This window comes from Ixodes scapularis, unplaced genomic scaffold, assembly GCF_016920785.2.
Source record: "Ixodes scapularis isolate PalLabHiFi unplaced genomic scaffold, ASM1692078v2 PGA_scaffold18__7_contigs__length_3171195, whole genome shotgun sequence".
In the NCBI taxonomy this organism is placed as follows: domain Eukaryota; kingdom Metazoa; phylum Arthropoda; class Arachnida; order Ixodida; family Ixodidae; genus Ixodes; species Ixodes scapularis.
In genome coordinates, this window is record NW_024609844.1 from 1488757 (window position 1) to 1559952 (window position 71196).

The 71196-nt window shown below is 45.5% G+C and overlaps 3 protein-coding genes across 3 annotated transcripts; 1 reads left to right on the plus strand and 2 right to left on the minus strand.

Annotated features, from left to right (window-relative positions):
* Nucleotides 1-14692: 14692 nt before the first annotated feature.
* Nucleotides 14693-25007, minus strand: LOC121835653 (protein ALP1-like). The gene is made up of 6 exons (XM_042290082.1): nucleotides 24597-25007; nucleotides 23080-23195; nucleotides 21502-21941; nucleotides 18800-19011; nucleotides 17312-17483; nucleotides 14693-14780 (listed from the first exon to the last, which is right to left on the minus strand). The coding sequence occupies exons 1-5, from the start codon at nucleotides 24931-24933 to the stop codon at nucleotides 17314-17316; spliced, it is 1275 nt and encodes a 424-aa protein (XP_042146016.1). The 5' UTR covers nucleotides 24934-25007; the 3' UTR covers nucleotides 14693-14780; nucleotides 17312-17313.
* Nucleotides 25008-28345: 3338 nt separating this feature from the next.
* Nucleotides 28346-45061, minus strand: LOC121835654 (zinc finger protein 2-like). Its single transcript, XM_042290083.1, has 3 exons — nucleotides 44816-45061; nucleotides 28793-29336; nucleotides 28346-28708 (listed from the first exon to the last, which is right to left on the minus strand). The coding sequence occupies exons 1-3, from the start codon at nucleotides 44892-44894 to the stop codon at nucleotides 28552-28554; spliced, it is 780 nt and encodes a 259-aa protein (XP_042146017.1). The 5' UTR covers nucleotides 44895-45061; the 3' UTR covers nucleotides 28346-28551.
* LOC121835655 lies at nucleotides 33980-44121 on the plus strand. Its single transcript, XM_042290084.1, has 6 exons — nucleotides 33980-34152; nucleotides 36498-36656; nucleotides 36801-36916; nucleotides 39867-39954; nucleotides 42725-42814; nucleotides 43977-44121. The coding sequence occupies exons 1-6, from the start codon at nucleotides 34031-34033 to the stop codon at nucleotides 44080-44082; spliced, it is 681 nt and encodes a 226-aa protein (XP_042146018.1). The 5' UTR covers nucleotides 33980-34030; the 3' UTR covers nucleotides 44083-44121.
* Nucleotides 45062-71196: the final 26135 nt, after the last annotated feature.

The window sequence follows — 71196 nt, forward strand, 5'->3', positions numbered from 1 at the left end:
GCTACAAGCGCGAGCTCTTTGCTTTAGGGCACATCTCAGCAGCACAAGCTCTCGTGCATTAAGGGCAGCAGCCAAGGCCACCAAGGCTACGAGCTTACGCTTGTAGCCTTCGCTGCGGTACAACATAAGGTGAAAGGGAATATAGCTTCCAGCGTACATCGGCGTTGCGCTTGCGCCGTGGCTAGATTTTCTCTGTCAGCTCCAACGTCAGCTCTCAAGATGACCTACAGATGCAACAACACTGGTATAAAGTTTTAATACGGCGGCCACCACGGAGCGCCGTAAATTCTGAGGGAGGGCAAGGAGGTTAGAAGTACTAAAAGGGGGCACGTTGCAATATTGGTGAAGCCTAGTCATAAAAAGTTTAAACGATGTTGTGGCCGACGTGACCGTAGATCCCTCTGGCCATTGGTGCGCGTGACATGTCACGTGTAAGATGGATGGTTGATTGTAGAAGGATTCCTTGCAGGCTTGCGCGCACTCCGTCCGGTAGGTTTTATCACATCGAAGGCTAGACTGTGGTGTATTCTGATATCCCATAGCTAGACGAAGGCTAGCTACGGTCACGTGATGTGATCACGTTGGCTTGATAAGTGAGGAGAGTAAGGATGAAAATGAGGAAGAGGCGAAACGTCAAGGGAGCATGGCTGGAGGCTACGCGGCTGGCGTCATGCCTTCTCCTACCAACACCCCCTAGAAATAAAGCCGTAGCGCTCCGAGTGAGTACGTCACAATGTCAAAGGAAGGAAGGCCATGGCGCAACTGCGTGAGAAAATTTCTGCTGTAGACGCGTATCTACGTGAAAAAAAAAAATTTCTTCTCGAGCGGCGCGGTAATGTTTGTGCGCGTTTATTCGACATTAATACGCGTTTTAAAAGTGCACTCTCATACAATTAATAATAATAATAATAATAATACTGTTTATTGCATGTAAAGTACACAAACAAAAACAAATTAATTATATATATATTATAAACGTAATATACAACGCGCTACGAAGATTGAAAGTACCAAATTTATATTTCTGATTATCCCCGTAACCGCGGGACTACGCGCAGTCCCGCAGCTCCCCACACTTTTCGAATGAACCGGCTCTGAATTTCCGATGCGGCATCTTCCATCGTACGGGCTCTGATTCTGGTAAATTTACGTTGCGTGTGAGCTGCTGACTGTCTGCAAAGGTACGCTGAGACATTTCAGAAGGGAAAGGAACCGAAAAAAAAATTCATTCATCCCCGCAGGGAGGGGAGCGCACACGAGCAAGAGATGGGTAAACAATGTTAAGCCTCTCGTCTCACACTGCTGGTGCTGCTCTCGTGTGTGTGTGTGTGTGTGTGTGTGTGTGTGTGTGTGTGTGTGTGTGTGTGTGTGTGTGTGTGTGTGTGTGTGTGTGTGTGTGTGCGTGTGCGTGTGCGTGTGCGTGTGCGTGTGCGTGTGCGTGTGCGCGTGTGCGTGTGCGTGTGCGTGTGCGTGTGCGTGTGCGTGTGCGTGTGCGTGTGCGTGTGTGCGCGTGTGCGCGTGTGCGCGTGTGCGCGTGTGCGCGTGTGCGCGTGTGCGCGTGTGCGCGTGTGCGCGTGTGCGCGTGTGCGCGTGTGCGCGTGTGTGCGTGTGTGCGTGCGTGCGTGCGTGCGTGCGTGTGTGTGTGTGTGTGTGTGTGTGTGTGTGTGTGTGTGTGTGAGTGAATCTTTTGATCCTCCTACCCTTCGTTTGTTTTTTGGTTTTTTTTGTCGTCACCGCAGTCCCAAGAAGGTTTTTTTTTTCGCTTGATACTACGGCATTTACGTGAATTCGCGAAGCAAGTCCTTCTACGGTTTGAGCAGGGCCGGCCTTAGAGCAGCAAGCGCCCTGGGCAAACTGCGGCAGTGGCCGCCCCCCCCCCCCCCCCCCCCCTCCTTTCACCTATTTACGCACCCAACAGCACGTTGTTAGTAAATATGCCAGAGTTAGGTAACCAGCGCGTATGGTCGCGATTTCGTCGTTGTCAGTCGAGAACCACATCCTAAAAAGTCGGTGTTGGTCACTGGTAACAATGATCAACATCTGCTTGTATCCACTGTTTACATTGAGCCTGCTTACTAATCTTCCAATTTAGGTCTTTTGAGGCGTGCACTTACTTCTTATCGCAAGTACCGGGCCGACGTTTGGTCTACAGGCCGGCGTCGTCTAAGAAAGCAGACGACAAGCTTAAACGCTTGAAAGAGCAGACGACAGTTCGGACGATCAGGCGGCCGTTTGAACTTGAAGACGCACTGAACGTAGTCCGCAGGTGGTCCGCACAACTTGACGGTTTTCTGGCGTTCATGTAGGAACAAAACAAATAAATCTGATCACCACAAGTATCCGTGAATTCAAGCTATAGTGCTTCCCGCCCAAGCAATCGTCGTCCGACGGCGTCTGCTTTTCCCTTTTTGCGGCACATATCCAGATTCTCTGACGAACCGAGCACGTGAAAACTGACCTTCAAACCTTTCTTGACACTTTTGGTACGGGCCCAGTCGCGGCGTTTTGACGAGAAAGCAGGTTTTTGTCTGGTTCCTATCAAAACAATGCAGGAATACACATCTGGCATAGGGACTTCTGCCCACAGCCCCAGACCGGAAGTGCGACCGACACGCCACCACAACGCCGTGACGTCACAGAGATGAGTTGGTGTGTAGAGTCCCATACCATTTAGGTCAGCGAAGTTTCGTCGTAAACATTCGTGCTTTTCAGTGTTAATCGCAAAAAAGAAATGTTGTAAATATCCCTAAATGCCTCGACAAAACAAATTGTTCGAGAGAAAAAATGAAAGCCGTTTACAGTCCCTGTGACACCGAATTGGAGCGCAGCTCTTGAGGAGGAGGAGGGAAGGGTACTGAGGGTTACCTGTTCTCGGGGCGGGGGGGGGGGGGGGGGGGGGCAGGTCATGTGACCTTGGGGGGTCACGTGACCCCCCAGAAAAAAGTTTCCGCTAGATTTAGCGGGGAAATTTTTCCGCTAGGTTTCACGGGAAAATTTTTTGCTAGCCAGCGGGGAATTTTTTTCCGCTAAATCTAGCGGGGAAATTTTTCCGCTAGATTTAGCGCGCAATTTTTTCCGCTAGATTTAGCGGGGAAATTTTTCTGCTAGATTTAGCGGGTTAATTTTTCCGCTAGACAGCGGGACACTTGTCCCGCTAGATTTGGCGGAGAAATTTTTCCGCTAAATTTACCGAAATTTTTCCGCTAGATCTAGCGGAGAAATTGTTCCGCTAGATTTAGCGGGAAAATTTTTCCGCTAGATTTAGCGGGGAATTTTTTCCGCTAAATCTAGCGGGGAAAAATTTTCCGCTAGATGTAGCGGGGAAATTCCGCTAAATCTAGCGGGAAAATTTTTCCGCTAGATTTAGCGGGGAAAATTTTCCGCTTAGCGGGGAAATTTTTCCGCTAGATTTAGCGGGGAATATTTTCCGCTAGATTTAGCGGAGAAATTTTTCCGCTAAATCTAGCGGGGAAATTTTTCCGCTAGATTTAGCGGGGAAATTTTCCGCTAGATTTAGCGGGGAAATTTTTCCGCTAGATATAGTGGGGAAATGTTTCCGCTAGATTTAGCGGGGAAATTTTTCCGCTAGATTTTGCGGGGAATATTTTCCCGCTAGATTTTTCTGCTAGATTTAGCGGAGAAATTTTTCCGCTAGGTTTAGCGGGGAAATTTTTCCGCTACATAAAGCGGGGAATTTTTCCAGCTAGATTTAGCGCAGAAATCTTTCCGCTACATTTAGCGGGAAATTTTTTCCGCTAAATCTAGCGGGGAAAATTTTTCCGCTAGATTTAGCGGGAAAATTTTTCCGCTAAATCTAGCGGGGAAATTTTTCCGCTAGATTTATCGGGGAAATTTTTTCGCTAGATATAGGGGGAAAATTTTCCGCTAGATTTAGCGGGGAATATTTTCCCCCTAGATTTTTCTGCTAGATTTAGCGGAGAAATTTTTTCGCTAGATTTAGCGGGGAAATTTTTCCGCTACATTTAGCGGGGTTTTTCCCGCTAGATTTGGCGGGGAATTTTTTCCGCTAGGTTTAACGGGAAAATTTTTCCGTTAGACAGCGGGGAATTTTTTTCCGCTAAATCTAGCGGGGAAATTTTTCCGCTAGATTTAGCCCGGAATTTTTTCCGCTAGATTTAGCGGGGAAATTTTTCCGCTAGATTTAGCGGGTTAATTTTTCCGCTAGACAGCGGGGCACTTTTCCCGCTAGATTTAGCGGAAAAATTTTTCCGTTAAATTTACCGGAATTTTCCGCTAGATCTTGCGGAGAAACTTTTCCGCTAGATTTAGCGGAAAAATTTTTCCGCTTGATTTTGCGGATAATTTCTTCCGCTAAATCTAGCGGGGAAAAGTTTTCCGCTAGTAGCGGGGAAATTTTTCCGCTAAATCTAGCAGGGAAATTTTTCCGCTAGATTTAGCGGGGAAAATTTGCCGCTAGATTTAGCGGGGAAATTTTTCCGGTAGATTTAGCGGGGAATATTTTCCGCTAGATTTAGCGGGGATATTTTTCCGCTAGATTTAGCGGAAAAATTTTTCCGCTAGATTTAGCGGGGAAATTTTTCCGCTACATTTAGCGGGGAATTTTTTCCGCTAGATTTAGCGAGGAAATTTTTCCGCTAAATCTAGCGGGGAAATTTTTCCGCTAGATTTAGCGGGGAAATTTTTCCGCTAGATTTAGCGGGGAAATTTTTCCGCTAGTTAGCGGGGAATATTTTTCCGCTAGATTTTTCTGGTAGATTTAGCGGAAAAATGTTTCCGCTAGGTTTAGCGGGGAAATTTTTCCGCTACATTTAGCGGGGAATTTTTCCCGCTAGATATAGCGGGGAAATTTTTCCGCTACATTTAGCGGGGATTTTTTTCCGCTAAATCTAGCGGGGAAAATTTTTCCGCTAAATTTAGCGGGGAAATTTTTCCGCTAAATCTAGCGGGGAAATTTTTCCGCTAGATTTAGCGGGGAAATTGTTTCGCTAGATCTAGGGGTGAAAATTTTCCGCTAGAATTAGCGGCGAATATTTTCCCGCTAAATTTTTCTGCTAGATTTAGCGGAGAAAATTTTCCGCTAGATTTAGCGGGGAAATTTTTCCGCTACATTTAGCGGGGAGTTTTTCCCACGATTTGGCGGGAAATTTTTTCCGCTAGCGGGGAAAAATTTTCCGCTAGATATAGCGGGGAAATTTTTTCGCTAAATCTAGCGGGAAAATTTTTCCGCTAGATTTTGCGGGGAAAATTTTCCGCTGGATTGAGCGGGGAAATTTTTCCGCTAGAATTAGCGGTGAATATTTTCCGCTATTTAGGGGGGAAATTTTTCCGCTAGATTTAGCGGGGAATTTTCCCGCTAGATTTAGCGGAGAAATTTTTCCGCTAGATTTAGCGGGGAAATTTTTCCGCTACATTTACCGGGGAATTTTTCCGCTAGATTTAGCGGGGAAATTTTTCCGGTAGATTTAGCGGGGAATTTTTTCCGCTAAATCTAGCGGGGAAATTTTTCCGCTAGATTTAGTGGGGAAATTTATCCATAATGCACCGCGCGGTTAAGCCGACGGCGACGCCGACGCCGCTCAAGCCGGAAACGGGCCCCTAAGAGCTGCGTTCTAAAAATATAAGAAGTAAGCCCACACCGTGAATCGAACCGGGGTCCGTTATGTATGAAGCACACATCGTACCACTAAGGTATACGCTACCGCTTTGGAAACGAGCGTTGCAACCGCTGCCTATATTGGCGGCGGCAGGGCATACCTCCACGAACCATCCAATCAGTTGTGAACGTCGTTGCTGAGGTGTGTATCGCCTGCGCGTTAACAATACGGCACCGCGGGTCGGGGGGCGGTGCCCTTGGTATTCCTTGGGCGCGGCCGGCCAGTGTTTGCCCCGCCCAGTGGCGGCTGTTTCAGGGAGGGGGGGGGGGACAAAACACATGCTTGGCCCTCCCCACTCTGAGAAGTGGGGGGGGGGGGGGGGCGGTTGGTACGTCCATGGCTGCTGATTGCAAGCGAACTGGTTAATTTCGTTTCTTTTTGCACAAGGAGATCAGACAGTGTTTCGAGAGAGTCGCGGGGGTGAAATCTAGGCTCTTTGGACGCCATGCCATTCCGACTTCTGGTAAATTATTTCGCAACATTATGACACAACTCCATGAAAGAAATGTATGGCATATGTCGTTTTTGTATTGACGATATAAACAATCTACATGCTATTTGGAAATCACATCGTACGAAAAATCTCGGAACACGGAAATAGCCGAAAAACAAAGCGGTTAAAACGCAAGAGACGACGAAGACTCACAACACCCCATGGCCCATCACCTCAAGGTTTGCGCTCCCTGTGCCCATGAGTTCCCGTCCGCGCGTGTTCTGGAGGCCAACAAAAACCGCTACGGGCGGGAGATCGTGGAGGCGTACGCCATAAAAGAGGCTCCGAAGCAGTGTTGGAGGTAACGCGTTTCTAGTAACGACGTTACCGGTAACGCGTTACATTTTTCGCTAAAGCAGTAACGTACTCTTTTGTATTCTGAATGACTAACGAGTAAAGTATTTCCGTTACTTTTTTACGGTATCGGCTGTCAATTTCGTTACTCGTTACTTTTGACCAAAACTGGTGAAATCCTGCACGAGCTTATCTCAAAATCCTGCACCAGCTTATCGCTGCACGGAACCAGCATCCGTCACAGTAAAGTTAAAAAACAAACAAAAAAAAAACTCACTTCTCGAAGGGGAAAAAAACCTTCGGCTACCAGCTAATTCCGTTCATCCTCCTTTTTCTTTTTCTTTTTTTTACAAGGCATGAACGAACGACTGCGCTACAGCCTCCTCCCCTCCCTCCTCTCCCCCCCCCCCCTGCTTTGTGCAGCAGAAGTAGACAGGGGGGGGGGGGGGAGCCGTGGAGAGACATCCGTTTACAACAGTGGACAACTGGACAACAAACAGTGGCGAAGCGATTTGCTCATTTCTCTAGTTTCAAAAAAAAAAGAAACATCCTTTGTGGAATATTTTTACCCTCGCTCTCCCCCTCGCTGCCTGAAAGTTCCTGTGGCCACTTTTGTACACAGAAGAATCGTTCGCTTGATTAGTCTTTAATTCCCTAAGGTCATGATAAAAAAATTAAAAAAAAAAGTTTTAAACCTGGACGAGGAGGCTATGCCTGGACAGAAATCTTACGAACACGAAACCTTTTTTTTTTTCACAGAAAAAACTAAGAGGTACTGCTGGTAAGAGGCAGCAAGTGATTATAGCCAGTGTGCTGGTAACCGGTGTCCTGTTCCAGATAGTGAAGTAAATCAGTCTCTGGTAATAGTATGAACCGGACTGTTACTAAAACCGGCGTACAGATGAGGGGTGTTGGTTGGCTGGTTGTGTTCCAGCAGTCCTCGTTCGCATGCTGTAGTTTATAAAAGCCGATTGACTAACATCTCCGACTCATTCTGCGCGTGAGATGGGCACGAATAACGAAAGTCCGTCGCCATGACCAGCAGGTTTGAATGAAATGTATCAACTAAAGGAGACAGAATCAGGTAATTTACAGTTTCAATGCCTAATCTGCATGCCGAAAATTAAGCTGCTTCGCGCATCAAAACACTATGAAACCACTCTGTAAATTTTTATCTTCATCCAAGCTTGTTAAGGAGGCTTATCATACATCTCTGTCAAACATATGTACTCGAACAGAAAAGTAACGTAAAAGTAACGTAATAGTAACGTAAAAGTAACGTTCGTTATTTTTGAAAAGTAACGGTAACGGTATATCGTTAAGTTTGTAAAAGAGTAACGTAGCTCGAAAACGCGTTACTTTTTACCAAACTAACGAGTAACGCTATTTCGTTACTTCTTTTCGGTAACGGGCACAACACTGCTCCGAAGAACATTTCGTCGGCCTCGCTGTCGCTGTCGGAGAGAGAGGTGACATTTCTGAGACCGGATTTGACGAGCTTGGCAGGCCGGGCAAGTGGTTCTTGCTCCTGAGAGGGAATCGGGACGCCCTCCTCCCTTCCCTTCCTTCCCGCTGTCTCTGCGGTTTACTTTCCCCCTGTTTTCTCCCGGGGCCTTGTCTTGCCCCCCTCCTTCTCCCCCCCTTTAAATTTCCCTCTCCCATAGTAGAGTTCCGAAGGCGAAGCGTCGGGCAATAAATCATTTGTCTGTTGAAAGTTGAAAGATGTGTTGTCCCGTCCCCTGCCCGAAGGAAAAATCCATCAATGTAACCCTGTTTGGCAGTCAATGTTTTCTAGTGGACCGCTGACTGTGCCTGACTGTACGTCAAGCATGTCTGACTGTCCAACAAGTTACTCTGACCGACAGTCAAACTCCAGTCAGACTCCACTTGTCGGCTTTCGGATGGTTTCCTGGTGGCAGTCGGCCGCCGCGAAATGTCATCAAGATGTCTTGATGGCGATTCTGATTGTACATCGATTGGCTCTGACTGTACATCAAAAAGCTTTGACGTGCAGACAGACGTACGGTCAAAGGACGTAAAGTTCGTTCGGATACCACTATTTCGTCAAATCTATGAATACGAAAAATAATCTATGCACAAGAAAACAATTTCGGGACGTGAGCCCATAAAACCGCTGATGTTAGAGATATGACACGCAGCCGACCGACAACCTTGATCAGAAGCCCGCCGAACAGCCACTTCGCTGACTTCGCTTCCTTCGCCCATAGAGGCTTCGCCGAGCTTTCATGAACGATCGCTCTCGACTCGTTTTGTTTGCCCGCTTGCTCCAACCTGTCGATCCTGCCCAGGCTCTACAATGTCTTACGTTTTAGTGGAATTTCTACTCGACAAGACCCAGCCTGTTGTGAGTTCCGACGATGTAAGGGACTTTAGCGGTGTAGTTGAAGACGACTAGGTGTACCAGGTCTACTGGGCCGGAGACGCGCGAACAAAAGGATTGTTCTACGGCCCGAAAGTACTCTACATGGCAGGTGAGTAAAACTGAAGTACGGCGCGTGATTTATTTATTTATTTATCTAAGTACCCTCAAGGCCCTGAGGCATTACAGAGGGGAGTGGTACAAGACAAATTTGGAACACAAAACAATATACAAACACTAAAAGCCAAGCACAAAAAATGTAAAAAAAAAATGTGTAAACAACTTAAGAAATGTATAGAACAAGGCAAACAAACAAAGAAAAATATTAACATAGGTAAGTAGTCAACGCACTTTTATACAAGTCAAAGGACGGTATGTTTACTAATTGCGCGGGAAGGCGATTCCACTCTGAAGATGTCCTTGGAATAAAAGAGTTATAATAGGCTGAGGTAATGCAATGAGGAATTCCGACTTTAAATTGATCATCTATGCGCGGCGAGATGAAAACCGGATTTAACATTAGTTTGTTTTTTAGCGAAATATTGGAATGATAAATTTTATAAAAGACACAAACGAGATATTTTTCGGCGTAATGAAAGAGCAGGAAGTGATAAATTAGTTTTCATAGTTGAGACACTAGATGTGCGATGATAGTTAGTAAATATAAAACGGGCACCGCGATTCTGTAGGGCTGTGGGCTGGGCACTGCGATTCTGTAGGAAGTTACGAGTGCTTTTCATAACATGCTGAAGGCTTAACTGCATTTGCAGCCGAAGCATCTCGTATAAAACGAATGGTCAAATCGAGTTTTCAAAGCGGTGGCATAGCATAGGGGTTAAGGTGTCCGATTTGTACGCAAGTGGTCGCAGGTTGGATCCGCGGTGGTCTTGCTTTTTTTTTCTTTTTTTTTTCTCGAACATTTTGTTTTATGGAGGCATTTGGCGATATTTATGAGTGCGTATAGCTTTACTCTTATATAAATGCTGCCCTTGTTGATGAAATTCCCTTGGCAGTGGCAGTCAGACGTCATCTTATGGACCATCAGATGACGTCTGATGGTCCATCACGTTCCACTAAGGCTGCTGACTGGCAGTCAATGTCCCAAATTGCGTATCTTGATGGAATTTTCAATAGGGTGTCTTTATGTATATAACTCTTTCTAAACTTATATTAAAACGTTCGTTTGTTTGTTTGTTTGTTTTCTTTTTTTTATCTGGTACGAATGGGACAAAGGGCCCACTTTGCGATGGCTTTGGAAGCCCACACCCCTCTCCAATATCCTCTTTTTAACTACCGAACAATAAACAGCCATTCTCGCAGCTCTCAGGAGCCGCGTTTACATGAATGCGACGTAGTCGCATTAAATCCAGTTGTCGCATTCAATGCTGTCATGTAAACGGCAAAATGTGCAAAGAAAGCGCGTCGCATTCAAGACGCTAGACAGAGGTGGATCGAGATGGCGAGTGTGCATTTATTCAGCCCATGTAAACGGAGGTCGCATCGCATTTTGCAGCGGGGAGGATTATGGGAAGGCGCTCGCTGAGGGTGTGAGTGAACAGCTGAGAACATAGCGGCGGCCAACCTCGTCGACGGCGCGGAGAGCGGTCCCGTATGGTCGCCCGCAATTTTTTCCCGAGAAAAAACGCGAGCCTTTATTGCCATCATAAGTAAGCGGAATATAGCGGAGCTGCTCGGTGAGGGTGGCCCCAGTCCAAGCCTTGCGAAGTACGACTTGCGCGTCCGAAGGGGTCCCAAAGGCTTCGGCACAAGCACGAACGACACCGAGAGCTCCGAGCACTGTAGAGCACTGGATGGTAGCGCAGAACGAGCAGCTCCTACCTCGGTGCCGTTCCTAGCTATGCAGGAGCCTGTCGGACTCGGGGTCCGGTTGGTCCGGTCGCGATCGGCGAGGTCTGGCGCGGCGAAGCGCGGAGGCTTCCTCAAAGCGTGCACAGAGACGTCGCCTCTGGTCCAGAGTGACCCGGCGGCCCGGCCTGGAGCCCTAAACGCTTCGGTTTGGATGTCTCTTCCCTCTCGTAACTTCTTCCACAGCACCGAAGATAGCGGGCACGATCTTTGCGTTCACTGAATGCGTCGAAAGACCTCCACGTGCGATGCACCGGAAAACGTGGTGCGGCTAAAGCGCGAAACACATGTATGACGAAACCTTCCGATCCGACGTGCGGACTGCCGAAGGACCTTGGGGTACGAGGGTTTTCGTAGCATCGGAGAGCGTTGAAAACCCTCGCCTTCGACCGTCGTATTGCCTGCTCGGACGTCCGATCGGACGGTTTCGTCGTGCATCTGTTTCGCGCTTAATTCCGGAAGTGCATAACTTCGTGCTTTGACACGGCGTGGCGCCACCTTCATGTAGGGCTTGGTGCGCATTCATGTAAACGTTGCCGCGTCGGCTTCGTTCAAAGAACGAGTCGAGTCGATGCGCTGAAGTCGCTTTCATGCAAACGAGGGCGAGGGTAAGACGGGCCGGGGAGGAGGGAGCAGACGGAACGCTGGAGAAGAGAGGGGAAAACCTCCTCCTCTCTTTAGCGTTCCATCTGCTTCCTCCTCCCCGGCCCCTCTTACCCTCGCCCTTCGTTCTTAGGTTGCAACGTGGGAGGACTTAGTGGGTGAGTCAGAGGGGGGGTTCTTTGTTCTTTTAGGGTCAGCCGTCCGCTGATAAACAGAAAAAATAAACGAGCTTTTTTTAGTTATTTATTTTTTTTATTTGGAAGTAGCACTGTATCGCGTAAGCAGATGGGTGGTTCCCGTTTCGATTCCCATTCCCAATTCAACCTTCCCGTTTCGACTCGGCTCAAAACGACTTTCTCGTTTCATCCTTTCCCATTTCGACGATTTCGTCATATCCCGAAACTAGGGAGCCTTCATGCGCACATGGAGGCGCCCTACCCGAAACAACCTTCCCGCTTCGGCCATCATTCGTTATCAATTGGGTCGGTTCGCTTGTATTGTTCGTTAACAGTTGGTTAGGTTCAAGTGTCCAATGTCTGTCTTCCTTGCTCGCACTTCACATCTCCCTCTCCCGAAACAACCTTGGAGACATGGCACCGTAAGATAAAAGCTGTGTCAGGGAGAGCTCACCCGAACATTAATAGCTTCATCGATCTGATCAAACGGGATGAGGCCTTTACAAGATATAATTAAAAATAAAACAACGCAAATACGAGAACAAAGAATTCAAAGATCAGGATACAGCACTGCGTCCTGTCGGTTATCTTTTACTTTGGCCATCGTATTTGCGCTATTTTGTTTTTAATTATGTCTGCACATCAATTGTAGCCCAAACTTGTACGTTAATCAACCTTGACAAGGGTACCTTTGCAGCAGCTTGCAAATAGTGGTGCCGTGCGGGTCAGGGGACAGCAGCGAACTATCAAAATCGGAGTGTCGCCTTTCTGATGGTGCGATTATCCTGCTCGACGTCCTCAACAAAGGCGATAGCATTTTGTAGTTTATGAATTTTTCCTGCGAGCGCGAGGGTTTTGTGTTTGAACTCGTAAGAAAATGAAGTCGCATTCAAATGCCCTGTCAACTTGTCTGATTTCTCACTCTTCAAAATATCCCGTTCACTATAAGGAAGTTTTAGAATAACGTGCGTAAGCGCTTTGGGTAACCTAAAAATAGCGTCGCGATTATAAAACCTAAGGCAACGCTAATTTTTGTTTACTCAAAGTGCTTGAGCGCGACACTGTTAGAGCCGCGTCCCACTAGAGCGACAGACAGCAACAAACGACAGCGACACACGACAACGAGCGACAGACGACACCGACGGACAGCCTGTTTGTCGGAGTCCGCCGTCCCACCTGGCGGACACGACGCAGAACACGGGAACAAGGAAACTTGTTTCCTGGTGGGACTGAAGTCGGCAACAAAACACTGCAAAATACACAGACAAACCGAGTCGGGCGACGCAGTCTTCCCGTTTTGCTAGATGGAGAATTACGCGCCGACAAACACGGCCAAAGAAGAGGTAATTATTTATGTGTTGATGTTTAATATACAGTTCCGGCTAATATTTTTTGTCGTTGTTTACTTCCGCGCTTCCCTCATGACCATCGACACCAAAATAAATCCGAAGCGTTCTTTGTGCGCGATCGATATGACTGATATAACCACGAGGATTGGAGATGGGAGCCCCAGCGTCAGCCACGCCAGAGTTCGACTCGGCGCTCGAAGCGACGTTGATTCAAATGGTAGAAGACCGGCCACTGATATGGGATGTGACCCACCCATCCTATCACAAAAAGACAACGAAAGAAAAGGCGTTCAGAGATATTGCCATCGCCCTGGGCTTCGACGGCAACGGTATGTACTCATTGGTTGTGTTTTCTGCGATTAAAACGTCCGGAGTTGAAACATCTACGCACCATTCAGCCTTCTTTCACGCTCGAACTAAAGTACTGTATTCGAGATTGTTTGAAGTTGTTTACTGCGCTGGCGAGCGCTAGCAAGAAGGTAGCCGCATGCGCGATCTCATCGCGATCGCAGTGCGATTAAATCGCTAGTTTGACAGCACTCGCGATTTGATCGCGATGCGGTAGCGGCTGCAGCTGCTCAGAATCGCTGTAACTTCACGCGCATTTAATTACGCAATTTTATGACCGAAAAGCTATCGCGCCACCGCTGCGACTCGCCTGTACGCGCGCCTCCGGAGTGCACATAACTGAATATGACCACGAGTCCAATTTACACCAAACCACATTTATTCGTCCAGTTTGGTCGACAATTTACAATGTCAGCGAATGAAATATGGTGACACAATTGTAGCATTTGTATACATTTTCATACTTTGATAGTTCTAACAAGTAGTTTAAACATGGCTTGAAACACTCAACAGCATAAAACGAGGTGGCAAGATATATGGAGTGTGAATATTTTGTTTTATTGCATTGCAGTGGAAAAAGTGAAGAACAAATGGGCAAATATGCCGTCCCAGTACCAGAGGGAAAACCGCAAGGTCAAGGATTCGAGCCGCTCTGGTGCTGGGGCCGATGACATCTTTGTTCCCAAGTGGGCGCACTACAAGAAAATGAGGTTCTTGTCGGCTGGGGCTCCTGAAGCCCAAAGCGAGTCGACACTCGAGACCTCCCAGGAGGAAGTGGTAAGTGCCCATTTTGGAGGGACCTTCTTTTAATCGGGAAGGAGCAACACAATTCAGAACACATATCTGTGCCACTTCATTCAAGGCATCGCCCAATAATTGACTCTAACAGGATGAGCACCTTTACCCTTAATAATTCCTTAGCACATAGTTGCATGGGCAACACAAGTGTTGGCTTCAGCAGATGTGCCAAATCTACAGGTCACGGCTCACACTCAAACAATGACAAAAAAGTTCTTTAAAAAAAAGGCAGTTTATAGAGATTATCACTGTTCCAGCCAACAAACTGGAATATGGAATGATTGCATCTGTGCTCCATACAAATTTCAGGGGATCCTTTCTCGCCAAATGAATTACCTCTGTATACCTTAGCTTTCGTAATTGATAATTTGCGATACATTCGTTACACACACTCAATTGTTCTCATGAAAAGCTTTCTTTGTCAGGCTTCTGGTTTCAAATATGCATGTGTACTTTAGAGCTTGTGAATACGAGAATAAAAGAGAAAACACCAAATAATACAAGAAGGTGGATAAAAAAATTATGTGCAGGATGATAGCCTCGAGCCGATTTATGAGCCGAGTGAAGAAGCTGTGCAGTCAGCGCCTCCACCCTCCAAGAGGAACTGCCGCCGCATGGAGGAGGCGGCACCGAACAGGGCGGTGCTGCTGCAGGCAGCTGTCGACAGCTTGAACGCTGCCAAGGAGCCGCCGCAGCCGGACGAATGCAGGAGCTTCGGCGTTACGATGGAGTGCTGCGCCCGCAGCATACCAAGGGGTGCGGACAGGCAGATGGCCATGCTGGCCGCCCACAGAATCATGGTGGAGAATTCAATCGCAGCCAGTTTGGTCGTGGTGCCTGAAGGAGAAAATTAAAAGTTTCAGTTTGAGCTTTATATGGTTTTTTTGTTCCACAATGCCCCACACTTTCTCACTGGTTGTGTGCGGTGCTGAAAAAAGGTACTCAGCAGAACATGCACATTTGTGATGAGCTCTGAGGTGGACCCACCCGTGCCCACACTAGGTACTTTTCTGTTTTAGTGCTTGTGCCTTCTGCACTGCTGCACAAACGTGCTCGGGCTAAACAGTCAAATGGGCTGAGGGAGAGGACACGGGCAGTCTACAGCAAAGCTGTAAACTGCCGGTGCAGAAAAAGCACACAGCAAGACAATATATCAAATTCTACTGCAAGATAATGAGCTTTGCGCATGCTCAGCAAAGAACTTTTCTCCGTGCACAGGGACAACTCCCCTTCCAGATAGAGATAGTCCATTCACAGGCAAAAGCAAGGCAAATTGGACGTGTCAAGTGTTTACACAACATAAGGCGAGTCCACCTTTAAAATATGATGACACTGGTTCTGTGCTACAACTGCTAACCTGGGGGGTCTTTATCATGTATCGTGGAGTGACAACAGAACCGCATGCTCGTGCCATGCTCGTCCTTATTGTAACAAGCAGGAGTGGGAATTGAACCAAGCATCATTCTGTTCTTCAGTGCAAGCCTTCAGTCCCTGCAATCGCTGGGCACAGTGTAGCAGATTTAGCTCGAATAAGTCTGGAGACTAAAACCGGACAACAAACTGCCACATTGTCAGGCTCCTCGCCCTTGTCAAATAGTTTTCTTTTTTTTTTTTTCTGTTATTTTGTGTTGAGGTGCACAGGCCAACTGTGTGCATGTTGCATGTTGCATTTTCACAGCTACAGTGTTAAAGGGATGCTGAACCGAAATTTTTGGGTGGAAATTCTTGGTCGCAATGGCATACATAGCCTGTCCTTTACTTCTAAATGACGTTGTTTTGAGCAAGAAGGCGTATAAAATTGAATAAACACGAAAAATACAATTTTACGCGACCCCTGGTGAGCGTCGTGGAAAGCTCGCTTCGTGACGTGCGCATTCTCATTCGCCTCAAAAGACAGACGGAGCCAAGCCAGGTGCTAAGCCGGGTGGCATTTGTTATTGTTAGTACCGGTTGCTTAGAAAACAGCCGCCGAGCGAAGAATCAAGGGGAGCACCAACGAACGAGGAGAATGCGCGGAGGCACCAGGGGCGCAGATGGCACCGAGAATGCGCACGTCAGTTCTGTTACGCCTGCTCTCAGAAGGACTCGCTCGCGCCGGCGGCTTCCAGCCGAGGATTCACTCTTAGTTCAAAGAAATACAATAATTCGGGCCCCATCCGTCTGATTGAATATCGTTTTTAGGTACAGTACGATCCCGTAAAGCCCGCTCGGGCTATAATTATGAGATTTCAAATATCGGTTCAATCGTTTTTAGGTACAGTACCATCCCGCGAAGCCCGCTCGGGCAATAATTATGAGATTTCAAATATCGGTTCAGCATCCCTTTAAACTTGTTTCATATGCTGGAGTGTCATGTCTCTAATTTTGGTTGGTGTTGCTGCTATCAACTCTGCTGCGGTCACACTAGCCACCCTGTTCAGTTGGTGTAGGATCCAACATTGCACACACTTCAAGGATCATAAATAATTTGTGGTTCTTCGTGTACAGTAGAAGTTCATTGTTGTCAGAACTGCCTGATGGGGCCCGAAGAGTTAAAAACAGCACTAACAAATTTCTATGCAACTCTGTGGTTTCAAATTGGGCTGGTATTGGGTGAGCTTTCACAAACTAGTAGTACCCTAAGTACAGTAGCACACTTGCTAGGCTGATGTATAAGCCAAGCAGGTGTGCTGCTATGGTACTTTGTGGCACTAAATTGGCCTCCTCTAGCTGCGATGCCTATATTCGCACACCATGTAGACAAACCAACAAAACACCGTAAAAACTTATTCTTCCATTTTGTTTTGTCTCTAACCGGCTAGCAAGTAGGATGAGAAAACTGTTGGATTATTTCGAAATGGTTTAAGATTATTAAGAGCGCAGGATCGCACATGAGTGAATTCAGACGGTGGGCTTGAGCGCATGCGCTTATCTTCGATGGATATAAATAGAATGGTATGTCTTGCAGTTCGGGCAGCCTTTTCTTTTACTTTTCTGCTTTCGGAGAGCAACAAACTTCTTGAAAGCTACAACACCTAAATTTTTATACATTATACTCAACTGTTTGGCTATACAGATGGCCTGTTGGAGATGCTATATATCTTATTAGCAACCAAAATTAAGCGAAAACAATAGTAAGGACGCAGTCGAGCTTGGAATCAGCAGTCATACTTAGATATGCCTGACTATGTATAGACAAAAAAATCTACATGAAAAGAGGGACACATGCAAAATGAAGTCGGTATAGGTGTCCTTTTTTTTCTCAGTGTTTACCTACAATGTCTTGGGTTGCAGATAATGACGGCTTCAGCGGACCTGAGTAATGTCGTAATACCCCAACAACTGTTTTAATGGATGCTACTTCGTTCCTGCATACAAACATGACATACCGTTACTCCAGCACCTTCCACTGCCAAGAAACCTGGCCTTCATTCATGAAGTAGTCTCTGAAGACCTCACGAACAGCCTTGGCGTCGTCTGGTTGTCTGCCACCAATGCGCTCCAGGGGGAAGACTGCTTTGTCGTTCACACCCTTTCTCCAGCTGCCTTGACGTACAGCGACTGAAACAAGTGAAATGAAAATTAATATTTTTTTAACGCATTCACCACCAACTAGCAGTATTAGAGATTAACCGAGTCTTTACTACAAGTTGCAAAGACCCTCACAAAAGAACCACGAATGCTATGAGGCTGTGGAGTAGAGTTTATCTGATGCCAAGCATTTGCAAGGCATGAGCGCTGCCAGGAAAAAACGGCTGCACAAAATGTGAAGGAGAGCAAGGAGTGCATGGCACGACACCAATATAGCAAGGAATGTTCACATACAAGCCAATAAGTATTGTCCAGCTATAGCAGAACTAGAATGGCACAAGCAGCTTGCTTATAATGGTGTTGCTTTAGATGGGCTGTTAAGTTCAAATGTGGCATGACCAGCTATGTCCACATACGGCTCTGCACATCTTGCTTTCTTTGCATTTTTCTTGCACGCCATGCATTGCAGAATTCCTAAATAATAGCAAATTCGGGTAGTCAATCGCTGGCGAGACTGAGCGGGCGGAACCGGCAACCAGAAACGCGCTGGCGGCACACCACGTGACCCTCAGCGCCCGAACACGAAATGCCAGACAGTGGCGTTTACCTCGCCTGCTGTTCGCGCGACACTGCTAGCAAGAGGCTATTGCTGCCGTCACCCATGCTCCAACGGCTTGGATTGACTTGAGCAGTGGCTGCTGAAGTGACTTCAGATGAGTTTAATTCTTTCGTTCATTTTTTTCTCACTGACCACTGAAAGCGCCGGAAAGTTGCCGTTGCTTGCCGGAGAACCACCACCCGAACGGTGCGCGCCGGCCGGAAACTGATTACGGGAACACTATTGCCGGTTTTCCGGCAAAATAAGTTGCCGGCGACTGACCACCCAAATTCGCCATAAGGAACTTATTCCATACGGCACTTATTGCTGTGCAAGAGGTCGGCACACTCTTTGGAGGGAAATTGTGTTGGAATGAAAAAAGCCACGAGCTGACTGTTGTTCTCTTGGCCATAGTCATTTCAATTCGAAGGAACGCATACGTCTTTCCACAACGGTATGTTTCATGGATGTGAAACCGGTTAAACAGTAACATTAGATCTTTCGATGTGTTGCAGTCTTGCATTAGTGCACCGAATAGTGCTGTTTACATTCAGAAATAGCTGCAAGCAATAATAATGAGTGGCATTGCCATGGCTGCTGACCAGAAGAATTGGGGGACCCTCGCTAGAGCACTACACATTTTGATTGTGAGCAACACGCTGGAGATGTGTCTAGTTGTACATTACGCAACTATTGAAAATTGAAAGCGACATATCTACACCAGTTGAACAGCTAATTTCGCATTTACCTGTGAGCACGTCTTCAACATCAAGGCTGTCGGGTGGTGTGTACCTTGCCCGCGTGCCGTTCTTCGTCCGAAGGTAGTTGTGTAAGGCAATAGTCGCCTTCACAACCTTCACCGCTCTATCCGGCTTGTGACGAAGAGGAGCCCCATAGACTTGGAATCTGTTCCGGAGAATGCCGAAGCCGTTTTCAACAATTCGGCGTCCCCGGGAAAGCCTGTAAAATAGATTGTAATCTTGTTCAATCAATGAGGAAAAAAGGCAAATTAGCTAGAGTGTTGCACTACCCTAAAGCACACACATAGAAAGATGCCAGTGGTTCACTGATTGCTAGGATGACTGCTGAAGTTGTGGATGACACTCTGCTATTTGACTTTCAGCAATATTGCTGTGCGCAGGGCCGAGCAAGTAACACTAGGTCACAGACTTCTAAAAGATTTGTAGTTATTCTTGCTCTGGATGTAACTGTTATCATTTTGTCCAACTTCCTTGTTCTTGAAAATGCCTGTTCATCCTCACCCCGAACGCTCATACCTTTTGGGCCGAATTTTCAAGATGCTAACACACACTATACTCCGTGTCACAATAACTTGGAGAACTGTGGAGGCTGCAGCCGCCGCGACCCAATAAGGGTATCTGAGCAAGGCATGTGACAGCACTCCAAGGCTGCGGAGGCCTCGTTACCACAACAGCAACAGCGGCCTACACAACAAAAAGTAGTTCCAGGCATTTTTTTTTATTTTAACGGCAACTGAAGTTGCGTCATTACACTACGCTACACTACACGGAAAAAAGACGAAGATATGTTACTTTTAAAGAATACTTAGAGATGCTGACACCCCCAAAATTTATTTTTTGTTAGGCAATCCATTATGGTGTCAAAAAAGCTACCCAATCAATATTTTGCTACAGCATCACATATATTTTTTAATAAAGTTAAAAAATGCAACTGTTTGAAACTGAAACCAAAACTGGACTGGGGAGGAAGAAGAAATTAAGAGGAAAAGTGTGTGGAAGCCAAAGTGTGTTGGCAGAAGTCACGTGTCTGTGCAACTTTTATTTTTCATTCAACATATTTGAAGCTTTTTAAAAGCCACAAAAAATGAGTATCATATTTTTATTTTATTTTTTTTTTAATATTGAGTGTGCGTCTTCGATGACCCACGACTCTGATTACCTTTGGTGGTTGCATCTAAACCACAGGAAATAGCATGTGACCACGGAGAAGAGAGTGAGCGCCACATGTTTGAACGATCACAGCCCTGTAGTCGACCACTGCCACTCAAAATGTCGCACCCGCCACAGATTCACGGATAAATTGACTGTATGTCTGTCTCATGAACTGTTCTCAAAGACCTCGCTACTCTAGCGGAACGCAATGTTGCGGCGGTAGACATTCATTCCGAGTTGGTTGGTATCGCAGCAAATGACTCTTTGCCAGCAGACGACAGCTGGTTCCTTCAGGCCTCGCATTTGGTGCAGTGACACGAATGCCACCGTGACGTGCTGTCATGTGCCTCACTCCAACGTCCTTAGTAGGTCACGGGGGCCGTAGCCTCCATGGTTCGCCAAGTTATCGTGAAACGAAGTAAAGCTAAGGAGCTGCACGGGACCTTGACGAGTCAGACTCGCTTCAGCGCTCAACCCTTGTGGTTACACCAACTTCGACGCTTGGGACGCTACTGTTCCTCTTTTGTTTACCCGGCACAAGTTCGCCACATTAAATGTTCAGTATCTTTTATTTATCACTTAATCAATTATCATTTGTGACAATATATTCACACCCTTACTGATTGCTTATCACCATGGCTGTGCTACTTAACTCTCTTCAGCTTGGCCCACACTGCACTCCCCAAACAAATTCAACAGGTCTGGGATTTTAAGAAAACAAATTTGCAGCAAAGGGGATATTAAAATAATAAAGATACCATTTCGGCTGATAACAATAAAAATAGCAAAGCACACCATCGTGCTTGCAGCGTGTAACTTCGCTCAAATAAGAAAAAGTTACTTTCAGCAATTTTGCTGGCGAGATTGACATACAGTCGTAGCATTCTGATGGGGCACATGTGTTGCCCATGTGAAACTAGTATTCTTTATTAACACCAATTCCATCTTTTCGCCTGTCAGGTATCCCTTAATTGTTTCAATCTAGAATTCAGTGAAGCGTGGTTCAAGCCTAACAGAGGTCTGTCATTTTAAATTTTACAGTGCAAAAAGAGAAGAAATTGCTCTCGCTTACCAATTGACAATTACAGCATGTGAACCACACGTAGGGACACAATTGCACGTGGTGATTGCTGAGAGACAAAGACGTTTATTTGCGCGTTTTTGATTCCGACTACGGAGGGCTGGCGACGCTGCTTGTGCCGGTAATACATATGATGATGCCGCTGGCCACACAACACACTCTTTCAGCGCAGCTGCTTTTTCTTGTCAAGCTGCCAGCCCTCTGGGGAGGCCTCTCAACTCCATGTTTTTATGGAGCCTTTCATTTTTTTGGTTTAGCACACAGAAAAGGACGCCCATGAAATGCATGGATGACAAATGTGGCAGACACTCCCATAGGCAGCCATGACGGTATGTATGGATGGCACTTTGTTGTTGGCCGTGGTATGCTATTGTTATCCTCGTAACTCGGAAATGCAAGTAAACTGGCAATATGCACTGACAGCAGCATAGTGATCACAGCATATTGTGAGCTCACCGATAGTTGAAGATCCTTTCGGCATCTTCCAGCTCTGACGCTGGAAACGGCCGCATCAGGTATGGCTTCATGCCGAACCCTTCGTCCCCCACGATGACGAAAGGTGCCGTCTTCGTTGAGTTTGGCAGCTGGGCTGCTTTCGGAAACTCAGCAATGCCCCGGTCAATACGTGCCCGTAGATCCGTGGCAGCCCATACACCACTGTCATTCATACGACCATTCCTACCCACATCAGCGTACAGGAACTTCAGATCAGAATCCACAAGGGCCATCAACACAATGCTGAAGGTACCCTTGTAGTTTCGGTACATAGCTCCTGTACCCTGAGGTGGGCAGATCGTGACATGCTTCCCATCTAAGGCACCCAGGCAGTGAGGGAACTGCCAGATTTCTTCGAAGCCTCGGGCAACTTGCTCCCACTCGCCTGGTGTTGATGGCACCTTGAATGGAATAGGGAATTATGTTTGTCAAGTATGAGGCAACATAGAAATAACTCTTTACTTCTTCTACCAAAAGAACCGTGAAGTTCACTTGAGTGTTATCATGAAAAAGTATATAGAAATATTATGCCTGTAGCTTCATCAAACAGGACCGATATGCCTCTTGGATCCAGTCAGTGGAATCCACTAAGTTGACACTTATTAAATGGCATAGCCAAAAAGTCGACAAGCACGTTCTGAACTAATGTGTTTGCATATTCCACTTGTTTGTTCCATCAATGTGCATAGAAAGTGACAAAATTCGCAAGGTAACAGGGACAGATATTGTCACAAATAACTGGTGACAAGAAGAGCTGAATTAAATAATTCTTTAATGGGGGTGAACTTGTGCCCACAACAAAAGAAAATAACTGCGTCGCAGGCTTCGATTGTCGGCGTGACAGCAAGATTGAGCGCTGGAGATTGAATGATTCTGTACAACCATGTGGGGTTCGTTTTATTGCCGCTTCGCTTTCTATAACATTCCTACTAGAACATTTGGCCCTAGGACATTCCTACTAGAGCAAAAGACAACAGCCTTGAATTTTCTAGGACATATGTTTTACAAGTTAATAAAAAAAATTGCTGCCGGTTTCGGGATTCGAACCCGGGACCTCTGCATGGCAGCCAAGTGTGGTTCCCACTCGGCCACTACACATGCATGCAGCAATGTAACAGAATGATCAATACTTCGGCATCAATACTATAATGGTGTTAGTGTCCATCGCACCTCTAGTTTCAGTTTTGGCATTTCTCAGTCTAATAAATTCGGAAGTTTGAACAGACCCACACTTTTTTAACTCCATGGTTCGATTATCGAAGCCTAGATGCAAGAAAAGCTTGTATTATCTCTAGTTTATTTCACTTAGTGTAGAAATATGTGGTAATGAATAACTCGAAAGCATCGTCGCCAGCTTATATTCGTAATATTTTGTTATTTGCATTACTCCGTACAGATGAAAGAGCAGTTCAGTGTATATGTAGTATGATACATTAACTCTGTCTTGCTGGCTGAATTATGGAGGGGTTAATGAGTTAATGTGAAGCATGTAAGGATTCTCTCATTATGCTGACAACAAATCATGTAGGAAAAATCTACCTTTATGTAGTCGGGGGCCAAGACTTCATAGATGGCGACGCAAACGTCCCGGACTATCTTGGAAATGGTATTATGCCCCCTTCTAAACTGGAAACCCATGGAGGCGAAGGTTTCCCCTGTAAGCAAGAAATGATAGCACCGAGATCAGAAATGCACAGCACAGAAACAAGTATACCATCATGAAACACGAGAGTACAGCGTGTTTCACCTAATATTGCAATTGCTTTCTTTCGCAAACCTCAATCACGTGCTAAAATACTTAATCGTGACTTGGCTCCTATTAAAATTGAGAAATTGAAGACTTGAAATTCCCATGCAAACGTTACTCCACAAGAGTCGACCGTGCATGAATACCACGAGCGATAACTAGCACTGCCAGTATGATAAAGAATATCAAATCGATGCATCCGGAAACCGCAATATTTTATTTCACAAATGCCGCCGCGTTCGTGTTTCAAAATAAAGTTTGGACTGTAAAATTGCTTGTGAAAATCAGGAACTCGACGCATTAGGTAGAAACTTACCCCGAATACGTCTTATACTTGCCGGATTCCAGCAAAAAATTTTAAAGTCTCCACTCACACTCCAAACAAAACAAAAAAACAAAAAACAAAAAAAAAAGCCCCAAATTGGTGTAATTTTTTTTCTTCTTCTGTATGTAGAAACTTGAAATTTGAACGCATACATGGGAGTAGTAAAATATGTATTTGAGGTAAGTTCAACCTTATACGTACAGTTGCTGATTTTTTACGGGCCATTAATATTAGCTTGTAACTTTGTTTGTAGACAGTAAAAGAGGATTGACTCAATGTATCAAGTTGAAGGTTACCTCGAATATGTAATTTACTAGTCCCATTTACACATTAAAATTCTAAGCCATGTGCAAAAAAATAAAAAATAAAAACTGTCTCATTTAGTAACATGGGACATTGTTGTTCTTTATTTTTATTTTAATATGTTTGTACTTCCAATCGAAGCTTAAATTTTTAATGCGTCAATCTGACCAATAAAATAAGTATTCGAAGCAAGTTTCTACTTGATGCGTCGAGTTCCTGATTTTTGCGGGTGATTTTAGAGTCAAAACTTTAATTTAAAAAAAAAAACCCTGACGATCTGATGTCTTTTCCTTTATGTTTCGATGTGCATGTCTGAATGCGACCAAGATTAATTTTTCAGATATACGTGAAATCGACAAAACAAATGTTCGAGGAAAAAAATAAATAAAAAAAGAAAATCTACACTGGGTATCGAACCCGCGAACGTCTGACGTCTGCGTCTGACGCGGATATCTTACTCGCTAAGCTACGTTCCCGCTGCAAAGAATTCGCTTTGACAATTCGTTTTATGCGCAACCTTCAGACGGCACTTGAAGGCGTGAGTGGAATGTCGTCGGATGGCACTTGAACGCTCTCCAAGAGCGCCATCGGACGGTACTTTAGACACTAACACTATGTTGTTCAAAAGCAAACTCTGTGCGTAAACAACACTCTTCGGTTCGCTCTTGCTACATGACTTACCAGTGGCGAGGTATCGCAGCGTGATCGCCAGCCTTTCGCCTGCAGGGATGGCTTCGCGGAATGACGTATCTTGTTTCTCGATGAGCGGTCTCACCTTCCTCAACAGTTCTTCAAATGTTCCGGTGTCCATGCGTATCCAAGAGCGGAACGCCTCGGCGTCTTCTAGCGCTAACTCACGCATCAAGTTAGCGTAGCAGCCCTGCTCCCGGTGTCGGCGCAGGTAGGGCTTAACCCACATCCTTCGTTTCGTTGGCAGCTCTTCATCCTCACTGGAGGATAGGGCCTCAAATAAAAGGAGAGCGGCCACAACGGCTCGTTTTTCCGGACAAAATGCCATACCAAATGAAGGCGCTCGATCGGCTCGATGCTCGATCGGCTCGATGTCGAAACGCGAGAGGGAGCGGACGCGAATGCGAGCGGGCGAGGGCAAGGCGTATAGTTCGTCGGACAGTGTTCGTAGGTGGGACTGCCGCTTCGCGTTCGTGGCGGTACGAGTCAGACGACAAACAAGAACTGTTCTGTCGTCGAGTGTTTCTCGGCGTTTGTCGGTCCCGTTTGTCGCTGAGGTGGGACGGTATCAGCGACACACAACTTTACCTTGTCGCCAGACAAAATTCGGTGTTTGTCGTTCTAGTGGGACGAGGCTATTAGCGCGAACAAGCGATTGTAGTTTTTCGTAGTTTGCCTCAAAGAATCAAATGGCTGCCATCAATGTTATTAGTGTCTTTGCAAGTGCCCATCTGGGCCACTAACCTAAGCGGTATACAATTTGGTACCTTCTAACACCATTTCGAAGTAACATTTAAAAAATCGTCTACATCGTGATCGCGGTAACGTTGTCGCGTTTCGTAGTCCCACATTTCGGGGACCATCTTGACAGAAACATTTCAAGTGGTTCAAGTAGAAATATCTTTCGTTGGAGCTTGTCTGAAAGTTATGTATATTTTAAGAATACGTTGACAATAAAAACTAGTTCACAACATAACTAAATAGCTCGCCGGCACCTTTGCTTTAATTGCATTAACAAAATTTCGGCACTATTTTTAAGGAGAAAATGTGAGCAAACCAGGGTTAGAACGATGGAGACTTTTCGCAGAGAGGGTGAGATGTACGGGGCTAGACGGGACGGGCGCAAACGTAAAGGGCGATTCGGGAATTCTCCAGTATGAGCCTCAGCCGGTACACGAAAGCAGTCTTCCGGAGCTGGTCGGAGCGCTTGTCACGGTGACCCCTCTGTGTGTGCCGCCGAGTGGATTTTCTGCTAGTCGCCCCATTTTCGTGCAACTGCTGTTCTTGCGAAAATGGGCGTGTGGTGCAAGGTGCTATTCCTCCGATCCTATCAACAACAGGTATCGGACGGCATAAAGAAGAGCCGACCCCATCAAGCGCCCTAGGCAAACTCCTGCCGTAACGCCCCCGGTGCCCCTATCTACGACATCACGTAGTCAGTAAACATGTGAGTAGTGTTCCAAAACGAGTTTTCTGACAAGAACCGCCGTGCTCAAATAAATTAGTAAGCTAAAAAAAACTTCCAAATGGGGGCGCAGCGTCGCAACCCTTTTGATGGCTCCCTGGCTACCCTGGGCCTCTGCCCTAGGCGACCTCCCGGAACGCCTACCCCCGGTCCTGGTCTAAAGTCCAGGAAATCGAAAAAATAAGACGTTCTTTTTTTCTTTGGGGCTAATTTGAAAGAGGAACTATTTTCTGCGGTGGCGGTCGTCACGAACGTTTACAATTAGGGTCGATACGTCCTTATCAGTGTTCCAATTTCTTTTTCTTTTTTTAGTAACTGTCGCTAAGCCCAGTTTGCACGCTTAATCACGATCAGAATGTGTCGTTAGACTACTGTTGTCCTTATTGATTTGTGTTCCCTACACCGCGGCTTCGACTTATCATGAATAGATCTATCCTTTTTGTAACCCATAAGAGCGTTGCCTCTTTTACTATTAATTACACTAAGCTCGGTCCTAAAATTTCTCCACCAGATAACCCTAGTTATATTGTCCTTGTAATTTTTTATCAATTTATTCGTGTGCGGACCGCTTCGTGACACACCTTTAATATGCCTGCTTTAAGTGCGCTCGAAACTGGGTTTTAAGGGCTTTCAGAACAAACTCATAAAATAATCGAGAAATCGGCTCGCAACCTCCACTCTGCGCGTGCCCAAGAGCGTGCACTGGTTCGCCGAGTTTCTAAAAGAGTTAAATCGAAGAGCCTTTTGGCACCATTCCCAAGAAGGGGTATACTGTAATTTAATGCATTATACCCCATTTCCTTGGGAGTACCTATAAATACTTCCAATGAGTGTATCCCTTCAAATGGAGAAAAAAAATTTAGACACGCGGTTACTTCTTTGTTCAAACCAGCGTTTTATTCAACCAAAGTTTATTGCTGAGCCCTCATGGTCGTGCAAAAAATTACTAAATAATTTGCGAAAAAAAGAGAAAATAAAAAGAGCACAGTCAATAAAACCAGTTTTCAAAATAATAAACATAAGCAACAAATCTTACAAACTAATAGCACACAAAGAAATGACTTTCTTAACATTGCTGCTATTGAAAGAGCTTAGTTATTTTATAAGTTCGTATATTTATGGTCATGAGTAGGCCGACTTGTAAGGTACAGTGCTAATCACACTTGTCTATAACGCGCGTTCGTGCAGCTTTCTCCGGGGAGCGCTAGCCTGGTGGCATTCGCGGAAACTAAGCTAGTCACGTGGCGCAACATGGAACGGCCTGCTCGAGGGGTGTTCTGCCCACTCTATCAGCTGGCGGCGAACGCGGAAGGCTGCTCGCACGCTTTTTACAAACATCATTACTCGAACAATAAACAGACTAAAGCATGATGGCGTATCAACGATGTCGTCATCAAAAAACAAAAATATATCATAAAGCACTTTATTTTTATCGCTTATCAAGCTGATAGAGTGGGCAGGACACCCCTCGAGCGGGCCGTTCCATGTTGCGCCACGTGACTAGCTTAGTTTCCGCGAATGCCACCAGCCCAGCGCTCCCCGGAGAAAGCCGCTCGCTTGCGCGTTATAAACAAGTGTGATTAGCACTGTACATAAGTGACCTTACAGACAACACAGAAACTTCAGGTGCATCACGTGATTAATGACTCTAAATGAATAAAAAAAGATAATGCTTCAAATATTTTCTTTTTTTCGTGTACAAAAAAGTGAAAGCCGTTTACAACTCCCTGTAATGCCGAATTGGAGGGCAGCTCTTGAGGAGGAGGAGGGAAGGGTACTGAGGGCCACGTGTTCTCGAAGGGGGTCACCCCCCCGAGGTCACGTGACCTCGGGGTGTCACGTGACTCCCCAGGTCACGTGACCCCCCCCGGTCACGTGACCAAAATTTCCCCGCTAGATTCAGCGGGGAAATTTTTTCCGCTAGATTTAGCGGGGAAATTTTTCCGCTAGCTTTAGCGGGGAAATTGTTTCCGCTAGATCTAGCGGGGCAAATTTTCCGCTTGACCTAGCGGGAAATTTTTCCGCTGAATTTAGCGGGGAAATTGTTCCGCTAGATTTAGCGGGGAAAGTTTTCCGCTAGATTTAACGGGGAAAATTTTCCGTTAAATTTAGCGGTGAAATGTTTCCGCTAGATTTAGCGGGGAAATTTTCCCGCCAGATTCAGCGGGGAAATTTACCCATAATGCACCGCGCGGTTACGCCGACGGCGACGGCGACGGCGACGCCGCTCTGGCCGGAAACGGGCGCCTAAGAGCTGCGCTCTAAAAAGACCTCTGGTCGCTTCGTGTAAGGTAAATTCACATTTTTTTATCTGTGTTTACGCGATAAATAACAGGCTGAAACATTTTGAACCATGCAAAACACACACTGCTCGCAAGTAGAACCCCTGCAGGTCTATGGCCAAACCAAATGAACACACGTCGGTGCTCGAGTATTTCGTTTAAACCCCTTTCACAACTATGATGCATGTGAGGGTTTTGATCACTTGCGATGTATCTTCCGATGAGCGTGTAAACTGCTATGAGTCGCGAACGCTCTACTGCAGGTATCGCACTTGAACGGCTTCTCTCCGGTGTGAGTCCTTTCATGATTCGCCAAATGGGTTTTCTGAGTGAACGCCCTGCTGCACGTGTTGCACCTGTACGGCTTCTCTCCGGTGTGAGTCCTCACATGCATCGTCAAATCGCATTTCTGATTAAACGCCCTGCTACACGTGTTGCACTTGAACGGCTTCTCTCCCGTGTGAGTCCTCTCATGACTCGTCAAATGGGTTTTCTGAGTGAACGCCCTGCTGCACGTGTTGCACCTGTACGGCTTCTCTCCGGTGTGAGTCCTCACATGCATCGTCAAATCGCATTTCTGAGTAAACGCCCTGCTACACGTGTTGCACTTGAACGGCTTCTCTCCCGTGTGAGTCCTCACATGCATCGTCAAATGGGTTTTCTGAGCAAAGGCCCTGCTGCACGTGTTGCACTTGAACGGCTTCTCTCCGGTGTGAGTTCTAACGTGAGCCTTCAAGGCAGCCTTATGCGTGAACGTTTTCTCGCAAACATCGCAACTGAAGGGCCTCTCTCCAGTGTGAGTCCTCTCGTGGATGGCGATACCCGCTGCAGAAGGACATGAGTAAGGACAGAAGCGGCACCGGTGCTTGTCCGGGTTTCGGTGCGTTTGCTGCTTTTGTGGGTTGGTGGGGGGAGAGGTGTCACCCCTGCGGCTGTCCTGGTCGAAGGTATCCACTTTGTCGCCAGAGTATGCTTCGATCAGGTCTGTTGGGATGACAGGACAAAGCAAGAAATGTCGGCGCTGTTTTTGTTGTTCTGAACATGGGAATTTTGAGTACCTAGATGAACATGGTCCAGAATACCTACATCATGCCGGTGCAGCCTAGAGTAGGTATTCATTCATTTGAGATGTTAAAAAGGTTCAATCGTAATGCTTGTAAAGGTCTATAGGCAATCGTTTAAGATTCCACTCTGGCAGCCCCATGCTGCGGCAGCTGTGGTGGCTTGCGCGTTCTCCTAACCAAGTGCGGAAGGAAAGTCAAGCCGCCGCGGCTGCTGCTGCACAGTGTTGGCGGTAACGTGCTACAAGTAACGTCGTTACCGGTAGCGCCTTTTTTCTTTCAGTAACGTAGTGACGTATTCATTAGTTTTCTAAATCTACAAATTTCCTAAATTTTTCCAATCTTTTCCCCGCGAAAAAATTTCCGCTTTAGAAAAACCCCAACCAGCGCCTGTCATGTTAAAGTCGAAACACGCTGTCGCCAAAAGAAAACAAAAGTGCTGTTACCGTCAATTTATAAATAAAAAGTAACGCAAAAGTAACGTGCGTTACGTTCTGTCGGCGACAGTATCGCGTTCCTTTATTTCGCAAGTAACGTAGTTCTTTACTTTTTTACGGTAACGGCTACAACACTGCGGCTGCTTACCGCTGCCAGTACGAAGCGCCGGGTGATAGCGTGTTGACATTCATAATGATCGCGACTGTGTTTTAAGTGACGCTGGAAGGGTCACACACCCACAGATTATTAGGTTACACAAAATATTCAATAAGCTCGTGGAACAGGGATGGGCAAAATACATGCAAATATGTATCGAAATACAAATACAAAATACTTCGTCAGAAATTTATTTAATTACAATTCTAATTACATTTCCAAAAAAGCATATAAGTACAAGATACAAATACAGTCAAATGTATTTGGTCTCCTCCAAATACTTTTTCAAATACATTCCTCAAAATTTGCGTCAGCGACTTCAGGGCACCTGCAACGGGTTTCTGGTTATCTCATTTTAATTTTGCATCGCACACTCGGGAGTTAGTGTGCGAGGCTCTAGTAACGTAATAGAAATATAATCACAAAAAAATGTAATCAGCTTGGACGTAATGGGTTAAAAAAGTACAGAGCTTCAAGCAGAATTTTTTGTCGATTACATTTTGGTATAGACCAACAAAGAACAGAGACGACCAAGATGCGCAGCACTAGCTAGAGAATTTTTTATTGCTGCAACTCGCACCAGTTACCAAAATCTGGACGACCCGCGCATTTAGAATGTTCCAGGCAAAAATATGGATGGAAATCAGGCTGGAAAGCTTCACACGTTGCCACGGGCACTTATTTAGCCAGTCTGCCTGTGAACGTCGATTTCGTCACTATTCTTGCCCTGGACTAGCACCGTAATCACAAAGTCACTAAACGCTTATGCTTGATTGAGAGACACTGCATTTGGCGCAGAACGTAGTTTTCTTCCTGCTCTGGACAGTGACAATAAATTTGAGGGATGTATTTTCGCCCACAAAATTGTATTTAATTACAATTGTATTTGAAATACCCACGTTTTAATATTTAAATACACACTTCAAATACATTACCCAATTTGTAATTAAATACAAATGCAAAATACACAAAGTATTCAAAATACGTGTTTCAAATACTTGTACTTGAAATACTGCCCATCCCTGTCGTGGAATGATCGTTGTGCACCTTAGAAACTTGAAAAATCGCTAAGGTACACAGTAATTATTTTACGAGTGATTTGAAGCAGCAAAAAACGCGGTTCTATATCGACAGTGATGTGGACATTTGCCAGCCTAGAGCTAAACTTCTAAAGCAGGGGTGGCCCGGCTGACCCGGCCTAAGAGCCGCAAACGAAACCCCCAAACTTCCAAGAGCCGCAAGGGGGGGGGGGGGGGGGGGGGGCAGGCAAACTTTAGTCCAGTGCAGTAAACGAAACTCGAGCTACTTTCAATCAATCCAAGTCAAAAGCAGTCAGTAGCACAAGGCTACCAAACTGCAACCTGTCTTTCGATTTAAAACGCGGTCCATTTCACTTTTTATGGGGGGGGAGCCGCGAGCCGCACTTTAACACGTGAAGAGCCGCAGCTTGGCCACCCCTGTTCTAAAGCTTCAATCATTTGGAACAGCCAAACATATTTTGGGCTATTTCATGCGTCGAAAATTATTTATAGCATTTGTGAAAGCTACTCCATCAACCGGAACTGAAGAAAAAAATACAATTTTGTAATATAAATAAACAACTCGGCATGGTACATTTCTCTGATATCAAATACTATGTATGCGGTATATTTTTTCGGTTTGGTGCAGACCGCTAATTAAAACTTAATGAAGTTTCCACGTGGAGAAAACTTTGTGTACCACATCAGACTCCTTACGTTTTCCACCTTCTAAAAAACCGAGCCTACAAAAAGGTTTTCTATCCGTGTGGGACCGTTCATGAATCTGTGAGGGTGTGCTAAGAGGGTACGAGACTGTACCCCTATAAAAATGGCTTCCGCCATTCAATATACATCTGACTGACATTCTATTGCCCCTATCGCCATTCGATTGCTCTCGCTTGAAATGTATGGACACGGTATCACCCCTTTATTGAAGTTTGGCACTGACGTGGTAGGCGCTACAATGGCAATCAAATGGCAAAAGAACCCTTTAGCGTCTTTTTATTGGCAGGTGTCAATACAGAATTCGGGTATCGTCTTTTTATACTCATCCTATTGTCAATCAAGCGCCCCCGGTGGCAGTGCAATACCGGCCAATTTCTGCTGCAAGTAAATCAAACTTTAGGTACAAACCATAGTTATAATATACGCTAGAGGTTCAATTGGCTCTTGTGTTCCGCGGCAAATTGAAGAAAACCATACATGGTAAATTTCTTCCAAAATGTAATTTAATTACAATTACAATCATTTCGCTCCAAAAGTAATTTAACCATAATTACAACTACTACTATGTGAAAAATAATTCATTACAATTACAAATTACATCAAAAAGTAATACAATTACTTTACAATTACTTATTTCTGGGAGCGACCATTTTCGTATATATAACTTCAAACAACATGTTAAGGATGCAACGCATTTCTTCATTCCTTGCCCAAATGTTTGAATCGCCGAATACATGTCACGAATTGTACATTTTTTTTGTAAATTTTCTTAAATTAATGAGAGAAGTTAACAATTTGGGATAATGAAATCCTACGTTCTTATATTTTCAATAAATAATAATAAATTAGTTTATATACACGAAGACACCAGATCACTAAAATAAAATTGGTTGACACACTTTAGTTAGCCAGGCAAATAAAAATGTGACAATTAGCCATATCTGAATATTTTAATAGTGTTAATATATGACTACAATCTACATCCACACGCGCTAATACAACCATATTTACAGACAAACGTTCATTTTTTCCTAAATTATTTACAGTGAGTTGAAATTACAATGGGTCAAAATTTATAAGACCCGAATATGGGCTCCCGAATCCATCATGACAATATCCACAGGTGCGAAGTCAGCTCAAAAATGCTTATGCAAATAATATCCGAAGTAAAACCAACGAAAAATAAACGTGAAAATAATACAAAAAAAAATGCGACAGTACTCAAAGAGGGGCGCAAAAAAACTGGCAAACAAATAAATAAAAAAAAAAATACTTCATAGACCCTTAAAAACCTCAGCCTCGGCCGCCTTTTTTTTTTCGGACATTTTGTTTTGTTGGGACATTTGACGATATTTACGACATTTCTTTTTTATGACTAACACTGAAAAAAAGAAAAGAAAAATGCTGTCGACGACAGTGCTAAAAGCGCGAGCTCGTTGCGTTGGATCGCGCGCCACGAGCGCTCCAGCATCGGGTGCAGTCATGCCAGTCAAGGCTACTCGCTCGCCGCTTGCACGGCCTTCGCAGCTATTCTATGCAAGGGTGATAATCCGTCGTACTGCACACAAGTACAGCTCCAGAAAAAGGCGTACAAAATTACTGCGGCTGGGCTCTGTCGCCTCCGGTACACGTAATCTTCATTTGCAACAGGAGTGACGGACGGCACCGGGCGAAGTTTGAAAATGGAGAACGCTTATTTTGATGTTCCTAAGAACGCGACGAGTACAGGCGGCAATGTTGACAACACGCACCAGCGCGGACACCGCCGAGCCGCCGAGCCGAGCACCCGGCCACACACACGCCGAGCGACCGACATTTCACAATGCAGTCAGCGGCATCCAAAGAAAACGTGTTGTTGACGTAAAAATAACTAAGATGTCAAAATAAAAGCTGATATTTTTACGTCCATGACGCCATTGTCCACGCCCCCTGGATATCCAATCGGTGTCGAAAATACGCAGCCTCCGATTCCAAACCGAAACTAAAATCCTGTCGTAGTTGTGTGGCTAAGCGAAGTTTCGTATCGCGTATAAAACTTTTATTTTAATACATTTGTTTTAGTTTTTTTAAGTTTGTTAAAACGTTTTATTGTTTTGGTTCGCCACTGTTTTACGAATAATGTTACGTTAACTTTTTTATTTTCGCAATTATTATGCACCTCGAAACAAAGTCTTTTACAAGCCAATCCACCCCGAACTTCATTTGCGCCGAAGCTTCCGAAGCTTTGTTGCAGTTTGGTGTGTCTTTTATTTTTACGTAGAACTCATATCGATCCGATATGCCGCGTCCGAGAATGGATTTTGCGACTAATAAGTGGCGAGGCACCACGCGAGCAAGAATGAACAGCCCTGGAGGTTATGGGCACTGCTCAATTGGCTCATTCCTCGGTGCTTCTCGAAGGTAAGCCTTTTTTCTCTGTGTCCTCCTAAGCTTCCGTTCAAGCGTCTCCTTGGTTTGTTTCCTTGCCCTGCCTTTGCCTAATCGCGCCCGAGAAGTGTATTCTGACAGGTATTTTCCTTAGGCGAGCATCTCTCCTCGCGCTTTTCGTCAAACCGTCCGACGGGTTGCGAGTTCTAATCGCGAAGCCATGATTCGGTCACCCAACACGTCGGTCGGCCTGTCAAACGTTTTATCGCACGTGGGTCGTCACTTCGCGTCGGCACGCATCGCTGCCTACCCATATCTGTACTGGCCAGGTTTCTTTGTCGGCCCGCGCGTCTTATCGCTGTGGGTGATCTCAAGCGACGCGAGCGAAACGCGTAAAAATAGAAAACATTGTGGTTGGACCCGTTTGATCTACTAGCTATACGCACTCCGGAGTGCACTTCGGACGGAAATGGCTATACGCACTCCTCCGAGAGATCATGCCGCTCGGGCCACCCTTTTAGAACGGCGCGTGTATCACTGGGGAGCTCGTTAAAACACAGCCCCGCGCCTGCGTTCACGCCGCTTCGCGGCGACAGTATCGGCTGCTAATTACAAATCGTAACCAGTACACGCCGTTTCGCGGCGTCCAGCCGGCAATCCAAGCCCCGCTGTCCCCGATCGCACCTCAAAAGGGGGTCCCATACCATTTAGTTTTGCAAAGTTTCTCAACAACATTCGATTTTTTTTTTTTTTTTTACTGTTTATCGCAAAAAAAAAAAAAAAAAGAAATGTCCTAAATATCGCCAAATGCCTCGACAAAACAAAATGTTTGAAAAAAAAAAGCAGGCCCACTGCGGATGGAACCCGCGTCCACTTGCGTATGAAGCGGACACCTTGACCCCTATGCCATGCCTCCGCTTAGAAAATTCGTTGTGACCACTCGTTTTATGCGAGAAAAGCGGAGTGCGTATAGCCATTTCCGTCCGAAGTGCATTCCGGAGTGCGTATAGCTTTACTCATATATATATATATATATATATATATATATATTTATATATATATTATTTATTTATTTATTTGGACACACAAAATAGACGGGCACTAATTAACTTCACTAACATGCTCCCATACTCTCCACTTGTCATGATTTTTGTGTGGGCTTTGCCCGATGATGCTAGTGAGTCATTCTCGTTTCAAGTGGAGTGTCCAAACCATTCTGCACGCATGTTCGGACTCTCGGGATTTGCAGAAACTGGGAGCCTGCAATGCCTGCTGTCCTTGTCTTTTTTTCTCCAGTTCATCTTTTTTCCTTGTGCAACAGCAGACTGTCGCACAAGAGCGACATCTTGTTCATGCGTGGTGTCACCTGAACCGTAGAATGCTCGCTTCATAGTGTGGCCCGTGAGGCTGTGCGCTTTCCGCTGTCTGCTTTCACGAACACAAATACGGTGATGTACCCAGAGTGCACCGCTCGCTAGCCTTGCGTGAGTACACTCTATATGGTATATGTTGTTCAAAGTACCTTTATGCATAGCTGATCCAACCTGCATTCTCTTTTGCCATTGCCGGTAGCAAATTGTGTCTGTTTAGTATTGCACACCTGCCAACTTCCCCGTATTACCCAGAAGTCTCTTAAATTTTGATCAGTTTGTATGATTGACAGAAAAACCTCCCGAAAAGAGGAATTACCCTCCCCCTCTCTTTTGTACTAAAGAAGAGTTTTTGCCATCACTGTGGACGGCTGCAATCCCATGAGCATAGGCAGTGCAATATATAAATATAATGAAGTTGTCTTGATGCAAATTTGTTCTCAATATTTCTTTTTTAAAACACCCCCCCCCCCCCCTCCCCTGCTTAGAAATTATCCCGAATTTGGTGTCCCCAAACTTGGAAGGTATGGTACTGTCTGTGCCTTTTCTATCTTGTGTCATTTATGTAACGTAATATATCTGTTCTTCATATTTATAATCGCTGCAGGCCTGGTCAAGGAGGAGTTGCTCAGTGAACTACTAGTTTGAGTTCCCTGAGACGGACACCACTGACATCACCTACAGTGCCGACGTACAGGCTTAATGGCAGATATCAATAGGAGATTATGGTAAGCTGTCCTATTTATTTAGCAGTGTCGGAGTAACTCACTTGAGTTTTCATCACTGTTTTTGGTGGCAGTTTGTTGCCTGCACACAAAAATGGTCCATTAATTGTCCATGTCCATTAAAATTGATGCAGCCTTCACACTTCTGCGGTTTAGAGCGATTCGCAGACATATGTCGATCATAGTCGAAACAGCGTGGCTCATCATTAGAGTTGAATGCTGAGTTTCGCTTGGCAACTTTTTGGCCACTTCGATCACTACAAAACATTATTTGCCTTCTCAGGTACGCGTCACGTCTGTTTGGTTGGACAGCCACCAAGTTGACTTGGATGTCAGCGCCTGTTGTCATCAGAACCTGGTTCTTGTGCTGCCACATCATTTTTGGTGGTGGCGCTGTCGTCACCTCCCAACGCTTGCGCTCCCCGAGTTCCCATTCAAGATGGTGAGTGGTATACTTGTGGGGGCCTCGCTGCTGCAGGTGCTGCCATGTAGCTCTGGCTCGTGGTGGCTCCACCGCCATCATTTGTGCTCCCTGTGATCCCAGCCGGAGTGGTGACAGGGATTATGCAAGGGCTCTTTGTCGCAGGTGCTGCCACGGACTTTGGCTCGTGGGGGTGCTGTCGCTACTGACAAAGCCTGTGCTCCCCGTCGTCCCTGTTGAAATGGTGGCTGGAACTTGGAGAGGGTTTGCTGCCACAGCCGGTCAGTTCAAGTTCCGCACATTCTGCCGTAGCCCTTGGGAATTCGTTCCTTCCATGTTGAGGTTCTAGTAGGAGAAGTCCACCGCTGTTGAGCTACATGTCACCACAGCAGTCAATCTGCAGAGGGGCATGGCCACGTGACCACACTTCTGAAAGGTTACAGCCTTGATGTGGACATGGAGGCCGGTGTGAGAGACTTAATGTGCCTCTGGCACACCTGCCCGGCGAAAGAACTCATGGATGCGCCACATGGAAAGTGAGCAGACTGTGCAAGTCTCTTTTACAAAATGGCGCTAACAATAGGCAGTGTCTGAATCATTCTTCTCTTATGTAGGTGATACTTTCTAGGCGTAATGTGTTAGTAGATAGCTATGGTGTTATTGCTTAACTCTGAACAAGATACAAAGTGAGACATTTTCAGACCAAGTAAAAAATTTCTGCTTAGGTACTTTAATCTTGAAGATCTTCCAGAGTTTCACATCATCCAGCAATCCTAAAGGCGATGCACCACATGTAATTATAATTAATATTCCCGCTCTTAGTTTACCAGGAAGGTGTTCAAAAAATTGTAAGTAGTGTTAGTTGCTTAGGAGAGCGATGTGTTGCACCTTGGCGTTCCATTCACTTTGGGATGAGGTGCTTCATTCTTGTGCGTCCTTGGTTGTTTCCTTAGCCCCTAAAGATGTTGGAGATTTATATGTTTTATTTTTGGGGAAACCATGTTACGTTAGTATCTGGCATGCTTTTTTTTTATTGCTGAAAGCTGTTTGAAGTGAGCCTTTTGTCCACCTAAGAGCATAATGATTGGGAGCTTCACTCAGGTGTGTTTTCTGGCCACACCACAGAGCATGATTGTAAGCATCGATGCATGCTATTGATACCAAGATCGGGACTTCAGAGAGAATCAGTCAAGTCTTCCTATTTTTATTTCCATTGATTCTTTGGCATTCTAGATATCTTTTTGTAAGCGTGTTCACGTAAGCTTGTTCAACTTTCTGGGTCATAGTATCGGGTCGTTCTGTAATTATCATATGCTTTATGCATTTGTCCTTAGTCTCATCTGAAGTTGTCATGGGCACATGGCTGACACATTTGGTGCTGCTTTGATTTGGAGGGTAAATATTGTCTGCCATAGGTCTAGCAAACTTCATACGTTCTACACTTCAAAATTTTCTCGTAGACCTGATTACTAGGCAATAAGCTCCTTTTCAATATGTGCATTTACTTAAATTGAAAAGCCAAAAGGCTTTTAATAATTAGCCACTTGCAGAATAAGAACAGTGTTTCTGCCACCTAGTGTGGGAGAAAATGGGTAGGGGGGTGGAGGCCAAAGCAAACGCAAGCAGTGTGAATACAACTCTAGGACTTATATGCGGGGTAAGTGAGGAATTTGAACTGTCTACCAAGACCATGTAGCTCACACATTTAGCAGAGGATAATTGGGTTTGATTTAACAAGCTATTGGGGTGGTTGTAAAGCTCCTATACAGCCCCACATGGCCCTGTATGCACTGATCTAGACTGCTTGTTTCACATAGATTTTTGTGACCTATTGATCTAACTGCTTCTTTTATTTGCAATTTTTTGTGTTATTCAGGATAATTGGAAACCCAGCAAAAGGTTGGCATGTCATGGAGTAAACATGTCATTGCCAGTGTGCTTCACTCTAAAATGTAATGCATGAGCAGTGGCCAAAGCTGATGACACTTGTCTAATGAGGAAATCAATGATACTGCACAAACTGAAGCATATCTTCCAGGGATCGTTGCCATTCCTCTATACAATTGCATGACCTCCTTGTTCTTTTTTTATTGCCCTCAGTTAATTTGACAAGGACTGGATTGCTGTTACCCTTAATAGGTCGGCGTGTCACATTTATCTTGAGGTCGAATTAACGGGAAATTTGTTTTGATAAGTTAAATAAGGGGAACAACAAAATATTCAGAGCAATGTCTTTTGTTTTCTTTCTATTTTTTTGCATCACCGAAACATTTATTGGTCACCGCATTGAAACTGGGAGTGTAATGCACGAAGAGAACTGCAGTGTGACCCTCCAGTCTCTGCCGTCAGACGATGCACACATTCTGCAACATAAGTGCAGGATCAGCTTTTTTTTTTTTGGGGGGGGGGGGGGGGCGATTTTTCTGAGATGACATAAAAATGTTGTGTTCATCACCATCAAAGTGATTTGTTGTCTGCATGTTCCCTGCTTTAGTGACAAGGCCACTGACAAGCGGCTTCACGGGTACTAAATTGAACCTCTTGACAAGTTGCTCAAACAATAGTGATACACAAATGGCAGTACGAGGACAAGTTGAAGAACCACAAGTAGCGCTTGTCCTATCACTTCTTCAACTTGCCGTTGTCCATAGCACTATTTGTGTTTTGCTCCTCTTCATCTGCTTCATAAAGAGCAAATATATAAGGCTGCTTAATAAAATGACAGCGTCCGTCAAATCGGTAAACATTAAACATATTGCCCTGGCCAAGTCCAAGTCTCGTTTTCACGATGAGTTGCATAGTGAATCGGCTAACAATGGTTGATGAATATGATGTAGTTCTACTGAATCAGTAGCATACTTCAATCTCTCTTCTGCACAAAACCTATGTTTGGGAGCGGTTGACATAGTGTTTTCTCGACAGCCGAGGGGCTTGAAGCAGGTGCTTAACGTCTGTGAGCCTCCACCATTGAAATTTTAACTTGTCACTTGCTCTAGAACTTGATAATGGAGCAATGGCAGATTTTATGAAGTTTGCGAAACTGACGTCGGAGGCCTTCGAATGGGAAAGGTTTACAGGGCTAGAAACATAATGACAGCACGTCCTCACTCACAATTATCTGTAATAAAAAGACGGTGCCCAAAGAACTGTAGCTAGTTTTAAGTGTCACTCGCTGAAGCGTTTGTATATTGTGTTAATTCCTGCATTTTGCTGTTTTTTTTTCTGTTTCAGGATCCAGTGTTACATTCCTGTGGCTTTTTGGTTGTTTCCCAATTATTGAAGGGAGTTGCAGGCTTATCATGGGCGACACAGTGCTTTGGTGAGTGTACCTTTTATTTACTGCTTGGCCAATCAAATCGAGTGGCTTTGCAGGAAACTCTCTACAGTTTCAGGATGTTTGAGGGTGTGTTCTCCTTCAGACATTCTGAAATGGCACAAATTTTTTGTGCTGCATCACTATACCCTGTTGAATGACGAGCTGAAATCGTAGTAGAAGCTACATGCTCGTTGGACCAGTCATATGTCTACCTTTCGCCATGTGTTACACTCCCGCCCATAACCATGTGCAGAAGGCGGGGTCAGGTAACGAGAGGGAGGTGGTTGATTGATCCGGTGGGTGCGTAGTTACCACCACAGTCAGCTTAGAGGTGAATGTTAATTACTCAAGCTTTAAATAGGTCACAGTACTCAATGCTTGAGGAACACCTGAGAAGTTTTTAGAATGTTTTTATTTACCGTGTCTACTCGCTCCATGAGTCTCAAACTACGTCCAACTCGGCTAGCTATCAAGCCAATTTTCTTTCGCCGCCAAGCGGCCAGGCCACTTCAAACCAGGCAAAGCATAGCGGTACATGCTTTCATGGCTGCAAGTGTGTAGTTGCGGATGTGATCAAGAGTGAAACCGAGCGGCGCATACACGTAACAAAGCTGGGGTCGAGGAATTGCCCAGCTTTGGACATGTTTCGCCCACCGAATGCATTGATGTCAACAAACATGCGGTCATCTGTAGTGTGCTTTCGGACAGTGAAATCGTGAAAGTGGTTAGGCCTAAGGACGGTCGCGTCACTCACCATGCTGAGTGAGCTTCCCTAGTAAAAAAATCTTAAATGTATAAAAAAATTTTATGTCCAACAAACGCGTATGATCCAATAAGATCATATAAGAAAATACAAGAACTTTATAAAAACATATAAGAGCAATATAAAATTATATTTGGAGTTATAAGAAACTTCTTTTCAGTTTCTTAAAACTTCTTATATAATCTTATATATTTCCTATATTGTTCTTATACGTTTTTATAAGGTTTTTATATGATCTTATTTGGTCATATGCTTTTATTGGACACCTCAATTTCTTACATGCAAGATTTTTTTACTATTCACTAGAAGGGCGCTTTTCCTTTGACAGAAGGCACACCGAAAGCACCCTAAAAAAAGGTTTTCAAATTGTAGAACATGGTTATTGTAGCGCGCCCACGACCAGCCGTCAATGCGCCTCCGTCAGTGGAGACATGCCACAGTACTTTGCCGTGTCATACTGCCACCTAAAATTACATTTTCGCGAAGTGTGTAAATGCAGAAATTTATCCTGCATAATGAACGCACCCCCGAAATATATGTTCATTTCAGAATAAAGAGGTGTGTTCATTATGCGGGTAAATATGGTAAAAAAGTGAATGATGACTCAAACAAATGCAAAACTCATACATTGAAATTTGAAAAAAATCACCAACCATATCCTACAACAAGGTCCCAACGTTTCAAAAACAGCTTGTTTTTTTCTTCGGGGGTGACTGCTTCCAGATAGGGGACAACAGCTTCGTTTTCTTCTACGATAGTCTCTTTTTTTTTTCACTTCGTTAGGTGGCTGAGTCCGTTCACGTAGCATGATGGCCATGTGCCAGTGGACCTATTGATGTTTCCTGGTGTTGTTTGGATATGCCATGACTATAAAAAGCTGCTGGCAGAAGTTTGTCTCAACATTTATGAGGGTGTTGGCAAACTTGATGCGATATTCATTGTCCTCACAGTGCTCTGCAACAGCGCTGCGCTCGTGGTCGAATTTGCAGTTGTTTTTGTGTTGTTGAATTCTTTCTGGGAAGTTCTTTGTTTTTCCAATGTAGGTGGCATGGAATTGAATATACAATGCCCTGCGCTCTTTGTTTAGTGGGATGACCTTTAATTCGCAGCATCATACGTCAAAGTGTTGATACCGGTTTGTGGGACACCTGAATACTTTCTTTTACCAGCATACATGACAGCGCTTCGCTAGTCCCCTTTATGTAGGGAACACAGATGCGGGTGTGTGGACGGATGTTTTTGAGTTTTTAAGCTTTCTCCCGACCAGGCAGGCCTCTGCCAAAATGTTTACCCTCAAAACTTGCACTGCATGTAGTAATGGCTCTTGGTCTGCGAGAATTTTTGTTTTAGTTTTATGTTTGTTGAGCATTATTGGACAAATGACAAAGGCTATGCCACCTCATTATGACCGCAGTAAAAAGAGCTATACACCTGATAACATAGTCGTGTCATGTTTTTGCTTTGAAAAAAATGTTAACACACAAGATTCATCTATTTCTTGACCCCTTGACTGGGGACCCATGACCAAAAAAAATTTTTTTTTGTCCCTATTTTGCCTATATTTTTTTGTACGAGACTTTTCTTGTGCTACCATCATAGCTTGAATTTCTAAAGGAAAATTATTTCCGATGTTAGGGGATAGATGGTGCTTCCTCCCGTACGATAAAAGAGTGAGCGTTTAAAGACGCACTCCCCAAACTGATTGAAGAGTGGTGCATCTATGAGTGTGCCCCCCAGGCTGCTGTTAAAATTGCCAAGCATCCAAAGATCTTATCAAAAGTAATAGATTTGTCTAAGGTGAAGTGAATATTTACACTAAATTCAAGTAATGATGCAATAACAACATGGCAGTGCCCACAAGCTGCATGCGCATGAACGAATTTCACCATCCAAATGGATGAATGACCGTTTTGGCAGAACTGGACAATGAGGAAAAGGGTACCAATACTTGAGTGTAGCTTTATAGGGGCTATTATCATTTTAAATTGCAATTCTCATTTGCTCTTTCAGCTCGCACCTTCACGGAGTACAGCAATGTGGGGAAGCAAGTCGAGGACAGCCTCTCTCGATTTCTGTCCCGGGGGCACTATGCTCTTTCAGGTAAGCTGCTTCCCTCTCTTAAGAGACACGAGTAGACCCTTTTATTCAAGACAAGAATGACGATAATAATCACATCAAATAAAATTGGGAACAAGGGGATAAAGGAGATTCCTCTTTGACCTTTCTCCCCCTTGTACCCCTTTTCCAGGGATTATTATTGTATTCATACTTATTACATTATTGTGGCGTTGAGATTTTGACAACCTGTGGTTGGCTGATGTATTGTGGAAGTTAAAGCTATTGCACATTCAAACATGGTGTGAAATACAGTAGAACCCTGCTGCTGCATCTTTATGCAGTCACAATAAAGGATCATGACATGAGCAAAGATGTAACAACTGATAATGCCCTTGGGACAGCTATAGATGTTTCAGGAAGCTGTATTCTCTGTTTATCTTACCTTAGCTTTTATGGCTGTAAAAAAGATTGCCTTATTTTATATGTTGACAATTTTTTCAACACTTCTTAAAATTGTGGTTGAACTATAAGTAACACACTGTTTACAGACAAGCTTGTGTTTGCCCACAGCAGCTATGGGCACTGCATACGCAGGAACTAGATTCGTGTGAGCAGACATGTCTGCACATGTCCTGTGCCGACAGTCGCGCCATCGCAGTGACGCGTTGTCTATAGTTGCAGTTAAAAAAATATTGAAATATAAGAATGCAAAAATTCTGAGCCCATCGAGCTAAACCACAGCTGCCTCAAACAAATCACTGCACCCTGCATGCCACATCAAAGCAGTGGGGCTTGAGGCAAGCAGCACTGCTTGAACATGGTGGCATGGAGGTGGTAAAGAAAAATGGGGTGTCGTGAGAGCCTGAATCTCTTATTGTCATACAGGACCAAGCAAGAAACACAGTGCAGAGAGGCAAGGAGGTAAAATAAAGGGAGTAAAGCAAAAGGAACGGGGTATGTGTTCCTAGTAGTCATGCCGGCCACCTTGAGTGGCAGTGTTTGGGCATAAGAACCAAGAAGGAAATTCATGAAGCCTGTAATTCTAACACGTATATACTTTTGGACGTTCGATAGGACCGGTTTCCGTGAACATAACAGCCGAGAAAACATGTGAGCAAGGTTCTTCTGTGCATATTTTTGAATGTGCTGCAAGAATATTTCTGGTTATATGCCCACTTAATTTATAATGTTTTTCTTCTTTCAGCTCACACCTTACAGACATGTCAGGAAGCAAGGAAAGGTTATTTTTTTCACTCATCGTTTATATTTGGGTGATTAACTTAGTCTTGAAAAAAAAAACGTCATTTTAATGACATTGTGATAAATAAATTTTGGGTCTTTAAATTGTCCTTCAATCTTTGTTTTCTTCCCATATTGCAAGCCGGCACTATGTGTATCAGGCATGGAATCAATGGTAGGCCATGTAAACAACTGCAGTTTTTCGGCTGGCCAGCTTAAAGTTTACGAGGGGTTGACAATGGCGAAATGGTCACGAAATTCGATCAAATGACGTCTATGTGATAATTATGCCCTTATAAAAATGGTTGATGCCATTTTGTATTATTGCCAAATGGCAACAGGTGTTTAAGAGCAGTCAATCAGCAGGCAACAGATGTTAATCGTCATTGAGATGTCATCTTGTTGACCCGGATAGCCATTTCGCCACCGTCAACTTTTTGCCGTTCTATTGGTTATTGTCGGTGCATTGCCAGTGTATCTACATGCCAATGCTAATTGGCTATTGGAGGCAGTCAAAAGACTATAAAATGTGTAGTCCTTTGATTGCCTCCTTTAGCCATTTAACGTTAACATGTAGATACACTGATGATACACCGACAATAACCAATAGAACGGCAAAAAGTTGACGGTGGCGAAATGGCTATCCGGGTCAGCAGGGTGACGTCTCAGTGACGATTAACATCTGTTGCCTGCTGATTGACTATTTGTAAACAGCTGTTGCCATTTGGCAATAGTATGACTTTCAAATGGCATTAACCATTTTCATAGGGGTATGACTGTTTTCCCGTGTGCTTCTTCTCATACCTGGTGTTGTTAGTTCCGTGGGCACCATAAGATTGGCGGCAGAAGTCGCACCGCCGTCCGTCCTCCCCTCCTGGTCCATCTTCAATGGTTGCCTCTGCAATTCGGCTCCTTGGAAGGAGAGCTCCGCCCCCTTGTCCTCGTAGTCCGTTCTCTGCCATTCGGAGTCGGATGCTGCGTGGGCAAGTTCTGTTAGGAGTGAAGATCAAATTTTGTTTTGTTCATTTTTTTATACTATACCAATACAGAAGCTCAATCACAACGAAACTTAAAGGGACACTCAAGCGGTTTTCGGAGAAGCTACTTTTTGGTGCGATGGTGTTAAGGAAGTGTCAGTGAATGAGTATCTTCAGTTTTAGAAGGCAGAAACGCCTATTAATCACGCAGGAATAAAATACGTGCGGACTCTTTTCTGTACTTGCGAGGACCAATGAAAGTATCGTTGTTTGAAAATTTTGGCGGTCTTTTTAAAGTTTCGCTAAAAAAACAATTTTCAGTTCATTTAAATATGTTGTGCATGAAAATTTCACGAGACGTAAAATATTTCTAGTTTAGAATACGCGATAGCGCAATTATCGCTTCACAAACAAGGGACTACGTTTTCTATTTGCCTTCCTCCGCGGGGGGTGAATTTCCCGTTCCCCAGGGATGCGCGGAAGCGCACGTATCTCCGCGCGTTGCAGGCCGGTCGTGCCGTTCGCGGGCCGGCCGGCTCCTTCTATCCGCAAACGTGGCGACGGTGGTGATCGTCGGGATGGACGGCCTGGTGAAAGCTCATCGTTCCGCGTGAAAGCGCTATCCTTGACTGTGAATTTTCGTCGTGTTTCGCTATGATAACCCAGCACCTACTAGAAGGGAACATCCACCTACTCGTGCGGCGATGTCGTGGCGGCACTCTCAAGATAACAGAAACGCCCGTGCCGTCGTGTTTGTTTACTTCGACTACAGTGGTGCTTTCTAAGCATTTGTCCTCGAACATCGCCCGGATTTCTGATTTGGCGCATTTCATGCGTGTGCTCAAGTTCAGGGTATTACTGGCGCGTACCGTATAAAGGATACGAATTTTCACGCGTTTTCATTACCGGAGAAAAGTGATTAGTGTTAGCAATCCTGAACGCTCGCAACGTCTATCTCATCACGAAATCATATTTCTACGTTGCTATATCGCTGCTAAGATTACATTGTCTTTTATAATCGTAGAAAAGGCGTGTGGCGATATTTGTACTATTCCAATGTCGTGTATTAGAGTCGTGATCGTCCAAGACGGCGCTGCATCTTTTTATTTTATTTTTTTCATTCGCTGTACCCTCCAAGCCTATCAGGAAATAATAATGAAGCTTTAGACTAGAAAACTGTCTGTCTATATTCTGTTACGGCATTGAGTAGCAGTGCGTCCCCTTTTTTAGAGAGGCCGCTGACACAGCTGACGGCGGCGTACAGAAGCGGTCGCCGTGGTGACGACCCGCTGCGCTTGTTGTAGTGGTTACAGGTGTGTGTACGCGCGGCGCAGTGCGGTCGTTCCGGTTGCAACGGACGCAGTCGTAGGTACGCGCTCGTTGCACATGTCTGAACCAGCCTTCCCCCCGTTCTCCCGAGGCGAAAGTCAACGTGGCGACATCGTTTGACATCACGCACCAGAGGTAACGCTGCGATGTCAAACGTTGGTTTGGTTACGACTTGCCCCAACCGCAAATCGAAGAACGCCCGAAAAGGTCTGCGTTTCGTCGTCCTCGGAACCCGAACATGACTCCGAAGCGCTGCTATCGTCCACATCGCATGTCGGAGTGGCGTCATAGGAAATCATCCCCAGGTCGGCTGTCCGCCGAAGAACTTCAACCTCTAACGGCGTCAGGTCCTCGAGCGTAGAGAACTCCGCCATGATCGAAGCTCGAATGACAAAGAGGTTCGGCCGATGCGGCTACCTCGGGATCACTGCGCGACGGAACGTCGTCCAACGCCATTGGCCCGAGATCCTTTCGATAAGCGTGCGACGACCAATGAGAGTGGTTTCGTTTTCGGATGGATCCGAGGTTTGGCGGCCTTCAATTACATTTTTATTAAAGAAATAATCACCGTATGACCATACTTTTTGGTTTTTAGGGATACTTAAGGCGTCTAAATTCAGCTGCCATTATCAAAACACGAACTCAAAAACCACTTGACTGCCCCTTTAAGGAACAAGCAAACATAAACACATCATGCTGATGAAGTAGAGAAATTCAGGGGTTTACATTGATATGGCGGTGTAATTAAAAAAGTAAAATAATAATATCACGATCAAACACCCGCACCATAACTTGATACTGAATACACCGAAAACGTCGACTGTAAAAATGCACGTGAATCAAACATAAAAGCGATCCTTCTCTATTAATACGTGCTTCGAAGGTTTTACTTCACCTTTAAACATACGGTAAAAGATTACTTCGATACAGATCTACATAAATCATGAAAGACACAACTGGGTACGATCAAAGAGCGTGGTTTAGTTACATCGCTCCTGCTCTGTAGTGCTCAAAAAAGGCAGGCATGCCACAAAACCAACAACTGCACGGTATATCGCCGCCACAGGTTTTGAGAATTACACGTGAAATATATGGGCATGGTGTGTCGGCGAACAAAGGTAGGGACGGGAATGGAAATGTTGCATGTAGTTGGCTGAGCTGTGGCCAGTCCCGATTTGATTCGAGTAGTAGGTCCCATTTATCTGGGGAAAAACGTAGCCCAAGGTTCTGGCACTGCCATAGGTTGGTCTGGCTGGTGGCTGGCACTCTTTCCCAGGCAGCGAAGGATCGCTCACGCTTGCTTTAAGAGGATTTCCGGATAGTTCGGCCTGCAAAGTTTAGAAGGATGAGGGTTAATAAACAGTCGCCAACACAAAGTTACTTTACCTGCCCTCAAATATCATCACATTGGATGAGTGCAACTAAAACTGAAGGATACCAGTGCCTGGAATTGGTCCAGTTGGCTATTCATTACTTGATTAAACTGCGGAGTAAATGATTATGAATTACGATGCAGAGACGAGAAAAAAGAAGGCAACAAATGGGAAAACGCGCATTTGCAGTTCAGTTTAATCAAGTAAAAAACTGAAGGCCAGTTTCGAGATTAAACAGGGCATGGATAATAACACCATTTGTCAGTAGGAGGGTATCTGCGAGAAATTTCAATCTGAAGGACGCGAAAAAAACAAGTCCCATGGGACTACACCATTTCCAAGTGTGAATGTTTTGGCCAAATGACACTGACCATTTCTATTTCCACGAGAGATGTTTCATTATATATGCAGCGTCAAACCGCTCGCAAGGAGGAAAATGTTTGCCGGTTCCGTCTGTGCCGCATACACGCGACTAATGCCACCATTTATAAAATTATATGCAGTGTAGATCAATCATTCAGGCTCGCATTTTGTCAACAACTAACATAAGCGGGGCCCACTTAGGGAGAACGAGTTTTACCCGACATACTTGGTTCACGTTTCACGAGTTCCCCATAGAACCCCATTGGGAAAAAGCCTTTTAGATCATCCAGAAGTTGAATATAAAACGCTATAATTTGGTTAAGGAATCTTCATTATAAATTTATCACCATTCAACACGAGTACAAAAGTTTACAGTCCTTATTGCAACGCAAATGTTTGTTTTCTCCTTTTTATTTCTTCCAACTCAAGACAAGCTCGAGTGGCTTTCTCCTCTTGATCTTAAGAGAAGGTGAAACGCTTCTTCCGAAAAATGAGATAGAGGTTGATTTCTGCGTTGTTTGATCCCGTAATTCTGAAGATTTTGTTTGTTTTCCCCGAAGATGTAACTAAACCCGAGAACACGCGAAAAACGTCCCACCAGTCGTTACGTCATAAAAAAATCTTTCGGCCGCCATGCGCGTGTCGCTCGTGAGCAATTGCAGGCTTGTCACTCCCCCGCACTGGCAGCAATCATGGCGCCTTTTTTTTTCCTTTTTAAAAATAGCAAGACTCGCGTGCATAACTTCGATAGGCACTGAAGATGCGCGAAAGCGGAGATTCCGGAAACTCCGTTTATGATGGCACGCTCCGGGAAGGAGGGGCTTCAGCGGTACTTTGAAAAGGGTTTATCTCCCACGCGAAAATTTCTAACTGGGACCAGTTGGCACCTCAACTGGTTTCAACTGGGACTAACTGGTTCCAACTGGGAATCAACTGGGACCAATAGGAGTCCCACTCGGGACCAGCTGAGGGGCCAACTGGTTTGAACCATTCCCAGTTGGGAGTCAACTGGTTTGACTCCCAGTTCGGAATGGAGGGAACTGGGACCAGTTAGGAAAGCAACTGGTTGGAGCGATTCCCAGTCGGACTTCAAATGCCTTTCCCGTTCCCAGTTCACACGGGGCAACAATTTTGACAAGTTGGGGGTGTATTGACCTTGGCTAATGAAGAAAACTAAAAACACTTAAATTTTTAGATTTATACAAATAGGGAAATGTTTAATTACTGGGTACATTTTTATATTTATGAAAATAATATAAAAATTTTACTGAACTAAATAATTTTTTTAATTGGAAAAGATAATTAGTGACAAAATGCGTTCAACTAAATGAATATTTAGTGCATCATTAAAATATATTAAAACATTTATTTAAACACCTACAATATTTTTTTTTTCTTTTAATAAATAAATTTATCTTTTGGCCAGTCAGAGCTAGCCGGCCGCCGTGGCATGCGGGTGCGGAATAGTGGTACGCGCTGTCGACAGATGGCGCTGCCTATGCTGACACCGGAGTCGGGCGGACGCGGTAGAGAAGGGTCGCCATCGCCCAAGTTGGCGTCGTTATGAAAATGTCAAAACTACAGCTGCACTTCTTTGGACCTAACTGTACACACACTATGGTGGCGGCGGTGAACTTCGAGGACGGAAAGATGCAGTTTAGCGATCGGAGGGCACGCAGGAAAGACCGGACGGAAGAAAACGCCGTGGAGAGCACAATGGCGAAAATGGCGAGAGGTCTACCTCGAAAATGTTCGGCTGTTGTGACAAAGATTGCAAGATGGGAGCGCTACCGCATTTTACCGTATCCTATCAGGACTACGCGGTATCACGGGTGAGCACCTTTCTTCACGCGATGGGAGAGAAGCTGAGGACGTCTTCACTAACAGACACCAGCGGCCGATCTTTCTTTTCATCTCACGAATACTACCTCCGAAAAAGCGATTCAACCGTCGCAAGCAAGTGGCTAAACCCGGAGCGTGTACGTCACCGAACCTATTATTTAGTTTCATTCTCCAAGTTTTTGACAATAAAGTCTTGTCAACCTTCCATTTTGTTTCATTGTAGCTGGAGTTGGTACCAGCGGTAACTGGGACCAACTCCAACTAGGACCAGTTGTAACGGGGACCAATTCCAGCTGGGATCAACTCGAACTGGGACCAGTTGGACAACTCCAACTGGAACCAGTTGCAACTGGGAATTGTTTCATAAACCAGTTGAAACTTTTCGCCTGGGCTGCTGCTTCTGTGCATGAAATTGAAATATAATTTCAACATTGGGCTTCCTGGAAGCCGAATTAAGACAATATAAGTGTGTTTTCTCAATTACAAAACCGCTTCAGCTTCCCTTTGAAGACGTCTTATCTTCAAGACCGCCATAGCTTTACACATTTCGAATCCCTCGTTAGTTCATTCGTAGTTTTGTTTATGCATTTTTAACAACTTCTACACACCTCCTCTCTAAAGTCTTCCCGGACCCTGAGGGCATGGTTCAGGCTGGAATATAACTCTTATTACTGATTCTGCTCAGCCCTGTTCCACCAGCTTTTCAAAACCAACTTTAGGGGTCGGTTTTGGTACCTGGTGAGAGCGATAGCATTCTCGGTTACTGATTGGACACGACGCCTCAGCGTTTTTCACTGCGAGAGTTATCGACAAGTGCGAAGTCATGTTACTAGATAATCTCTAGTCTGTTCGCGAGTCCTTTTGGTGAGAGCTTCTCACTAACACGCGGATGGTGACAGGGTTCTCAAGATATTTAAAGTATTTCTCCCGAGTACTACATACATAGGAGAATTTGACCTATATAGGGCAGCACAGCTGGAAATTTGCAGAGGGAGCGCTTGTTGTCGATCCCATCGAACGGGAAGTATAACAGACCATTTTAGTTTCAGCTTGCGTCCCGTATCACTTCCTCGCGGCACTCGGCTTTTAGCAGACGGCTGCCTTTATTCCTTTATTCCCGTCTGTTAACATAATATGTGAATGTATTTTCCTGTTCTATTTTTGTCTGCGAATGACGCTTCGTAGCAGACGAATTCTACTGTTCACTTACGTTAGCAGACTGATCATCTGCTGACGTTTTCTTGACTCGCTCCGTAAAGTCCCGGTAAGACTGCTCGTACACCAAGGAAAAAGCAGTGTGCAAATACCATCTCAGGCGTGTTTCTCTCTCGTGTCATCTCATATTGGGCCTACCAAAACTGTCTGCGGACATGTTCAAAGCACCCATATATGTGTGCTTTGAACACGTCTGTAGGTATTTGTCTTAAGACCCAATATGAGAGTACTGTCATAAAGGAACAAATTTTGGCAGTTGACACACTTGTGACTGCTTACGACCGGAGGGGCTTGTGAACCATCTTGTGACTGCTGATGACCGGCCGCTGCGCTGCAGGTCATAAGTAGTCGCCAGTGTTTTAAGCATCTGCGGTTGTAAGCATGGCAATAAGAAATTAGTATACCTGCCTTTACTTGAGCAAGCAATAAAGCAAACACGCAGATAGTGCACATTGTTTCACCGTTCTAGAAATAAGACCCACCCCTTTCAGAGATTCTACATAATAAACCAAAAGTAAGACACTATTTAGTTTGTCCACATTAAGGCATACTTTGAGGGATTATGCAGTTTCAATCAATAAATGTATGACAGGCTTTGAAAGGGGTGGGAGGGGCCGGGGGGGGGGGGGGGGGGTGTGAGGGCGGTACATAGGCAAAGTGAGGTAAGGCAGACAATGGAACGTTTACACGCCGCAGGCTCAACTGTAGCCATCTCATTTGATCTGACTCTGTCGCATACGTGTAAAGACAAAATGTAGCACAAAGACGTTGCACCACCGAAGGGGGACTCGGCTGGTGACAGGCCACCTTTCCAAAGCTGCGAAGTGTCGTTCACATCTGCGTCCAAATTCCTGCCAAGTTTGATCTGCAAGGTTTAGAAAGACGACGGTTAATAAACAGGAAGGAACGGAAAGCGACAATACTTGTTTGTACCTTTAACTACATATATTCAGAACTGAAACTGGGTGCGAAATTTAAAAAAAAAAAAACAAGCATCGCCAATGAGGAATGAAAGAGTACAATTAAGATTTACATTTGAATGAGATGGGTATGCACTTATCATCCCAACAAGGTAATATTCAGAGCCAACCTAGAGAATCAGTACACGAGATGCATCGTCCACTTCAACCCCTGCTATACTATGCTGTGATTGAAATTCTGTTCTCGTGAATTTGACACGCCGTATATATTCCGAAAACACAATGAATATTAAAATTTGGTTTGGGGCTTAGGCGTATGAAGATGCGACCCATTAGGTCTCAGATTAATGAGGGTGAATGCAGTACAGCTGCGTTTGCATCTTCGGGTGTCAGTCGTCCCAGCTCTTTCTTCTTCTTAGAAGTTGTTTAGATTTCGATGTCTGCTGTGCGAATCTTCTTTCCTTCGTCATTCTGTACTGCCTTGGTCGACTGTTAAAGAGACACATCACGTATGAGATTAATAAATTGTGTTTTCTAGCTGAGGAACCACCTTGGGTGGCTACTTCTTCCGGTTCATAGCTCCAGTCCTGAACAACAAGACAACAAGGCTGAAGAGGCAGCGGTGGCTCCAGAGTAGAATCCCTTAAAGGGGTAGTGAAACGAAATTTTAGCGCCGATCTTGTTGCATAAATATGGGCTAGGGACAGGCACCACCTCGGAAATATAAATATTGCGCTGTAAAACACAGGAGAACTAATTTTAAACATAATTAAACGATTTCAAATTCTCATCTGGTGGATGGGGGGAAGTTCTCGTGACATCACTTGTGCCAAAATAGCAGCGCCGTTCTGCGACAATACGGCGTGCCGGCAGAATTCGCCTAGGCCTGAACGCGTTCGCAAAGCCTTGGCGGAGAAAGCCAAAGCGTAGTTGGCCACAGTGAGCTCGTTCTCGTTGCGGCTCTTTGCACGACACGGCCCGAGCATGCTTCTGGCACGGCCGGTATTAGTTGCTGCGAATCGCGAGCTGCAAGCCGACGTTAAAAAGGATATGTTTGAACTACGAGGGTGTCAGCAAGAGCCACGCAAATGCCAAATACCTGTTCACACTCGGAGCGGACACGCGCGTTTGATCGAAGTGCTGGATTCGCTCTGTTAGACCGCGTTTCGGTAAGCGCTTCTGGACCGATCTTTTACGATTGCAACTCGATACTGACATGACACTCGGCAAAGAAAGGTTAGACCGACATCGCGTAGCTCCCACGAACTGCTATAGCTCGACACTGACGTAGCGTCGAGTCAGAATAAAAATGGCATACTAATAACAGAGTGTACATACCGAGTTGCCAAGGTAATCCGTATGGCGTTTATTTGAGCTCTATATCACACAAAACGAGGAGATAGAATCAATGAGAGTCCCTTTTCGACGACAGCGTTCGTCACCGCTGTCTCGGAAAACAAGGAGATCGAGATGACAAGGGAAAATATTGACCTCTGAAATTTAGTTCAGGGATCAAACTACTCATCCGGATAAGGGTCCACAAGGGTCGCGCGGGCATATTCCATTCAGCAGGCCAGCCGGTCATGGACAGACGGTCTTGGCCAAGGACCGCCGGAGCAACGGTGCGCCGAGTCGATGTTGCTGCTAGGCTTACTATATTCTGCCGAGCTCGCTCGGTCGGCAGAATCGTGGCTGTTGTAGCTCTTCTCGTGTGTTTGTGGATCCTGCGTTCTTGATCGTGGTCTGTTTTAAGTACTCCTTCTTTTTTTCTTGCTGGTTGAAGTCGGGTCGCACGAGAAGAGCACGAAGAAAAATAAATGTCCGTTGGTGGCCGATACCAAGTAACTGAGCGACGCTGTCGGCCTTGTTGATTTGATTGTAAAAAGTGCGTAAGACAGCTTCGGAGCTGTCGTAGGATTCTGTCGTAACCTGCGCAAAGGTTACGACCATTTCGTTTCGAGAGCACGGGTTTTCTCTCAAATTTGTCGTACGCACTTTTTTCGTCGTGAATTCGCTTTGAGAATCCGGCCTCAGAGCTGGTTTTGTCAGTGCTGCCGTGGTTGCCGACTTGCCGTGGTCCCGTGGTGCAGCGTGCGTGCAGCCCTTGCACATCTCAAACGGCCACGTTGTCACAGGTCGTAAATCGTCGACGCGCCACCAAGTGGCAACGCTCGTAACCACAACATTCACGCCGTAGCCTTTCCCGACCGGCACAAGTGACGTCACGAATGCGCCCAATATCCCAAGACGCATCGCGCTCTCCGATGGCCGATTTTTGAGCGCGCGCCCAATCGGGCCCATCAGGGTGAAAAATATAGCCATCCGTTCAAAATACAAACGCGCGATTATGATTTATGAATATCATTGATCCTATTGAACCTATTTCTGACCATAATAGGTGTATTTCAAGTTTCGCTTCAGTATCCCTTTAAAGGGGCAGTGCAACGGTTTTAATGTTGAAAGAATTGCCAGTTTGCATTTTTTTTATATTATTTATACAAGCCCAAGTGATCAAAAACGCGTCACCTTTCCCCCCCAAAACGGCTATTCTGCTGCGTAATCGCTGGGCGAAAAACAAATTATTTGCCGATCTGCAGCCGCCGCTGGCGGGTACGGGAACTAAAATGACGGCGTCTCTGCGGGATACGCGGAAGTCAACAAACCCTGTCCCCCTCCGCTGTTACACTCGCCGTCAGCCCCGTGGCGAACCATCCCTTGTGTCCATCGCTCGCCGCGACCTTCGACGAGGCTAATCCTTTGAAAGTCGACAGTCGCGGAGGAAGCGGCTGGGGTCTCTGAAGGGAGGGCCCAAGGGGAAACCACGTGAACCCCCAAAGACGTCACTCGAAAGTCGGCGTGGAGAGTTGAGAGCACCCTGGTTGAGAGGCACTTCGACCTTCGATTTGTTTCATCTTTTTTTTTAAATAAGAACTAGCGCTGGCAAGAAAATGCGGCTTTCGGTTTTTCGTTTCATAGGTGACGCGGAGTAATTTCCGCAGTTAATTGGCCAACGTCTGAAAATCGTTGCACTGCCCCTTTAAGGGAAACACTGCTTCTCGAGCTTTTTTTTTATTTATGGTCCAGTCCAAATGAAATTTATAGAGCATAATCATCTTCTTATGTACTTTGTTTTAAAATAGCTTGGTTAGTTTTGATAAAATTAACTTGTTTATTGGAACATTTTATGGGCGAGATTCCAAAAAATTATGAAGACAAAACTCAAAAAGAAATATATCTCTGTAAACTAGAAGGTCTACAGAATCCAATAAGGTATAAATGAAGGCTCCATGATTATTTATAACATTTTTACGGCATTTCGAAATTTTCAGTTTATAAATCAATTTTTACAATCTATGTTGGAGGTGCTAACAAAAACTACTGATGCCTAGGTCGATGCAGTTAGACCCCTTATTGGATACCCCACTTATACACCTACCAAAAAAAAAAGAATTAGGAAGATCGGTTGTGTACAGCGTGAGATACGGCTTCCGCAAAATAGCAAACTGCGCAAAAAGTTCATTTCGAGAAAACAGCAAAAAACGTTCACGGACAGATTTTTACTGCTACCCGCGGCGAACTCCACTCGGATGCGACATCCCCGCAGATCTTGCAACATCGCTTGAGTTTTACTGCAAGTCCATACTCGCGATCGCATTTTACAAGTTCGACATCGCCGCAACAAGCTTTACACTTCGCGAGTTGAAGAAGCGAGTTCACGACGTCGAGGCTTACGACGATGAAACTCCTGTACTCTCGGGAGCTTCTTGATCGGCGCCCGAGACGCCGGCCATCAGGGAAGCTTTCCGCGTCGTAGCGGACGTCGACGAAAGTTCTTTAGAGTTTTTCCTCGGATTTTTTTTTCTTTCTCGTCGACCTCGGAAGCGCGGAGAATCACCGTGTCGAGCCGCACTCGCTCGCTTGAAGTCACGGATGTCGACGGCGCCGTCGATGCGACATCTTCGTGTTCGGGCTCCCGCACCGTGTTGTCGACGTTCAGGCTGGTGGGAAGTTGAACTGCGCCGTGGATTAGCTTCCTCGGGCCCTTTTTTCGTTTTTTTTCCACACTTGTGGGCCGTATAAAACTTTTTCCGTGGAGTTGTTGTGATCGGCATGATCAGAGACGGGCGCACGAGAATCAAACAAGATGGCGGATCGGAAACAACGAGCAGACGCTTCGTAACCCTAACGGCCAATGAGAAAGCGCCATTTGCACACGTGATCCAAAACAGCCAACCGCGTGGCAAGACTAGGTTTTTTATTTGTGCTTCGTTCTCGGCGGCCAATCGCCGTGTAGCATCGTGAATGGCGGGAGAAGAAAGAACGGGAGCGGAGCTTTCAAATGAGACCAAGATGTCCCCCTTCTTTCGCGTTGTTCTCGAGCTACCGGCGGTCAAATTGTACCTTTTTTTTTTTGCTTTTTTCGGAGAAAGCATCTCCGTTTAGATACTTCAAATCAATACCCCGAAATAAATAGGGCGTATTTTGCGATAATACTTTGAGAAAAGATGTGAAAATACCTGTAGATATTAAAAAACATAATTTCAAAAATGTGATTTTTTTGTCATTTTTTTGTTTCAAGGAGCCGTGTCCCCCCTTAATGTTGCTAGGCGGCCCTCACAGAGTGGTTTAAACACTTGCATCTGCTAACGGAGACGCCACCTTGTCTTCTGACACTACAACCTATTGTCCCGACCAGCCCTTGCTGAAGGATATATGAACATCAACTGTATGCATCAAGTTCCCGTTTCTCAAGAACGGTTCAACAATCGTGTGGAGTCGTTTGTGGTAGAGGCGCTACAGTCATATACTAACAGCTGTGATATATTAACCGTTAAACACAAAATAACTAAAACTAACGTAAAAGTAACATTTCTTAGTAATGGCAAGTAAGGACACCGGTATATCCTTGCTTTTGCAAAATGGTGATGGAGCCCTGTAACACGTTAGCTTTTTTTCAAGCTAACGCGTAACGATATTTCGTTACTTATTTTCGGTAATGGGCACAACACAGCCAGGAAGCTTGCTGTTCATGCGAAGCCAAAGTCCGATAATAGCACGAGGCTCGTTGGAGCACGAACGTTATCGCCAGCATGGCCCTTGAGTGACGCAGACAGGCCCGCACAAAGAAGCGCCACGAGCTGCATGAAGAAGCAAAAGGGATTAGACGACTGCATTGCTAGTACATTCACATGCCCACTGAAGGGTAAAGGAGAATGCCAGTTGTTTTAACTTGCGTCAAGAGTGATATCAATGTTGATGCAGATGACTGAGCCGCCATTGCCGACCTTCTGTTTTCTTACCGAGATGTAGAGCAACTGAAGCGGGCGTTGACGAGCCTCCACAAAGGCCTATGCTGGGGAGAAGGACACAACAGCACCTAAGGGAGGAATAATTAATTTGTCCTGCTGTGGCAATGATGAAGTGAAGCGATCGGAATAAGACAGAACAAAAACGTGAGGTCGGTTATGGCGGCGAACATCCACAACTGCCTGAAAGCGTATACAGGAAGTATTCACTGGACGCCATATTTGTTAGTACTGTTTAGAGCACATGCTCAGAACGAGCTCACATCAATAGGCTGCTAAGACCGGCACTCTTGATGGTGCGGAATGCACGTAGCAAAAGAACTGTGGAAGCTCGCCGTACGCACGCGCTCAGCATTCACGCACACAGCTATGGCCGTCAGTGAATACTATCTATAAGACAATCGAAAGTGCCAGACCTCCTTTATACTCACAAAGCCTTGCAGTCTGGCGACGGAACCATATATGGACCGTTCCATTAGGGTCATAGCAGAGAGGGTAATAGAGAAAAAAAAATGCCCTCCCCATCTCACCGCGGTGTCATCTGCTGCGCCGAGTGGGCTGTACCTAGCATCCGGCCGGCGTGCGACCTCTGTTTAAAATCGTGTCATTTTGGAAATTTCAAGCGCAGATGCACATTATTTGGTATGCCAGTTATCGTGTAATACTATGCTTGATAAAAAGACTAACAGCGTCCAATTGCGCCTGTTATCTGCGTACAAATAAAACAAAATAGGGAAAACTGTGTCAGATTGGCCGGTCTCTACGGCGAAAAGAAAATCCGGTTGCTGTACCTTTTTTACTATACAAAGTTCGTACTGGTGTAGGCCTTTAGTCACCATCAGTGAGAGTCTGAAATAATAAATAAAAACGTGCTCTCCCGCCGCAATACACGCAGCAGTTGAAGGTAGTACTGCCGGCTGACTCAACTGTTTTTTGAGTAACGGAAAAAAGATATGCTTGATCCTTTACCGAAATCGAACAACAAAGAGCTCTAGGCTGATTTTGGAGTAGCCAAAACTATTCGCGAACCACTTCACAACGGCAGCCACGAGCGAGAGTTCGATTCTGCGTACAGCCCGCCGGTACAGCCCAAAGATAGAGAATGGTAACCTCCCGGTTTGTCGTCTGCTAGCGAAGTCGGGCGCGTGCCCTCTCCTCGTTTTATCCTGCAGAACCCGCTGAATTTCCCGGATGTATGTAGAGGGCGCTGCTGTCGAACAAAATGGTGCCGCCCAGAGAGCGCAAATGGAATGGTCTATAGTACCCGGTCGCAGATTCGGAGTACAAGGATATGGTAGCACAGAGCATCAAAGAGTTATTCCCGGAGAACCTAGACGTCAGCACACAGTTTTTGCAACGGCGAGGACCTTAAACACACTTCCGGGTCCTTGCGTCTCGCCGCAAAGCCTCGCAGCAGTGACGACACGTTGCGTTTCGGCATCTCGCCGCAACGGGTCGCCAGTCACCTGACTCTCCTCTCAACCGTTGTCTATAGACCTTTGTCCGGAAGTGCTCTTTTTAGCCTCGACCGCAAGGAGCAAAAGCGAACAATAATCTCGAACCCAGACGCTCACGGGGAGGGGGGGCTGCGTCGGCCTGCGCCGCCGGTCCCCGTTGAGGGCTTCTTCGCTGGTGTGCCGACTGCCGTTTCGCCGGCATCGGTCCTGTTTACCGCGGTATGTGAGTATAGTGCCCGTAATGTGAGAGCCGTGTGTCCATACGCCACTTTGCCGTTGTTGGTTTTCATCTAGCCGAGCCAGAAAACATCTCGCGACGAGTTGACCGCGCCGCGAGTGACGAAGAAGAAGCAAACATGGCGACGGTTTGTGTGATTGCTTTGGTGGCTCCGGTGTTGAGTGTCTTCAACGTCCTCGTGAGAAGGTTCCCATGCCCTTCGAAGTTATTGCAAGCACCACGAAAGATGTGGAATCATCGTCTCAACTACAAATAAGCATGTCACAGACAGTTTTCTGGTCAACAGTTCAGTTACACTATCCAGTAGTGGCGATATTGAATCTAACCCTGGCCCCGAGACGCTAGCTCTCCTTCAGCAATTACTAACTGGCCAAACACAAATTGCTGCGGACGTTACTTCTATCAAAAACAGACAAGAGGCTCTGGATGCTAAGTTTGCCGTCTACGAATCTCGACTTGTTGCAATCGAAGCTGGCTCGTCCCAGATATCTGATATCGCCCGACGGTTGCAGTGTCTAGAAAGAAAGAGTGCCGCTCTCGAAACAGCTGTCTGTCAACTTACAGATAAGAATGATGATTTGGAAAACCGTTCTCGCAGAAACAACTTGGTCGTGTATGGTCTAGAAGAGCCTGTTAATGAAACCCCTGCATCACTACTGGATAGTGTAACTGAACTGTTGACCAGAAAACTGTCTGTGACTTGCGATGCCATAGAACGCTGTCATCGTATTGGTATCCTCGCACAAGGTAAAATACGACCTATAATTTTTAAATTGATGGACTTCCGTGACAAAATGCGGATACTCAAAAATGTTTCTAAACTTAAAGGCACACGGATATTTATTAACGAGGATTTTTCACCTCGTATTAGAGACATTCGAAAACAACTCTGGCTTAGTACTGCCGAATTCCGAAGAAATGGCGCAAAGGTCCGTCTACGTTACGACTACGCTCTTGTTGACAACGACCGATACTCGTGGGATTCAACAAATAGAACGCTGATAAAAGTTCCTCCTCCGGTTCTTGCCACCGGATCGAACTGACAGTTACCGAATAAACCATTGTCTGTATTAAACATTAATGCTCGGAGCCTTGTCCCTAAATTTACAGAGTTCTCGTGCATTGCAGCTTCTTATTCACCGCACGTGATGTGTGTTACGGAAACCTGGTTACACGATGGCATTCTTGATTGCGAATTTACACCTCCTAATTACAACGTGGTACGATGCGATAGGTCTTCTAGAGGTGGTGGTGTCGCGCTTTTTTTTAAATCTGGTATTAGCTTTTCAGTTCTTCCCTGTTTACCTAACACAGAGTCTTTATGGTGTAAGGTGCAGCTTGATAAGTTCGTTCTTGTTATCGGAGCGGTTTATCGCGCTCCTAGTTCGGGCCTGCAAATGATCTTTGATATATATGAATACATTCACAAATACAATCTGGCGAATTTCAAGCTTATCTTGCTGGGCGATTTTAATGCACCCGATATAAACTGGGAAACGCTAGTGGTTGGCTGTCGCGACAGGGCCATTTGTGATGCTCTAGTAGATATAGCTGTGTCATTCGACCTAGATCAGGTTGTCAAAACGTGCACCAGAGATAATTCTGTTCTTGATCTTGTTTTTCTAACCCATAGTACCGCAAACCTAGGTTATGACTGCGAGGTGGTCGAGGGAATTTCTGATCACAAAGCTGTCCTTGTCAGCCTTAACATTCGTGTCAAGCGTTCGAACCCTGAATTCGTCACGTTCCTTGATTTCAACAGAGCTGACGATGTGTCAATTATTGATGAACTTAGTTTTTATTTTGATGATTTTTGTGCCATAAGTCTAGACGCTGATGTCAATACGTTGCTTAGATATTTCAACTCCCTTATAGAAAAATGCATCAACAAATTTGTACCTGTTACTAGAAAGAAAAAGAACCCTGCGCACCCCTGGATTACGAGAGAGGTGCTGCAGTTGATGCGGCAAACGAAGAGGAGACGTCGTTCAACGAAAGATAACACAGAATCAGTTGTTCATACCCCGTTTGAATATCTGAAAACAACCTTGAAAGAAAAGATGTTAACAGCTAAAACCAAATATTTTAATGTAACTTTGTCTGAATTTATGAAATCAAATCCTGCCAAATTTTGGAGATCTATTATTCCAAGATGTAGTGTATCACAGAGTTTTACTATTGAAGGTGAATCTGTAAGTGAGCCGACAAAGATAGCGAACTGTTTCAATGATTATTTTAAATCTGTATTCAGTCGTGACAACGGCAATGATTCAGAGTTTTTCTTTGAAGGTATATACCCAGCTTTATCTGATTTAGAGATTAGTGTTTCTGGTGTCCTCAATCTACTAATGAAACTTGACTGTAAGAAAAGCCCTGGCCCTGATGGAATTCCAAATTCTTTTCTTCGCCGTTATTCACTTTGGAGTTCAAAATACCTATCTGTCATTTTCAAAAAATCTATTTCTACTGCAACAGTGCCTCAGTCATGGAAGTCGGCTAAAATTATCCCCTTGTTCAAGTCAGGCAACAAACAGGTGGTCACAAACTACAGACCCATTTCGCTCACAATGTCTTCATGCAAACTTTTGGAACATATTGTCTATAAACAGATATCTGAGTACCTCGAGACTAATTTTATTCTTTGCCCTCAACAGCATGGTTTTCGTCGTGGTTACTCCACCTCAACCCAACTTCTTGAATTCACTCACGACATAGCTTTAGCTTTAGATAAAAGAGTACAACTTGATGCCATCTTTGTAGATTATTCTAAGGCTTTTGATAAGGTACCACATCATAAGCTTCTTCAGAAATTACAAGCGATATTAAATAATACGTCATTAGTTAATTGGATCGAAGATTACCTAAAAAATAGATCACAGTTTGTTTCATACAGGGATGTTCATTCTAGCAATGTCTCAGTTAGTTCCGGTGTCCCACAGGGATCAGTTTTAGGTCCTCTTTTGTTTTTACTTTATATTAATGACGTTGCAAATGGTCTTCAAGTTAAAATTCGCCTCTATGCAGATGATTGCGTTTTGTACAACGAAATCAACTCGGTAGATGACCATGCCTTACTAAATGACTCTCTTGAACAGTTTTTGAATTGGAGTAAAAAGTGGCAGATGGAAATTAATTTTGAGAAATCTGTAGTTATGTCATTTACTAATAAGAAGGAACCGTCTGTTTTTAGCTATGGTACTCGTGATATAATTCTGCGTCAAGTTCACGAATACAAGTATTTGGGTATTTTTTTTCACGCCTAGTCTCAAATGGGATAAGCACATCAGTTCTATTTGTTCTCGTGCTCTGCAAAGGCTAGGATACGTCAAGAGAACTTTAAAATCTTCAACTAGGGAAGTTAAAATAACGGCGTACAAGACCTTGATTAGACCTATCTTAGAGTACGGTTGTGTGGTGTGGGATCCCTATCTAAAAGGTGATATAAAGCAGATTGACGCAATACAATCAAAGGCAGCTAGATTTATTTGTAATAGATATGACCGCAATTTTTCTCCTACATCTGCCATGACTGACATAGGACTTACGCCTCTTGATTCTAGACGCGCTGTAGAACGGCTCAAGCTCCTGCATAAAATAGTGAATAATAACTGTACACTTAATCGAGAAAAATATGTTAGTTTTGTTACTGAATCACGCACTAGAAGCTTCCATCCATTAAATCTTGTACCATACAGAGCCCACCTTAACTGTTTTAAATATTCTTTTTTTCCTAGAACGATAGAAAACTGGAATAACATAAATGGATCCATTCGTTGTCTCGATTTTGATAAGTTTGTGTTAGAAATACAGTAGGTGTTCTGGTATGGTGCCTGGAATCTGTACTTGAAGTGTATGTGATTGTTTTTGTAATCTTTTGATATTGCATTTTTCAAGGTTTTCTAAGTTTTGTTTGTAGGGTGTGTACATCTTTAATCGATTGTCTTTTTGAATGTATATGTATGTTTTCTCTCCACTCCTGCGATGACCTCATCGAGGTCGCAGTATTTTGAAATAAATAAATAAATAAATGCCTTCACGAGCAACAACGGTGACGAGCAGGCGCTCGGCACATTTGTGTCAGGCTCAAGCAGCCAGCGGCACAGTTGTGTTGGTTGTGTCGTCAGATGTTCAACAACGCCGAGGTATTTTCATTTATCATTTGGAATGGCTTCAAGAGTGGGAAATTAATCTATTTCGCGGATTGTTAACGCCGAGGCGAGTGCCCTCCGTTGCAGTGCCGTCGTCGCGCAAAGTGCAGAGAAAACCGGGAGGCGATGGCGGCGGTGCTCTTTGATCTTGCGCCGTCGGGTTCATGAAGTCCGGAGTAAACGTACGTACGTGCGTCTGCTGGATCGGTGTTTTGGACTTCCTCAAAACTCTTTCTCACGCGCATTTTCCTTGTGAAGCTTAGTAGCTCATTACACCTCATCGTCGACTGCGCTCATTTGACTACGACGGACGAGCCTGCGTGATGAAAATTTCACTGCCTAAGATCCTTGGTGTGCTGTAACGAGGGCTAATAAAATATCACCGCGAACTTCTGAACAAACGAGTCGAAGTTTCGTCTGCTATCATAACTGATCGCCTGTCATAATATTAATCAGTAGCGTTCCTAGACTCCGCCCCCACAGGCACCGTGCTTCGTTGCCCGATAGTAAGTGTCTCCTGGTACCTCGTATAATTCCAGCTCCCACTTCAAGTAAGTACCATCCTTTAGAACTGGCAATTAATAGTTTCGAACCCAGACGCTCGCAGTGGGTGTGTGTGTGTGTGGGGGGGGGGGGGGGGGGAGGACGGACGCGTGCTAACATACTCGGAGCCCTCGTTTACGCCGCTTCGCAGCGGCAGACAAGGCGCCACATTCCAAAAGAAAGCTAATCCGAGCTGTCTATGTAACTAGACCCATTCGCTAGTCATTCGATGAAACGTCGTCGTCTCGTTTTCATTCGCTAAAACTGCGTTCGATCAAGTGAACGCCTCGCACTTATTTCGGCTTGGCAGAGCCGCGCTGCCGCAGAAAGGCAAGCAGATCGCGAAAATCGGTCTCAAACGTGCCACGAATGTAATGTCGTATACAAGAAACCAACAATCAAGCATTTGAAAGCTACAAGAAAGCGGTAGCGAAATATTTACTACGCAATGAACCCGGACTGAAACTCTGATGTCAAGGGTCAGCAAACACCGAGAACATCTAAGACAAGAAAGGTTTTCCCTTATTTCCCTTGATCGAGATGGGTTCTCGAATGTTCACGACATCTTGCCTGTTGAAGAACGGGCCGCAGAGGCTTCTGGTGAAGACATCTTTCACGATGTGTCGGTGCATTCGGACAGCCTGCCGCATCCAGCTACCCAAAGCAACGCCGCCAACGCAGCCCCCCCTCCCTGCCTGCCAGTTCTTTCCGCGTGGTGGCGCGAGCGTAGATAAACATGGCGGCGCCCCGGAATTGGCGCGGACACTGGTCTATAGGAACCGTGCGCATCTAATTCAAGCCCCGACCAGGGCGCCCCTAGCGGCAAACGGGTCCATCGCATCGGGGAGCTTCTGCCAGTCGCTGCGTTGGTTGAGCGTTGTAGTGGGTTAGCGTTGTAATGGTTGTAATTTCTGAGATGGCTATTCCGCACCGAGAAAGCCGCAACAATTGCTGCGTGGTCGGCTGCAACAGTACGTCGAAGATCGCACACGGCACGAAGTACTATATCGTCCCTTCGAAGCCGTACGAGGCGGAGTACTGCGCGACCTGCAGGTGCGACTTGTGCGTCCATACAGGTTAGTGGCGTTTCTTACCTTTCTGTTCATGCTTTGTTTAAGCTGCTGACGAATAATACAATTAACTTTTTTCTATTCTAGCGACGATGGAACAGCATCGACACCGACGGCAAACTCTAAAGTATGCGGCAAATACTTCACCGGAATCGAGAAGCGGAGTGCGGTCGCCCACCTAAGCCTACCGTTGGATGTTTCCATCAGGCTACAGGAAGATAGTATTAGGAATCGCGGAACGGCGCGAAAGAAATCGCCCAGTTATTGTCAAGCTGATTCAGAAATAAACGTACATAATTACCACGGTCCACTCAACGCCAACTACATTTTTTTTTGCGGGCACGCTTAATTTTGTTAGCGGAGTACGGCGCTCCGCGACATTCACCTGTCCGTCGAAACGGACCTCCTTTACGTCGTACACGCGGCCAGATTCACGAAGGAGTTTTCCCTTCTTCATATTGGTACCACGGAAGAAGCTTTCTAGATTCGTAACCGCCTTAAACCCCGTCGTAATCACCACGGGAACACTGTCCGCTGTGCTCGCTGTGCTGCTCATCGCCGTTGCTTCCCCCCCGATGATTCTGCACCGGCTACCGAAGAAGTTTTCCGGATTCGTAATCGCCCTCTGTCGTCTGTGGTGTTCGTTGCTATTACTTCCCGATGATTCTGCGCCAACGGCACCGGCTACCAAAGGAACTTTCCGAATTCGTAACTGCCTTAAATTCCTTCGTAATCACGACGGGGACACTCTCTGCCGTGCTGTTCGTCGCCATTGCTCCCCGATGCTCCTGCGGCGGCTACCGCTAGGTCGCGGCGAACAATAGGCGACCGCCGCGACACGGCCGGCATGCTCGCTTCCTATACCGCTCGCTTCTCATGGCGATCTGCCAGGCTTTGTCAGTATAGAGGAGGCTATGGCCCAGGGGCGGATCCAGACCTCCATTTTGGGGGCGGGGCGGTTCCTCGGCGTAAAACGGGGGGGGGGGGGGGGGGGAGTGTTTATATTTTTTGTGGAGTCATCATTTTTACTAAACTCTGACACATAATATAGACCTTGAGAGCTTTTGTATCGGTTTACCTGTAGGGGATGAACTCTTTGAACTTTCTGTGGCTATGCACACCAAGGCACACGCTCTCGTACTTTTGACTGCATAGCCTCAGAAAGCTGGGCATCTGGCCAACGCAATGTCTCTGCTCGTGCGGAAAATCACGTGCAATTGCAAGCCTACCAAAGCTACCAACCAAAGCTACCAAAGCTACCAAAACCGAGTATTCACGTGCACGCCATACGTGCCTGCTCGTATGGGGCACCAGTCAGGACGCTACACTGTAGCGTCCTGACTGTAAATTTGACCGTAAAATTTACGGTCAAATACCAAGCAGCTGATGCTGCCAAACTTGTACAGTAAAAATAACGGTGCACTGTAAATCTGGTTTACGATAAATTTAAACGGGGACCGTAGAAATCTACGGTCGGCATTCAAATTTGCGGTAAAAAAAAATTTACAGCGCGCCGTTATTTTTACGGTGCAATTTAAACGGCGAGAAAGGTGGTAGTATTCAGGTTCATAACATCATTGTATATTGATGTTATGAACTCAATGATGTTATGAACCTCGACTGAACCAAGCACGTTTTGAAGGCTTTCAGGAAGTTGGCCGAACACGTATTGTTTGTACAAGAAATGCCGACGTTGAAATTCATAAATGGTTTTTTGAACTGTTGATACCGGCATAAGAAGCGTTCCGTTGAACTTCAGGTACAAAAAAAAAAAAAAAAACAAGGTCGTATTTTACGGCCTTCCTTTTTTCTCCTGCAGACAGAGACATTAACACGTCGTAGTTATCATTAGGGGATTGCATCACGTTAACAGCACCGTCTTCATTAGAATCCGCACTAGTCGACCGAGTCGAAGAGTCCTCAACCTGAAGCGGGCCTGCAGGCGATGCGCCGTCGCCCAAGAAACCCGTCACTCGTAAATGCGCCCAGTTCAAATGTGCCGTGATCGAACTATGATTTCACACCTTCTGACAGTTGGAGCACGAACACAAAAACAAAATACTGTCGGTGATGTGGCCTTTTAGATGTTTTAGCAAAGCCTCCCTTGTGTGGCACTCCTCTAGGCATGGTGGCAAAGTGCACTGAAAGCTTTCCAAACTCCTCGAAACAAACCAAACTTCCCTTAGGCGTACCAATGCCTATGTCTTCTCAAAACATGACACCTGAGAGCATCATACGTAACAAACTGGCGACAGCATCCTTCGTCCACACACTGAAGAATTCGAAAGCTGAAAACGTGCTCATCGAATTGCACAACCATCAAGCGTGCTTGAACAGAAACTACAAATTCTGCAAGTAAACATCTTTTAGAGTGTTGTATTTATGCCACCATTACACTATCCTTGCCAATCAAGCAGCAGATTGATAGTGAAATACCTGCCTCGAGTATCCAGTTGCCTTGCGCTCCAAATTTTCAGGTGCACAAAAATCCGGGAATGCCACAAACGAACGAGGACAAAATGGCGCGGAGACGGGTGGGAAGGCGGGAAAATGAACTGAACGTCAGCTTTTTCCACTTCTTTCCGCGTTGTCCCAACCAACGTTCCTTTCTTTTGTTTATGCTTCTAGCTAGCCGCATTGTTGCTCTACTGTTTCATCTCAGTTCTCTTTTTTTTTCCTTTTTTCAGTTAAGGCAGTTACGTTCTGCGTTGGCGCGGCTGGCGCGGACAAAAAAAGGAGGTGAAGGGGCGAGAGGAGACTCTCTGGGTTCCCGCAGCTTACGAAAGGTCAAGCGTGGTGACCAATTAGCGAAGCGCATCTTTTCTTTCTGTTTTCTTGCTCCATGAAGTTTTTCGTTTCCCTCTCGGTTTTTTTGCTCGTTTACGGTGCATTTCAGATAATTCCTCTTCACGGCGTACTTGTAGTTTTTATTAGCGTATAGCGCCGTAAATTTGATGGTTACTTTTTACAGTGTATGCTTTCGAAGCTAAGCGCTTGTGAGCCCGAGCATGCTGGGCGCCGATAAAAGCTGCGCACAATGCCCGGTTACTACTACTGATATGTCAAAAAACACCTAGACCGCACGAACACTCGTGTGGGGGAAGCGCTAAAACTAATAGATTGCGTTTGTCCAAAGTGAAGTAGGGTAAGATGGGCCAAATGAGACGCAGGGCAAAATGCGACAGTTGGAGTGAAGGCACCCAACGAAAGTTTTTGTTTAGTGCCAGTATGACCTAGACACAAGTCTCAAGCTTCACTTAGACGTGCCTTAGCCTGTTCACTTTGCGTGAGCCACAAAAGACTGCCTTTGGCAAGTCCTTACTGGAGAAAAAGAAATGCCGATTTGAGATTGCCGAGTTTACCGCCCGTCAAAGAGGTGCATAATTCCGCGCGAGATTTCGCTTCGAGAAGTACGCCCCGGTTGGCACAGACTTTCTACCAAGGTATAATTTAATTTTATTCCTAAATTTTATTAGCTTCATGCAGACCAAATTTGAGTGTTCAGCGTGCTTTTTTTTTACGGAAATAATTATTCACGTAACGGGATACGCGCGAGACAAAACGCGACAATGTGGTATTGTATGACGCGTGTGTCAATAATGTACCAGTTTCCTGGTTGTTCCTGAGTCATATTTTCCTCTCGGTGTCTAGGAGGATCAAAACGTACAAAAGAAAGACAACAGGGGCTTCATGGCGCATAAGTAACACTACGAATGCTCTTGAAAGTGAAGCAACAGCGTCACTCCCTTCGCGTTGCCGCCACACTTTTTGGCGTACCAAGGGATGTGCTTCAAAAGCGAGCAAAAAGACAAAAAATGGAAAAAACAATGGCTCCAAAAAAAAAGAAATAGCGAGGCGCTTGGGGGGGGGGGGGGGCGATCGCCCCCACCGCCCCCCCCCCCCCCCCCCCCCCTTGGATCCGCCACTGCTATGGCCAGACCCATGCCACCATGTCTAGGGTATGTGTCTATTATCTCTGGGGGTAGTCACGTCAGAATATCTGGCGCCCCACGCTTTCGTTTCTATTTTTTTTTTTTATTATTTTTACTTAGGAACGCGTGAAATGCCGTCTCGTGACTCACGCTAGGCTCACGCTCTCTGCGTCTTAGCTTTAACCTGTGCTTCGACGGCGTTCGAATACTTGAAGTTTCATTATATTTTCCTCGTGATTGCGTTCAGCACCAAGAACAGGCACACTTTTACTGTGACAGCCTTAGACGCTCAAGTTTGTACTACCCAAAACAAGTTTTGTACTTCGCTTCAGCCTAAGTTCCGGCGCAGCTGATGGTACAAGCGCAGGCATCTGGCCCTGTACAGCGCTTGTACTGCACGAGCGGGCGCGCTTGGCAGGGACACTCAAAGCCCGAAGCTCGCGCTTGTAGCATCGGCTCTGTCAAGACTTAAAGGGATGCTGAAACGAAATTTGGATTTCACAAGATTGGGTAGCAGGAGTGTTCAACAAGGCGCCACAAATCCCAAAACACCACTCATAAAGCAGTATCTCGAACGGATGGCCGTATTTTTGTAAAATAAGAACGTGATGGAGCGAGAACCGTGACGTCGCGTTTTCTGTAGAATTCTTGAGGAAGGGAAACGGCCTTGCTTCCTTCTCTCTTCGCGTCCTCGTGGAGACAAAGCGAGAAGAGGAGGAAACAAGAAAAGCGACGTCACGGGCTTTTTTGGCCTTGTTCAAGCGCGCTTTTCTTTCACAAAAAAAAAAAAAAACGAATACCCGTTGGAGGTACCACTTTTCGAGTGATGCTTTCGGGCTTGTAGCCCCCCTCCTAGCGCTTTCGCGTTGTTCTCTGAAATCAAAATTTCGTTTGACCGTCCCTTTAAGCTGAAACAAAGTATATAACTATGGTGCCTGGAACGGGTCTTCGCAGTAATATGGATAGGTGGGCTGGTTGGCACATGATTAACTCGTGAAGCGCCTAAAAAACGAGGACACAAGGAAGACGAGACAGGACCAAGAGTCTTCGACTGGTGTGTTGTTAGCGTCCTACTCTGCCCTTACATCAAAAGTGGTCACGAAGTGGCAACAAATGACGTCACAGAAGTCGGAGTGTCATGCTGTCAGATGTCGCGATCCTGGCGGTTGGTCCCAAAAATGCAAACGAAAAGCTGCAAGTAGCACAACCAAAGGGGAGTGCCGCTATCGTCATGGCGTCCCGACTTCTGGCTGCCGAAGCTTCCGTGGACTGTCACACCCGACAGCCGTCTGCAGAATAACGGGCGTCTGCTACATCCATCACCGCTGCTGGAACACCGCCAAGATCCTGGCCGGAGACAGCATGGCACTTTTATGACGTCACCAGGCGAAAACCGAAGGACCACTTCTTTAAACGCGGTAAACACACCAGCCGGAAACGCGTTTCAGGCGCCATAGTATAACTATACTCCGCGACAACTTTTCTTGGCACTGCAGTGGAAGGTACAGGCCCGCGTTCCCTCTCCCACTTTGAGCGTGCGCGGGCTCTCCTCCTCTCTCCGAAAATGGGGGAGGAGGAGAGCCTGCGTACACTCAAAATGGGAGAGGGGACGCGGGCCTGTACCTTCCACTGCATTGCCAAGAAAAGTTGTCGCGGAGTATGGCCCACTTTCGCAGCACCCTCTGGGCAGCGCAGGAGGCCTATTAAATAATTATTTGATGTCCAGCGCTTGCCCCGTCTACGCCTCTCTCGTCGTTATTTGTGCGCTGTTTTCAGTTGTACCAGAATAAACACTGCCCGAGATTGGTTGAATTTCTCCCTTTAATTTGCAGCATAAGGCCCACGGTACACACCTCATTAAGCATTTCACCTAACGCGTCAGTCCTTTGATTGACCGCAATCTAGAGAACCTAGCATACAAAATGGTTTTAGATCCCTGTAAGATCTTCATGAGTTTATGTAAAAGCGTTCTAAAAAAGAGCGTGGCTCGACGGCTTCTCATACCTGGTGTTGTCAGTTCTGTGACCGCAGTTGAATTGAGGGCAGGAGTGGCGCCGGTGTTTGTCATCCCCCCTTGGTGTTTCTCCCACTATTGCCAGTCCGACCCGTCTCCTGAGAAGGGGAGAACCCTCACCCCGTCCTTGCAACCGGCGGCGTCCTATTCGCCTCTGAAAGCCGCCTGGGCAATCTCTGTTGGAAATGTACAATGGTTCCTTTCTAAATGCCCATCAGGCAACATTGGTGGTCGTCATTTCTTGCGCTCGGAGCGCGTGACTGTATTCAAGTTCACGTCAAACGCTGACGCACCCCTCGTAACTAGAGCACTCGCAACCGTTACACGCTCAGAGCACATGCTCAAACATTGGCGCACAGCCAAGAATAGGCCGATCTTACCAGCCAGTTTGACTACGCCACCGCTGCCGCGGCACAGAGCATCGAGGGAGCTTTAGTCTTTTTGCACGTGCGATAGCC

What these genes read in the sequence shown, in the direction of transcription:
- LOC121835653 (XM_042290082.1), bottom strand. Translation starts at nt 24,933, where the DNA reads ATGGCATTTTGTCCGGAAAAACGAGCCGTTGTGGCCGCTCTCCTTTTA. An exon ending in GCTGCGATACCTCGCCACTG is followed by an intron (nt 23,196 to 24,596) that starts GTAAGTCATGTA and finishes TCTTGCTTACAG; the next exon opens with GGGAAACCTTCGCCTCCATG. An exon ending in TGGCCCCCGACTACATAAAG is followed by an intron (nt 21,942 to 23,079) that starts GTAGATTTTTCC and finishes ATTCCATTCAAG; the next exon opens with GTGCCATCAACACCAGGCGA.
- LOC121835655 (XM_042290084.1), top strand. Translation starts at nt 34,031, where the DNA reads ATGCCGCGTCCGAGAATGGATTTTGCGACTAATAAGTGGCGAGGCACC. An exon ending in TTCCTCGGTGCTTCTCGAAG is followed by an intron (nt 34,153 to 36,497) that starts GTAAGCCTTTTT and finishes TTGCCTTCTCAG; the next exon opens with GTACGCGTCACGTCTGTTTG. An exon ending in GGGGCACTATGCTCTTTCAG is followed by an intron (nt 42,815 to 43,976) that starts GTAAGCTGCTTC and finishes TTCTTCTTTCAG; the next exon opens with CTCACACCTTACAGACATGT.
- LOC121835654 (XM_042290083.1), bottom strand. Translation starts at nt 44,894, where the DNA reads ATGGACCAGGAGGGGAGGACGGACGGCGGTGCGACTTCTGCCGCCAAT. An exon ending in CACGGAACTAACAACACCAG is followed by an intron (nt 29,337 to 44,815) that starts GTATGAGAAGAA and finishes TCATCCCAACAG; the next exon opens with ACCTGATCGAAGCATACTCT. An exon ending in ACGGGAGAGAAGCCGTTCAA is followed by an intron (nt 28,709 to 28,792) that starts GTGCAACACGTG and finishes GAAGCCGTACAG; the next exon opens with GTGCAACACGTGCAGCAGGG.